General features: G+C 48.0%; 1 protein-coding gene across 1 annotated transcript; it reads right to left on the reverse strand.

Moving 5' to 3' along the window:
• Nucleotides 1-18,790: 18,790 nt before the first annotated feature.
• Nucleotides 18,791-58,487, reverse strand: LOC308275416 (heparan sulfate glucosamine 3-O-sulfotransferase 3B1; the record flags this gene model as incomplete). Its single annotated transcript, XM_080713671.1, has 2 exons — nucleotides 18,791-19,409; nucleotides 57,961-58,487. 2 exons carry the CDS (start codon nucleotides 58,485-58,487, stop codon nucleotides 18,791-18,793), a joined length of 1,146 nt encoding a protein of 381 aa, XP_080569797.1.
• Between the last annotated feature and the right edge of the window lie 8,378 nt (nucleotides 58,488-66,865).

Raw genomic sequence — 66,865 nt, forward strand, 5'->3', positions numbered from 1 at the left:
CACACCTGTAATCCCAGTATTTGAGAGGCTGAGATAGGAGGATCGCAGGTTCAAAGCCAGCCTCAGCTACTTAGTGAGGCCCTCTGTAATTTAGTGAGACCCTGTTTTAAAATAAAGAGTAGCCGGGCATGGTGGCGCACGCTTGTAATCCCCGCGCTTGGGAGGCGGAGACAGGAGGATCGCGCAGGTTCAAAGCCAGCGGCGCTGGTTTAAGAGACACTGTTTCCAAAAATTAAAAAAAAAAAAGTATAAAATAGGTCTGGGAGTGTAGCCCAGAGGTAGAAGGGCTTCCAGGAAACCCAGTACCACCAAAAAAAAAAAAAAAAAAAATTAAAAAATTAAAAGGGCTGGGAGTGTTGCTCAGAGGTAGAATGCCCCTTGGTTCTGTTCCTAGGATGAAAAGAAGGAAGGAAAGAAAAAAGGAATGAAGGAAGGAAAGAAGGGAGGAAGAAAGAGGAAAGAAAGAAAGAAGAAAGGAAGGAAGAAAGGAAGGAAGAGAAGGGGAGGAGGCAGCGAAGGAGAAGGAGGAGGAAAAGAATCACGTGCTGACAGTTAAATGTGCAATTGTTCCATTCTCTTTTTCCTCCCTTTTCTCTACGGCTTCCTCTTAGACAGGGTCGAACAGGTTGAACACGGTGGCATGAGCTCTCAGAAGCAGAGAACCTGCTCCCAAGACCCCGCACCTTCCCAGCAGTTTTTAAAACACTGTCGGATTCCCCAGCATCCGCTGGGAGCTGGGCATGGCGGTGCGTGCCGGTACCGCCCATACTTGGGAGACAGACTCTAGGATCGCAGGTTCAAGGCCAGCGCAGCAGCTCGAGAAGCAAGATGTTCCATCTATGCCAAGCAATATCAGGGCACGCCTGCGCACCAGGTCTGAGTGTCAATGGTCCCCAGCGCACCTGCCAGCTGCATCCCATGTTCAACACCTCCAGGGAAAAAGAAGCCAAGCAGCAGGGGTTCTCACTGGGTTGAGAAGGGAGCAAGCAGCTGGGCCGAGCAAATGGCCATCACCCCAGCAGCCCCAGACTGGGTGGCCACGCGCCCCGCCTGCCCGGGCGGCTTCTTGACCCCGGCCACTCTCCCTGTAACTGAATGTTTGCACCGCCTTTGTCCGGGGCTCTCTGTGTCCATGATCTCCGGTTGCTTTCCTGGCCTCTGACCCCATGTCGCCCCAAACGTCAAGTGTTATCTGTCTCTTTTGTGGCGGGTTCGCCGCTCTGTCCCTGCCTCCCCACAGCGGCACAAACAAAAAGAGAGTTCAGGATTTTACTCGGTCGATCGAGTGGTTTCAAGGGGCAGGGGGCGGAGGGGTGGGGGAGAAGAAGGTTGCTTTTATTTTTATTTTATTTTATTTTATTTTCTTCAAGCAACTTGTTTAACTTCCATTGATTGACCTGCAGACCTCATTGACTCACTGGTCCAGTGGTCAACACGCTGGAATTGGGTAAATAAAGGGGGAACAGAGGGTGGTTCAAGGCCGCCTGTCCTTCCCCCTTGCTCCCGATCAGAGGGTTGAGAAACTTCCACCAAAGAAACCAAGCTCCGCAGCGGGTACAGGAAACAGTCAATAGACAGATTATAAATATTTTTTTTTATTTTTTCTTTTTGGTGGTAGTGATACTGGGGATTGGGAACCAGGGGCTTTCTACCTCCAAGCTGAACTCCCAGCCCTATTTTATTTGAAACAAGGTCTTACTAAGTTGAGAGTCTTGCAAGGTTGCTGAGGCTGGCCTCAAACCTCCAATCCTTCCGTCTCAGTCTCCCAAGTACTAGGACAACAGGCGTGTACTACCACACCCGGCCCCAGCCAACAGGACAGATAGATTTTATTTCGTGAAAAAGTACTGCATTTGAAGAAACAGGACTCTTTTGGCTTCACTTTCTTTCTCTGGCATTTATAACATTCTGTTTTCAAAAACAAATGCATTCTAGCCGGGCGTGGTGGCGCACGCTTATAATCCCAGCATTGGGGAGGCTGAGACAAGAGGATCGCAATTCACAGCCAGCCTCAGCTACTTAGTGGGGCCCTCTGCAACTCAGTGAGACCGTGTCTCTAAATAAAGAAAAATAGTAGAGCTGGGGGTGTAGCTTGGAAGTAGAATGCCCCTGGGTTTCAGCCCCAGTACCACAGAAAGAAAGAGAGAGAGAGAGAGAGAGAGAGAGAGAGAGAGAGAGAGAGGAAGAAGGAAGGAAAGAGAGAGAAGAAGGAAGGAAGGAAGGAGAGAGAAGAAAGAAAGAAAGAAAGAAAGAAAGAAAGAAAGAAAGAAAGAAAGAAAGAAAGAAAGAAAGGGAAGGGAGGAAGGAAGGAGGAGGGAGGGAGGGAGGAAGAAGGAAGGAAAGAGAGAGAGAGGGGAAGGAAGAAATGAAGGAAGGAAGGAGAAAGAAAGAAAGAAAGAGGAAAGGAAGGAAGGAAGGGGAAGGGAGGAAGGAAGAAGGAGGGAGGGAGGAAGAAGGAAGGAAAGAGAGAGGGAAGAAGGAAGGAAGGAAGGAGAGAGAAAGAAAGAAAGAAAGAAAGAAAGAAAGAAAGAAAGAAAGAAAGAAAGAAAGAAGGAAAGAAGAAAACCAGATGCATTCTAACATTTGGTTAGAAAACAAAAACAAACCACTCCCTAATGGTTACGGTTAGAGTCCTTTGGGTAATAGACTGGAACTTCAGAAATTTTCTCCCAGAGGGCATTGGTGGGCGTCGATGAAGCTAAGCCACTTCCATTCTCCAGGAAAAATAATAAAAAAATAAAATAAAAGAGACAGCTACCGAAACCAAGAGTAAAGGGTAAAAACTGGGAGGACGTGTCTGGCGTGACCCCGGCTGCCCACACAGATGTACACCTGCGTCCGTGTACACTTTCCCTCGGATGAACAAACAAGGCTCAACTTCCATAACCTTAGGAAACAAACATGGAAACATGCCAAGAAGATGAGAGAAAATGCCTTAAAATTGTACTCTTCTATATAATTATAAACATATACACATTTATACATATGGTTGATGTTGTCTTAGAGTATATCGGCTAATTTTTTATTCTCTCTTTTCCCAATAATAAAAGTAAAGGCATCTTAAAAATTCAAAATATACCATCGAACTTTATTTTTTTGTACGGGGGACTGAACCTCCAAATTACATCCCCAGTCTTTTTTCTAAAAATTTATTTAAAACCAGGCTTATGCTAAATTGTTGAAGTCCTCACTAAGTTGCTAAGGCTGGCCTCAAACCTGCAATCCTCTTGTCTTGGTCTCTCAAGTACTGGAATTACAGGTACACACCACCACACATGGCTCCAAAAAGATTAATCCATATAACTCAAGTTTTAAGTTTTTTTAAGTTTGTATCCAGCCAGGCATGGTGATGCACGCTTGCAATCCCAGCATTTGGGAGACAGGAGGATTGCGGTTTGTGGCCAGCTTCAGCTACTTAGTGAGGCCCTTTGCAACTCAGTGAGACCCTGTTTCAAAAATAAAAACGCTGGGCCAGGCGTGGTGGTGCACGCTTGTAATCCCTGTGTTTGGGAGGCTGAGACAGGAGGATCGTGCAGGTTCGAAGCCAGCCTCAGCTACTTAGTGAGGCTCTAAGCAACTTAGTGAGACCCTGTTTCCAAATAAAATATAAAATGGGTCTGGGAGTACAGCCCAGAGGTAGAAAGCCTCTGGGTTCCACCCCCAGTACTGCCCAAAAAATAAATAAATAAAAATAAAAATAAATAAAAACACTAAAAAATAGGTCTGGGGTATAGCTCAGAGGTAGAATTTCCCTGGGTTCCATCCCCAGTACCGTGAAAGAAAGAAAGAAAGAAAGGAAAGAAAGAAAGAAAGAAAGAAAGAAAGAAAGAAAGAAAGAAAGAAAGAAAGAAATTCTATTCATACTTTAATTTCGTTGAAAAGCAATTTGACAGTATTAATTAAAGTCTAAAACTATCCATTCCCTATAACCCAGAAATTGCAGTTTTATAAATCTATCCCAAGACATTTTCAAAACTTCATACTCAGGATTATTACGCACAAAATATCCACTGTGGTACTGACGGTAACAACATCAATCTAGAAGCAACTTACATTCCAGTAATAGAATTAGACATAAAAGTAAATGATGGTACATTTATGCTACTGAATACCATTTGGTTATCAAAATGGTCACAAAAATGTAATACTAAGAAAGTAACACTAATTAAAAATATGCTGTAAAATCATATATTTGGTAACTTCAACTATGAGAAATATTTAGTCATATATGTACACACACACACACACACACACACACACACATGATCCTGACATTTACAGGTGAGGTATCTATGATGTTCACAAGGAATAACATTTCAGAACATCTGTATGTATTTCCAAATTTAAAATTACCACCGGAGAATAGAACTTACTCATTTAGTATGTAACTCAAATTCATCCCTCTGTACTTTTATAATTTCTTGTTTTGGGGAATCTTTCAAAAATGGAAATTAAAATTTGAGTGTGGTGGTGCACACCTGTAATCCCCGTACTTGGGAGGCTGAGACAGGAGGATCACAGGCTTGAGGACAGCCTCAGCAAATAGTGAGACGCTCATCAACCTAGCGAGACCCTATTTCAAAATAAAAATGAAAAGAGGTCTAGGGATGTAGCCTCAGAGATGGAATTCCCCTGGGTGCAACCCCCAGTACCAAGAAAAAAAAAAAAAGATATAAAACGCATCCACCTGTAAACTGTTTCATCCATCATAGCTGCCCAGTCATTAGCACCAGGTCAGTCTAGCCGCAATCTCAGGCTGTCAGGACCTGCCAAAGATTCCAGAATTAATATCCCATAAACTTAGGTAGTTCTGATCAGGATGAGCACAGAAATTCATAGGAATTGGTCACCACACAAAATTTAAAATGTCCCTAACAGCATATAAAATACATACTCAGGCCAGGCATGGCGGTGGCGCACGCGTGTAACCCCAGCATTTGGGAGGCTGAGACAGGAGGATCGTGGTTCGTGGACAGCCTCAGCTATTTAATGAGGCCCTTTGCAACTCAGTGAGACCCTGTTTCAAAATAAGGAATTAAAAACAGGGCAGGGGGTGTAGCTCGGAGGCAGGATGCCCCTGGCTTCCATCCCCAGACCCGCAACAAAACAAAACAAAACAAAACAAAACAAAAAAAAAACCCTCTTAATTCTCAGATGCCCTTACCTGGAACTTCTTTTTTTAGGCGTGTGTGTTCGTGCATGTGTGTGTGTGTGTGTTACGGGGCATTGAACCCAGGGGCATTTTAACTCTGAGCTATACCTCTAGCTCTTTTTTTTACGTTCTGTTTTGAAACAGGGTCTCACAAAATTGCCGAGAGTCCCACTACTTGCTGAGGCTGCCCTCGAACCTGCGATTTTCCTATCTCAGCGTCCCTGGGATCGTAGGCTCGTGCCATCACGCCAGGCTTACCCAAGACTTCTCTTCCTCAGCCTTCATCACTGTAACAACTGTGTGTGCATCTTTGCTTAAAGTCTGTCTCTTCGCATAAATGAGAGCAGAGCTGGTACCTGTTTTTGTCTTTTTATTTATTTATTTACTTATTGTGGTACTGGGAATGAAACCCAGGGGCTTTTCTACCTCCGGGCTACACTCCCAGAACTATTTTATACTTTTTTGGAAACAGGGTCTCACTAAGTAGCCGAGGCTGGCTTCGAACCTGTGCGGTCCTCCTGTCTCGGCCTCCCAAGCGCTGGGATTACAAGCGTGAGCCACCACGCCCGGCCACTTCATTCTTTACAAACTCCCTCACCTCCGGGCCTATCGAGGCCATGGATGAAACTGAATTAGAGTAGAGACCAAATCCTTCATTTCGGGCTAGTTCCGCATCATTAGGAAGACAGGCGGGGCTTCAGTCTGCGTGAGCCTCTTCCGTCCCCTTTCAACATCTGTCAACAGCTGGGCGGCTGGCCAGGCCTGGGTCAATGGTCTCAGGGCCTCGTGTAAACAATCACCGGGACACTGATTAATTTCTGGAGACCTGAAAAGAGTTAAGGTAACACTAATCCTTCGCCCGCATGCTCCTCCATCTTAGAACCGTCTAGGAGGGAGGCGGCCGAGGTCAGCCTAAACTTTAGGGCCAGAATCCCCATTACTACCCTGTTCATTGTATGAGCACCAGACCCTGAGACTCCTCTGGCCCCTTCACCCCATGAAAAACTGGGAGAGTTTCTGCCTCAAAGGAAACCACTTCCATCTCTTGTCTGTGAATCCAGGGAGAACAACCCACCCATAAGCCTCTCCTTTAGGGGTAAAATCTCCAATGGGAACCCACACAGGATAAGGTTTAACATGGATGCTCTGTACAAAAACAAAATGGTCAGTATCAATCTCAGTAACGTGGACAGGGGGAAGAGAAGGGAACGGAGAGGGAGCTGGGGGGCAGCTCGTCGAGTTCTGTGTGCACGTTAAGTTCCTCTCACTCTGAACCACGTGATGACGTGAGACCACGATGCATCAATAAAAATATATGTAAAGAATAAAATAATCTGGGCATGGTGGCGCACGCATAATCCCAGCATTCGGGAGGCTGAGACGGGGAGGACCGCGGTTGGAGGACAGACAGCCTCAGAGACTTAGTGAGGCCCTCTGCAACTCAGTGAGACCCTGTCTCAAAATAAAGAATAAAAAATTGGGCTGGGGGTGTAGCTCGGAGGTAGAATGCCCCTGGGTTCCATCCCCAGTACCGCAAAATAAATAAATAAATAAATAAAGGAATAAATATAGAATAAAAAACAGGCCTGGGGGTGTGACTTGGAGGTAAAATGCTCCTGCATTCCATCCCCAGTACTGCAAAAATAAATAAATAAATAATAAATAAATAAATAAATAAATAAATAAATAAATAAGGAAGAAAGACGCCGGGCGTGGTGGCGCACGCTTGTAATCCCCGCGCTTGGGAGGCTGAGACAGGAGGATCGCACAGGTTCAAAGTCAGCCTCAGCTACTTAGTGAGGTTCTCAGCAACTTAGTGAGACCCTGTTTCCAAATAAAGTATAAAAAAAAGAAATAGGTCTGGGAGTATAGCCCGGAGGTAGAAAGCCTGTGGGTTCCACCCCCAGTGCCACCAAAAAATACATAAATAAATAAACAAATAAATAAATAAGGAAGAAAGAAAGAAGGAAGGAAGGAAGGAAAGAAAAGAAAGAAAGAACGAAAGAAAGAAAGAAAGAAAAAGAGAAAGAAAGAAAGAAAAGTGGGGCCAATGGTATAGTTGATAGGATAGAACCACTTTCCCCATATAAATATTACTAAAAAAAGAGAAATAAGCCGGACGTGGTGGCGCACACTTGTAATCCCCGCGCTTGGGAGGCTGAGACAGGAGGATCACACAGATTCAAAGCCAGCCTCAGCTACTTAGTGAGGCTCTCAGCAAGTTAGTGAGACCCTGTTTCCAAATAAAGTAGAAAATAGGTCTGGGAGTATAGCCTGGAGGTAGAAAAGCCCCTGGGTTCCACCCCCAGTATCACCAAAAAATTTTTAAAAAGAGAGAAATAAATTGATCATAAACCAATTCTGTATTCCTCCTGCTAATTTTATTTATATCTAGATTAAAAAACTAATCCAAAACAGAAAAGCATTTATACACACAAAGTTTTCATTAAAACATTGCCTATAATAGTAAAAAAAAATGGAAATAACTAGAATTTCTAGTAATAGAGAGAAAGTTAAACAAATTATGGAAAATCCGTAAGAGGGCATACTTCAAACTCATAAAAATTTATGTTCTTCTAAGTAGGCTTATTGATCAAAGGTAACAATTCACAATACAATATATTAAAATATATATATAAAACAGAATCCTAAACTATACTTTTGTAGTTTTATAATTTACATATATAAATTTGCATAACCACTGTGCATGCAAACACCGAAAATATTCTTCTGAATCTGTTCATCCTGATTACTTTCAAGTGGTAGGATTCAAGGGATTTTTAAATGCTCATTATATTTTCCTATAATTTCTAAACTTTATAGAATAATAAATGGGCATTAACTTTTTTAAAATCCACAAAGAAAAGATTTTATTTTTAGAAATCCCTTTGATTGAGTTAATGTACAAAAATCATTAGAGCTTTTTTTTTTTTTTTTCTTAAAAAAAATCTTGGAGAATTCTCTCTACATGAAGGATAGTGGTAAATAAATCATAGTTGTGTGACAGTCCTTAATTAGGTGGAAATAGTAGTTTTAAGAAAAAAAACTTTCCTGGGTTAAGTTTCAAAGCTCTGGATTCATAAATTTCAAGCTAAGTACTGAAGCTGTCAGGCCCTGGGACTCAATTGCCAGGTACCCACGCCAAGTAATTGATGACTTTTTTTTTTTTTTTTTTGGTACTGGGGATAGAACCCAGGGACATTCTACCTCTGAGCTACACCCCTTGCCTTGTTTTTTATTCTTTATTTTGAAACAGGGTCTCACTGAGTTGCAAAGGGCCTCACTAAGTAGCTGAGGCTGGCTGTGAGCTGCGATCCTCCTGTCTCAGCCTCCCAGATGCTGGGATGACAAGCGTGCACCGCTACACCTGTCTTATTGATGACGTGTCCAGATGTGATTTCACCAACTTTGGCACTGGGGCTGATCAAGGTGATGAAATACTGAATTTTGCAAACTCTTCAGGTCAACCTTTATTTATCCAGAGATTTTCTTTATGCTTCTGTCCTCTAAATAAGGCCGTCCAGCCCATCTGCAAAACACCAGGCAGAAAGGAAAGATGTTAAGGGTCTGTGAAGAGTCTGAATGGGTTTCAGAATCTTCCCAAATTCAGCCCAGCTCATGAGGCCCTGGGAGAGAGAGAGCGAGCAAGAGAGAGGAGGGAGAGAGATGGGAAAGCAGGATGGGGCAGAGGAGGCTTCGCACAGGGTCCAGGACTTTCCTGGCCTCAGTAATACACTGCTTTTTGTTCATATTGACTTTAAAAGTTGAGACAAGAGACAAGCGTGGTGACATGCGCCTGTAATCCCAGTACTCAAGGGGAGGCTGAGACAGGAAGCTCGCAGGTTCGAGGCCAGCTTCAGCAACTTAGCAAGACCTAAAAAATAAAATAAAATAAAATAGGGGTGGGGTGTAACTCAGAGGTAGAATAGCTGAATATCTCTGGGTTCACAACACACACACACAGACACACACAATTGAGGTGAAAATATTCTCTGATGCCTCCACTATAAGAATGAAGACCATCCTCAAACATTCCAGAAAACATTAACATCTCTCTGAAGGGACACAGTTATTGCGGAGGGCTTCCGGGGAAGCCGGCGAGAGCTTTGGAGGCTTACACGAGAGGATGTGTCTGTTTAGCACACTACCTAAGCGATGAGGCCCCCAACTGAAATTATCATCACCATTGCTGTTATCAAAGTCTGCATGGAGAAGCTAGTGCTGGCCTCACACAACAAATTAAACATTGAATGAACATCTCAGAGGACCAGGAGTCGTTTGTTGAGTAAACATTTATGTATTCAACACAAACTTTACGGTCTTGCCCTAACTGGGCATGATGGCGTATACCTAATAATACCAGGGCTGCGATGGGAGGGTCACAGCAGATTCAGAGACAGCCTCAGCAACTTAGCAACACTCTCAGCACTAATTAGTGAGACCTTGTTTAAAAAGAAAAAAAAAAAAAAGAAAAAAGGCTGGGGGTGCAGCTCAGAGGTAAATTTTCCTTGATTTTAATCCTCAGCACCACACACACAAAACGTCCGACTAGGTTCCAGGCATCGAGTAGGTTGAGGGACCAAGCATTGAAAAAACTAAAATGATTGCATTCAAGTGAAAGAAGATAAACTTTGAATGAGGTGTTTAGTGGCTAGCAAACCCTACAAAGAAGAATAAGTCAAGAGAAAAACCATAAATGTCCATTAACGTGGATTCATTTTCATTAACGTGGATGGATCAAACCTAGTCCACTTGTGGAATGGAAAGCTATACAGGAGAGAATAGGAAAGAACTATATCTATGCACAAAACCTGGGTGCTTCTCGAGCGTTCTGAGGAGTGAAGGATAAAAAGACCAAAGAATATAATTCCAGTCATAACAAGTTGAAGCGCAGGCAAAATTAGTCAGAGTGTAGGAATCCATATTCATAGGGGTAAAATGGAAGAAAGCCATTGGGCGACTCTGTGATTGCTAGGATAATTGTGACCTTGGAGGGGTGGGTACCATCAGAGAGGGGCATGCAGAGAGCTTCTGGGGGGCTGATGGATCTTCTTCCTCACTTGGGTAGATGCAAATTAGACAATCACTACACTGTCCATGGATACTGTATACAATGGCACACAGGTTTTGCAAATTTCATAATGTGTGTTGGGGTCGGGGGAGAACAGAGATAAGACTGAATGAAAGTCCATGGGGGAAAGAATTTCAGAGAGAAGGAATTCTCCTGCCAAGGTAAGGAGCTGTAAAGATATGTTCTGCTTCCTGAGAATCAAAAGATGTTCAGTGTAAGGGCTGGGGATGGGGCTCAGTGGTAAAAAGCACTTGTCTGGCATGCAAGAAGCCCTGGGTTCATAACCTAACATACTCCCCTGGGGGAAAAAAAAAGGCAGAAAAATATCCACTTCTCAGTTGGTGATATTGCAATGGAAAATAGAAGAAAAAGGGAGAAAAAAAAGGCTATAAAGAAAATCAGACATGGCGGTACATGCCTGTAATCTAAGGGCTTGGAATGCTAACACAGGAGGATCACAGGTTCGAGGCCAGCCTCAGCAATTTAACAAGATGCTGTTTCAGATGGGAGCCCCAGGGGAGTCTCTAATTACAGAGAAACCATGACATCTAATGACTCTCAAAATGCAAAAATAGCCGGGCGTGGTGGAACATGCTTGTAATCCCAGCGCTTGGGAGGCTGAGACAGGAGGATCACACAAGTTCGAAGCCAGCCTCAGCTACTTAGTGAGGTTCTCAGTAATTTAGTGAGACCCTGTTTCCAAATAAAATATAAAATATGTCTGGGAGTATAGCCCAGAGGTAGAAAGCCTCTGGGTTCCACTCCCAGTACCACCAAAAAAATAAAATAAAATAAAATGCAAAAATAATCTATATAAAGCCGGGCGTGGTGGCGCATGCTTGTAATCCCCGAACTTGGGAGGCTGAGACAGGAGGATCGCACAGGTTCGAAGCCAGCCTCAGCTACTTAGTGAGGCTCTCAGCAACTTAGTGAGACCCTGTTTCCAAATAAAGTATAAAATAGGTCTGGGAGTGTAGCCCAGAGGTAGAAAGCCTCTGGGTTCCACACAGTACCACTAATAATAATAATAATAATAATAATAATAATAATAAATCTATATATTATTTATATATGTGTGTGAATGTACATAGATATATGATAGATTATAGATAAATAGATGGATGAATGGATGCATACAATTTTTTTTCTAATGCCCCGTTTTGATTGATCTTCTCTAATCCCAACGGTTCCACCTGGCCCCCCAGGTTCCCAGACCCCGAGGGCGCTCACGCAGCCTGAGAGCACCTGTGTTGTGACACCGGGGGAAGCCAGTCAACTGGAAGAGCAGGGGTTAGTCAGCAGGTCAGGACCCGGCCCCAGCCACCACCCAGTGGAGGCTCTTCCTAATATCTACATTTCAGCAGCAACACGCTACTCCTTGTTATAAACGCTCCCACCTAAGCTTGGGCGTCCATACCCACCCGAATTCTGAAGTCACAAACCTGTTTTTCCTCCTCGCTGCCTCTTTACCCCCTGATTCCTTCAGTTTTCTCTCTGTGGTTCCCAAACCCACTGATTTCCCACCGTTGCCCAACCATCCCCGTGTCCCTGTGTCCGTCACTCTTTGTCTGGGTCCCCGAAACAGCCACCAACCCATCCCTTCGCCCACACTCCTCATTATTCACGGTGTTCTCCACACCCATCAGAATCGGCTCCCCAACGTGTCAATCCGATTGTAATTTGACCTTCTTCCAAGTTCCAAACTCTTTGGGTTTTTTATTTCATAGCCAATAACTAGACTCCCCACGTGCAGAGAGTCTTTGCTGATCTTTTATTTTGAGGCTGGCAGCTCCGGGGGTCCACTGTGGTGTATCACTTAGCCCTCAGACTGTCCCCAAGTCTCCCCTGCACTCCCCCAGGGCACAGCTGAGGTCTCTGATGCCCCACTGCAAAGAGGTTCAGAGCCTACAGCGCTGCAGAAAGGCTTTGGGGGATGACGCATCTTGGAAAGAAATTAGAGCCCCTTCCAATCAGAGCGCACGCTGAGTGTCAGGTGTGTTATGGGTTGAATTGTGTCCCCCCCAAAAAAAAAAAGAAGTTGAATTGCTGACGCCAGTGCGTATGTTTGTAACCTCATCTGGAAATGGAGCCTGTCGCAGATGTCATCAGGTTAAGATGAGGCTTCTTTTTTTTTTTTTTTTTTTTTTTTTTTTGGTGGTACTGGGGGTGGAACCCAGAGCCTTTCTACCTCCGGGCTTTACTCCCAGACCTATTTTATACTTTATTTGGAAACAGGGCCTCACTAAGCTGCTGAGAGCCTCACTAAGTAGCTGAGGCTGGCTTCGAACCTGTGCGATCCTCCTGTCTCCGCCTCCCAAGCGCGGGGATTACAAGCGTGCGCCACCACGCCCGGCTTTATTTTTTTAATTTTAAAACAGGGTTTTTCTAAGTTGCAGAGGGCCTTGCTAAGTCACAAAGGCTGGTCTCAAACCTGTGATCCTCCTGTCTCAGCCTCCCAAGTACAGGGATTACAGGTGTGTGCCACTATACCTGGCTGTGTATTACAAGCGTGCGCCACCACGCCCGGCATGTACTGTATTTTAAATGTACTGGCAGTACAGAGGATCTGTTTCCACCAGCATTACTATAAAAATATAATGTGTCACACTATAGCATTTTAATTGCTATAACATAACTGGGCATAGGAATCTTTGAGCTTTGTTAGAATCTGATGGAACCTCCAGTGTACGTACAGTCCTATGTGAACCAAAGTACCATTTTGTGCCATAGAACTATATTAGAGTATCAAACCACCCCAAACATAGTAGCTTAAAAAAAATTTAAAAGCCCGGCGTGGTGGCGCATACTTGTAATCCCAGCATTTGGGAGGCTCAGACAGGAGTATCGTGGTATATGGCCAGCCTCAGATACTTAGTGAGGCCCCTCTGCAACTCAATGAGACCCTGTTTCAAAACAAAGAATAAAAAAATAGGGCTGGGGGTGGAGGTCAGAGGTAGAATGGCCCCCTGGGTTCCATCCTCAGTACTGAAAAGAAAATCGTCGTCCAGTGTGGTGGTACACACCTGTAATCCCAGTACTTAAGAGGCGGAGACAGGAGGATCACTGGTTTGAAGACAGCCTCAGCAATGTAGCGAGACTCTCCGCAACATAATGAGACCTTGTTTCACAATAAAAAAATAAATAAAAGGGACTGGAGATGTATCTCAGAGGTACATCTTAAAATAAAAATTTATTGCAAGGTGTGGTGGCACACGCTTGTAATCCCCGCGCTTGGGAGGCGGAGACAGGAGGATCGCGCAGGTTCGAAGCCAGCCGCGCTGGCTTAAGAGACCCTGTTTCCAAATAAAAATATAAAATAGGTCTGAGAGTGTAACCCGGATGTAGAAGGGTTTCCAAGAACCCCAGTACCACAAAAAAAAAAAAGTATTTATTTTTTTTTTTTAGGATCTGGGGATGGAACCCAGAGGCATTCTACCTCTGAGCTACACTCCCAGCCCTATATTTTATTCTTTATTTTGAAACAGGGTCTCACTGAGTTGCAGAGGGCCTAAGTAACTGAGGCTGTTCACAAACCACAATCCTCCTGTCTCAGCCTCCCAAATGCTGGGATTACAAGCGTGCGCCACCATGCCCGGCTGATTACTTTTATGACAAGTGATCATGGTTTTTCACTTAAAAGTTATAATATGCCCTTTAGGAATCAAGTCAAATAGGAGTGAACCAAATGCTCTGGGTGGGAAACAGTAATCATACCCATAGGACGCTATGTCGGAAGAAAGCAGAGGGTAGTCAGAAGCCAGCTAAAGATGGAGATTGTCTCGTCCGGTTCCTTTCTGCCTCTGTCACCGTGGAAGGCCTCCACACAACACGAGAACGCTCTGCAAAGGTGAGGGGGGTGCTGTGGTACGGACACCCCAGCTGTAGGACCTTGCTCACCAGGCATCTATGGGGAGACATGTGGCTGCCTCCCTCGGCCCAAATGGGCGGCTCTAAAATCCTTGGACACACTGTAGCTCCAGGGTTCTCAGAATCTCGTGTCATGGACACCTCTCGGAGTGGGATGTGGGGGCTAAGATCTTTCAGGATGCAAAGCTCCTCTCATCCTATTTTGCTATGTGCGCCATTTGCGAATAACTCCATCCCAATACTTGTGAATTAATTAGCTATTGGATTGGATTTTTTTTTTTTTTTTGCGGGTCTGAGGATGGAACCCAGAGGCATTTGACCTCTGAGCTATACCCCCTACCCCCTGCCCAATTTTTTATTTTGAAACAGGGTCTCACTGAGTTGCAGATGGCCTCACTAAGTAGCTGAGGCTGTCCGCGAACCCCGATCCTCCAGTCTCGGTCTCCCAAATGCTGGGATTACAAGTGTGCACCACCACACCCGGTTGGAATGGACTTTTTATTGATTATGGTGCTGAGGATTGAACACAGGGTACTCTGCCACTGACCTATATCCTCAGTTTCTTTTTACCTTATTTATTTTTTATTTTGAGATGAGTTCTCACTAAGTTGCCCAGACTGGCCTCGAACTTGTGCTCCTTCTGTCTCAACCTCCCAAATACTAGAATTACAGACACGTACCATAGCACCCAGCAGACTGGACCCTTTAAAATCAGAAAAATCAAGCCAAGTGTGGTGGTGCACGCTTGTAATCCTAGCATTTAGGAGGCTGAGGCCATGTTTCGAAGCCAGCCTCAGTTACTTAGTGAGGCCCTTTGCAAATCAGTGAGTACCTTGTTTCAAAATAAAGAATAAAAAATAGGGCTGGGGGTGTTGCTTGGAGATAGAATGCCCCTGGATTCCATCCCCAGTACTGCAAATAAAAAAAAAGAAAATCAGAAAAATAAATCTGCTTGAGAATTCTCTTCCGCATGTTTATGCATGTACACACGCGATTACTGAATAAAACTATACCTACTTTCTCCATCTGCAAGACCTAATAAAACACAGACGTGCCCACAAGTTGGTAAAATATATTTTTATTTGTTCATACAAAGCAATAGTATGAATTACCAGAATTTCACTTTCCTAGAAACATCTTTCTCTGTGTAAAATTAATTTGTGTTATACATAGGACAAAATACTTGATTTAATTTTTTTGTACATAGGTTATAGAAGTCATACTGCTAGAATTTGCACAGTATTTTAGATTACTGGGCTGAATGAAACTCAGTCATAAATTAATGTTACAAAAGTGAAAAAAAAAATCTAACCACACCTTTAAGTTTTATTAACCATTCTTTCTGATAAACTGAAAAGACAGAGACCCTGACATTGGAGTCAGCATCTTCTACACTTTACCGAAGAGTTTCCCGTTGATTAAAACTTTCCACTGTTCTTTCTTTTTAGAATATCCTGGCAGGATCCCCAAGTGTTTCTCCAAAGATCTAAAATGTCTCTATTACTCACAATGACTTCCAAAGGAAATCCCATTAAAAAGACAATTTCTCCCCTTCCGCCATCCCACAGAGAATTTATTCCAGGGTCACTGTACCTAAAATATCTTCCCAGGTACCAACTGCTAACGGACTGCTGTACAGAAACACCTCAAAACAAACAAATAAACAAACAAACAAAAAAACACCAGATAGATGTGAATAATAAAAGTCTCCGATTATTTTGTTGTTTGCATCTTCTGTTTGTTTTTAGATGAGGAAAAAAAAAAAAACTCTGAAAAGAAAAAAAAAATAGGCTCCAATGGATACCAGAGCTTTCCCTGTAAATTGGAAGAAACCCAAAACATATGCTGGGACACATTGCCAAAACATGAAATGCTGTTTTTGCCTTCTAGCAGCTCAAAAGTTAGGCCTGGTGGCCTGGCAGATGGCTAGAACAGGAAGAAATGCAAGGCTCAACTTCTTCAAGAAAGTACTTGGGTTTTCTAACAACTATCACGTGGTGAGGTGAATCCTAGGGGCCCGTGTTGTATCTGGATAAGCCAAGGGCTCCAGGAAGAGATGCATATAACATTCGATTTATTTGTCTTGCATCGAAAAACTCAACTCTGCTCCATCGGCACTAATTATCAACATCCGCTTGGATTCAAGGATGTGACCCAGAATAGAACTTTGACCAACCTCAGTGTTTGTGACTAAATGAACCCTCCCTTCCATCTGCCTGTTTCCTGCTTCGGTTTTATTTATCAAAGCAGGAAATAGACAACTTAATTCTGAAAAAGAATTCCTATCATGAAATTTCCTACCTACCATGTCAGAACCTCTTAAGAGTGGCCAACAGGGCGTAACTAGGTGAGAAATCGGATGCTTCCTTGTACGGGGAGGGAACCAAGAAGAGGCGTTCTCATTTTGATTTCAAGTGAGCCTTCCAAGATGAGAAGTGTATAGCCAGTTAGCACCCGGGGCAGGTGTCATTAACACCCAAGCAGCAAGAGTGCGGAGCCATACTCCGATGGTACTTTTGCTCCAGGCACACGTACCCCATTACTATGCAGATAGGGGAAAAAAAGCTATGAAATGGATATAACAACTGGGTATAATAAATGGGTATAACAGATGGGTATAATAGCGCCTCTGGGACCTTCCTTCCCAAACCGAACCTGCTCACTGGCAGTTTTGCTGATAAAGTTTTCTTTAGAGCAAGGCTAAAGCTTGCAAAGAGACACCAACCAAATTATCAAGGCCTGTCACTTAAAGCCCAGTGACATCTCCCATTAATTTCTGAAAACAATCTCCTCTTTTCATACAATGTTTCTTCCCGGCTCAGGCAAGTTATTCTACACAGGTACAAAAGTATCCTCTGCAGATGTCGCAACTCAACCTTGTGGATAATCTGTGTCCCTTCCCCACAGATTCCTGGATGAGAGCACAACTCACATAACAATTTGTTTGCAGTGGAAGCATTCTGGTTTAGGAAACTGAAAAGGAACTATATCATTATCAGCATCACTGTATGATGACACAGCTGGTCACTAGCTAACCATCAACAATGACCTCCAATGACTCTCAACATGCAGAGAGAAAAGGACAGCCTCCTGTACAGTGGTAACAATGCCAGCATCCTTCTGAGTACACAAGTGTCGGGCTTGAGAACTCCCGGGCAACAAGGGACACTCTTGATCTGCCATTTGGCCCCACTCCACAGACCATGTTCTCATCCTGGGATAAGCTAGGAATTCCAAGCAGACATCAAGCTGGAGGGTTCAAGATTCCCCTCCTTGGCCGGGTTGCCTATCTGATTTATTTATAGATATATTTATCATGGATCGAACCCAGAGGCGTTCTACCACCGAGCTACATACCCAGCCCTTTTTATTTTTCATTTTGAAACAAGGTCTTGCTAAGTTATTGCTGGGAGCCTCGCTAAGTTGCCGAGGCTGGCCTTGAATCTGCGATGCTCCCGTCTCAGGCTCCAAGCACTAGGATCACAGGTGTGCATCACCATGCCCGCCCAGTTGCCCGTCAATTTTGAACCTTAGCCTCTCTTCCTGTGGATTCTTTTGAACCTATTGCCCAACACTGGGCGGCTCTGTACCTAGCAACACCTCAGTAGATGCTGATGGTAAGAGACGCACGTGAGCCCTTGTGGGTCTCCCCACCCAGGGCCCTGGGTTTGTGCCAGCAGCTTTGCAAGCCTATGGGATTCTTTGGTGTATCACAGTAGACCTGTGCGCCCGGAGATGAGAGCGCGGTACGCTCTTTAATGCAAATTTGAAAATATCTATACTTTTAAAGCAGCGTACAAACAGCTCACACACCGTTTGGGAAAGAGGAGCCAGCAGACGTTTGTATACACTTCAAGGTGGTTAATGGACCAAGGAATGGGGCAGAAGGAGGATTCTGGGCCATCACTCAACATCAAAAACTAAAGTAGATGGAGCCCGTCATGCAGACTCTAAAAGGATGCACCCCGCTCCCATAAAGGTTATACTGCGCAAAGTGGGGAGAAAGCCTGGCTTGGCGGTTTAAGACCTACATCCTTGGAAATCATACCACACGGGTAAAGAAGCTAAAAAAACACTTCATGAGGTCAGGCCTTCAGAATACAGCACTTGGAAGCAACGCCGTGCCCCTGAGATACGGTGGGAGCTGGACCCGGTACCCCCCCAAAAAACACAAGGAGACAGCAAATGGAGAACAGGGGCGCGGCCATCGGAGGCAGGATACCCGTAACAACGAAAATCTCAAGTTGTGCTTTCTTCTCTTTTAAATAGAACGGGGAAGGGGGGATGGGGGAAGGAAGAGAGGGGAAGGAAGAAAAATAAAATAAGAAAAAAAAATTAAAAATGGAAGCACCTTCGACAAAAACGACGATGACCATGAGGAAGAGAACCAGAAAGGTCAGCTCAAGACTTGGACTGTCAACCCATCCGTGAAGCTAACTCTCTCTCTCTCTCTCTCTCTTTCTCTCTCTCTAGAGTGTGGCCAGGCAGCTTAGTGAATTAATCGCTTACGAATTAAAAATAAATTATTATAAAATAGATTTCTGTACATTTTACATACATATATAAGAATCTCTGTCTCTGTCTCTATCATAGAGAACTGCCACCCTGGTCAGCGAGCCAAGTCCCCCCAACCCCCTCTCTGGGGATTGTAGTTTGGGGGTAGAATGTTTTTTCTCCAGGAGCGGGGTGGACATTTCTGGTCAGTCCCAGCCGAAGTCCTGGCCGGTCATCTGGTAGAACTTGCGGTTGTGGGGCCGGTAGAAGTCCCGCAGCCGGCGCAGCACCTCGCCGTCGATGGCCGGGTGCGGCCGGCCCTTGGTCTTGCCCAGGCAGTGCGGCCGGCCGCTGCCCTCGGCCTTCTTGAGGCACGGGAAGCCCTTGGTCTTGTTGAAGTAGAAGTGCTTGTCGCCCACGATGCGCTTGAGCCCCAGGAAGTCCTGCACGCGGCCCAGCTCCCCGGCCGGGTCGCTGACCAGCCGCTCCCCGCTCACGAAGAGCATCTGGGCCAGCGGGAAGTGGCGCAGCCAGTGCTCCAGGTGCCGCGCGTACAGGCCGATCTGGATGGCGCTCCAGGACGCGTCCACCAGCCCCGCGCTGCGGTTGCGGAACGTCAGGCTCTCGAAGGGCGGGATGTCCGGCCGCTTGGACAGCGTCTGCGTGTAGTCCGACACGGCCCGGGTCACCGGGTCGCGCACCACCACGATCAGCTTGGTGGCCTTGGACATGGCCGAGATGCGCGCCGGCGCCTCGCGCGTCACGAAGTAGCTGGGCGTCTTCTCCATGGTGATCTGGCCGTCCAGGGTGCGGGGCATCAGGTCCCTGCGGAGGGCGGACAAAGCAGGCTGGGGTCAGAGAGGGGTGCCCGGGCCCGGCGTGGTGGTGCGCACAGGCGATCCCAGCATTGGGGAGGCCGGGACAGGAGGATTGCAGGTTCGAAGCCAGCCTCAACAACTTAGATAAGCCCCTCTGCAACTTGGTGAGACCTGCTTTTTTTTGGTTTTTTTTTTTTTTTTTTTTTTTGCAGGTCTAGGGGTGGAACCCAGGGGCATTCGACCTCCGAGCTACACCCCCTGCCCTATTTTTTATTCTTTAATTTGAAACCAGGTCTCACTGAGTTGCAGAGGGCCTCACTAAGTAGCTGAGGCTGTCCGCGAACCGCGATCCTCTGGTCTCAGCCTCCCAAATGCTGGGATTACAAACGTGCACCACCACGCCCGGCGAAACCTGTTTTTTTTTTTTTAACAATTTTTTTTTATTGCACATAAATGGTAAACATTTAAACTATACTTGGTGCCATCTTCCCCCCCACCCCCACCCCAGCCACCGTTTTCCCTCCTCCCTCTCACCAGTGGTTGTCCAGGGTAACCATGTCATATTCATAATTTTACACATAGTCGGATGTAGACCCTCATTAATCAAGTTTAGCCTTCCTCCTCTCCTATCTTTCCATTCAAACTTTGCTGATATTTCCCCTCCATTATCTGGAGTCTCACAGGTATCCTCTGTGTTCCCTAGTTTGGAAACCCTGATTTTTAAAAATCGGGCCGGATAGCCGGGTGTGGTGGCGCATACTTGTAATCCCAGCGTTTGGGAGGCTGAGACAGGAGGACCGCACAGGTTCGAAGCCAGCCTCAGCTACTGAGTGAGGCCCTCAGCAACCTAGTGAGACCTTGTTTCCAAATAAAGTATAAAGTAGGCCTGGGAGTATAGCCCGGAGGTAGAAGAGCCCCTGGGTTCCACCCCAGTACCACAAAAAAATAATAATAATAATAATAATAAATAAAATAAATAATAAATAAATAGAAAGAAAGAGATGCAAAAACTAACTGGACACTGAATTTTGGTGCAGATCTGAAATCGCCTATTTGCTACGGGATAGAGATTTTTGGTTGGTTCTCACCCCTGAGCATAAAAGAACAAAAAAAGGCAATTTCCACATCATTTTGCCAAATACGTCTCAATAGGACATTCTAAATGTCCAGCTTCAAACCACCCTAAGTCCACCAAAACCATCATTTGAGCACATTTATAGAAACGAAGAGCCAGGTGTGGTGGCGCACGCTTGTCGTTACAGTACTTGGGAGGCTGAGACAGGATGATCGCAGGTTTGAGGCCAGCTTCAGCAACTTAGTAAGATCCTTTTTCCAAATAAAATATAAAATAGGTCTGGGAGTATAGCCCAGAGGTAGAAACGCCCCTGGGTTCCACCCCCAGTACCACCAAAAATAAAAAAAAAATGTGTCCAAATAAAAAATAAAACAGGGCTGAGGGTGTATCTCAGAGGTAGAATGCCCCAGGGTCCAATCCCAAGGGGGGAAAAAAGGAAGAAAAGAGATGTTATAAACAGTTTATCACTTGGGCCAGCAAGGGGATTCCTGGGGACAGAGGGTCCCTGTTTGGAGACACCGCCAACGTTGCCAACCAGTTGGAAGTTGGGGGGAAGAGGGAGCGTCTAATCCCCGAAGGAAACTGCTTGGCTGATCCCGTTAGACTTTAACGCTGGATTGACCCACTTTGGTCTCAGCCACTTAGATTAATGTCACCGTATCATCGGGATAATGCAATGAAGGCTTGACGCGTCCCAGCGCTCCATCTATCCAGAAAGCAGGTCACCCCAGACAGAGGCTGTGTCTCTCCCCACTGCTGTTAACGCGCCTGTGATCGGACAGTCTGGGAGAGGTTAATATTCAGAATCAAGCTGTGATCCTGGGGCCTGGAGGAAATCGAGGTCCCCAGAGCTCCCCAGGGCCATGTGGATGGGGGAACTTAGGGTCGGTCTGTCTGGGCTTGGACTTTGAAGTCTGGGCACCGGCTGTGACTCTTAGGATCACACAGTTACCAAGGCCTGTGGCCCTGGAAAAGTCACTTAAGCTGTCTAAAACAAATCTATCTTCCTTCCTTCCTTCCTTTCTTTCTTTCCTTTCCTTCTTTCTTTCCTTCTTTCCTTCCTTCATTTCTTTCTCTCTCCTCCTCTCCTCTCTTCTTCTTCTTCTTCTTCTTCTTCTTCTTCTTCTTCTTCTTCTTCTTCTTCCTCTTCCTCTTCCCCTTCCCATTTCTCTCTCTCTCTCTCTCTTTCTCTCTCTCTCTCTCTCTCTCTCTCTCTCTCTCTCTCTCTCTCTCCCCTCCCCTTTCTCTTTCTCTTTCTCTCTCTCTCTCTCTCTCTCTCTCTCTCTCTCTCTCTCTCTCTCTCTCTCTCTCTCTTTTACTGGGGATTGAATCCAAGGGCATTCTACCTCTGAGCTACACCCCTGGCCCTACTTTATTTTTTTTGGTTTAGAAATAAGAGTCTAGCTGGGCATGGTGGTGCGCTCTTGTAATTCCAACATTTGGGAGGCTGAGACCAGAGGATCACAGTTCTCGGACAACCTGAGCTACTTGGTGAGGCCCTTTGCAACTCAGTGAGACCCTGTTTCAAAATAAAGAATAAAAAATAGGGCTGGGGGTGTACCTCAGAGGTAGAAAGCCCCTGGGTTCAATCCTCAATACTGCAAAAAATAAAAAATAAACTATAAATATACATATACATAGGTAAATATAAATAAATGGCCTGGGGGAGGAGTATCTCAGAGGTAGAATGAGCCTGGAGATTCAATCTTCAGTAACATAACTCTTTTTTTTTTTTTTAATCAGGGCAGGGTGGTTCGTGTCTATAATCCCAGTACTTGGGAGGCTGAGACAGGAGGATCTCAGGTTGCAAGACAGCCCTAGCAACTTGGTGAGACTCTCGGCAACCTAGTGAGACCTTGTTTCAAAACAAAAAATAAAAAGGGCCGGGGAGTATATCTCAGAGGTAGAATGCCCCTGGGTTCCATCTGCAGTACCACAAAAGAGCTGGGGATTTCGCTCAGCAGTACAGCATCTGTGGGTTCAATCCCCAGTATCACACACACAAACAAGCAACAAAAAAAAAAAAAAAATCAGGGTGAAAAAGACTCTTTGGGGCTCATCACAATAAGTATAAAAACCACAGCAACAAAGTCTTACACAGTGACGAGAAAACAAGTTCAATTCCTTTTCTTTCTTTCTTTCTTTCTATCTTTCTTTCTTTCTTTCTTTTAATTTTGGTACTGGGGATTGAACCCAGAAGGATTCTACCTCCAAGCTACACCCTCAGCCCAATTTTATTTATTTAGAAACAGGGTCTTTACGAGGTTGCTGAGAGTCTGAGTTAGCAAGGCTGCCTGCGAACCTGTGATCCTCCCTCTCCGCCTCCCAAGTACTGGGGTTACAAGTGTGCGCCATCACGCCGGGCTGGGTTCGGCTTCAAATATAGCTTGTGCGGGTGAGGCCCGGGGTGGGGGTGGGGGTCAGTGGACAGAAAATCACTAAGAAGAAACGCCGGGGGAGGAGGGGGATTCTGGACCGACCAACCTAATGGGATTCGGCTGCGGTCAGGCCAGGGCGCCCAGACATCATCACCCGCAGGATGCCGGAAGGTAAAAACCTGTCAGATATCCAGGGGATCTGACAGCCAGGATGGGTGTTCTTGCTGAACTGACTTCACAGGGCTCTTGGCTAAAACTGGATTGTGCAAAGAAGCGCCCAGAGGAACCCAGGGGAAAGTTCGGAAGCCTGGCTATAGTTTGGTCAAGCAGACAATCTTTGTCGCATTAAGCAGGGGGACAGAGCCTCAGAGGTGACCGGAGAGCTCCTGGTGCAGAAACTTCCAGGAGTTCACAAGCAAGATCCTTTTTGCTCTTTTTCTACACCCCCCCCCACCCTAAGACTACCAGCCAAGTCCTTTCCATTCAGTTTCTGAACCTCCCTCCCCCTTTTCTGGTCACATTTTCTGGTTCTTGTCCTTAGACATCTCTCCGAGCCAAGAGTGGTGGCCCACGTCTGTAATCTCAGTACTTGAGAGGCTGAGACAGGAGGACTGCAGGTTCGAGGCCAACCTCCACAACTTAGTAAGATCCTGTTTAAAAAAAAAAAAAAAAAAAAAAAAGCCGGGCGTGGTGGTGCAGGCTTGTAATCCCAGCATTTGGGAGGCTGAGACTGGAGGATCAGGCTTCACAGACAGCCTCGGCTACTACTTAGTGACACCCTGTTTCAGAATTTAGAATAAAAAATAGGGCTGGGAGTGTAGCTCGGAGGTAGAATGCCCCTGGGTTCCATCCCCAGTACTGTAATAATAATAATAATTAATAATAATAATAATAATAATGGCTGTGGGTGTAGCTCAGAGGTAGAATGCTCCTGGGTTCAGTTCCCAGCACCACAAAAAAAGAACAGAAACCTCTCAGAGCTCAACAGTAGATCAAGGAGAAAGGATGCTAAGAGAAAGACCCCCCCATACTCCCCTCAGCACCCCTAGGTGGGCCTGCACGCCCATCCCAGCATCCCTATCAGCAGCTCCAGCCCCAGGCTAACCTCTGGGCCGATCACATCACATGGGGTAATTGAGCTGCTCATTTAAAAAGCCAGTCTGTCAATAGTCCTAGCTAATAATTAAATAGTGCTTTCGGGTTTGAGGGAGAAACTTTCACTTGCATTATCTGACGCCATCCCTGGCCACAGGCCAGGTGAAGTAGGGATTGTAATCTCTTAGTTTGCTAAAAAGTAAAAATAAAAATAAAAAACGAAGGCTGCATGCAATCCCAGCCTTTGGGGGCTGAGACAGGAGGATCGCAGTTCACAGACAGCCTCAGCTACTTAGTGAAGCCCTTTGCAATTCAGGGAGACCCTTTTTCAAAATATAAAATAGCCGGGCGTGGTGGCGCACTCTTGTCATCCCAGCATTTGGGAGGCTGAGACCAGAGGTTCGCGGTTCGCAGACAGCCTCAGCTACTTAGTGAGGCCCTCTGCAACTCAGTGAGACCCTGTTTCAAAATGAAGAATAAAAAACAGGACAGAGGCCGGGCGTGGTGGCGCATGCTTGTAATCCCCGCGCTTGGGAGGCAGAGACAGGAAGATCTACTGGTTCGAAGCCAGCCGCGCTGGCTTAAGAGACCCTGTTTCCAAATAAAAAATATAAAATGGGTCTGGGAGTGTAGCCCGGAGGTAGAAGGGCTTCCAGGAACCCCAGTACCACCAAAACAACAACAACAACAAAAAAAAACAGGGCAAGGGGTGTAGCTCGGAGGTAGAATGCCCCTGGGTTCTATTCCCAGGACCAATAAATACATACATACATACATACAAACATACATACATAATAAATAGGGCAGGGGGTGTCGCTCAAAGATAGAATGCCTCTGGGTTTCATCCCTAGCACCACAATAAATAAATAAATAAATAAATAAATAAATAAATAAATAAATTAAATAAAGCTGGGTCAGTGGCCTGCAGGGCACAGAGCTGGGAGTTAGTTCTCTGGAAGAATCTTCTTCCGTCCATCCATCCAGTCTCCCTCTCGGCTCTCCTGCTTTCTTCCCAGCATGCTCTAGACCACGTAGCACCACACACACACCTGTCCTCTCTTTAAATAAATCCCCGTATCTTTGCCTCTGGCGCACAGATTAGAATCTTAATAGTGGGTATTCTGGTGCCGATCTCATGAGGGCTGATCATAATTGTCTGAAGATGAGTCAGATTTCGAAAGAGTAAACCTGTGAGGCGCACCTAGAGAAGCCCCAACCATCCCAACAGCGCCTCCTGGCCAGCACCCTCCTCCCCGCTCAGCCAGGAGTCTTTGCAAGCACAGGAACTTGGCAGGGGTCACTAATACATGCTCATGAAGCTGCTGGGGTGTCGCCCACCACCGGGTATGGAGTCAGAAAGCAGGGGTGATCCCCTTGCTCCGTGCAACCCAGAAAGCAGGACAAGCTGGACTGCGAGGAAACCCGCAGCCTCAGCGAGCCGGGCCACTGAGCAGGCTTCTGAGAGCCAGGTGTGTTTGGAGGGCGTATTTCAGGCTTTCAGCTTGTCTGACGATTCTTGCAAGAAAGTCCTGTGCAGCCTCCGTGGCACACCGGGGAGCTTTCAACACTTATTAAATGCCGGGGCCTCGCCCCACGCACACCGAATCCGCCCTTGGCGGTCTTGTGTGTGTTTGTGTGCGATACTAGGGGTTGAATGAACCCCGGGCATTCCACCTGCCAGCGACACCCCCGGCCCTGTCGATTTTTTTTTTTTTAGTTTGAAACAAGGTCTTGACAAAGGTCGAGAGCCTCTCTGAGTTGCTGAGGCTAGCCTCAAATCCCTGATCCTCCTGTCTCAGCTGCCCAGGAGGATTACAGGAGTGTACCACCAGGCTCAGCTTTTCCAGAATCTCTTTTATTTTTTATTTATTTATTTATTTATTTTATTGGTGGTGATGGTACTATAGGGATTGAACTCGGGCAATGCACCTATGAACTACACCCTCAGCCTTGTTTTATTTATCTTTTAAATTTAATTTATTTATTTATTTATTTATTTATGGTGGTATTTAGGGTTCCTGGAACCCTTCTACCTCAGGGCTACACTCCCAGACCTATTTTATATTTTTATTTGGAAACAGGGTCTCTTAAGCCAGCCCGGCTGGCTTCAAACCTGCGCGATCCTCCTGTCTCCGCCTCCCAAGCGCGGGGATTACAAGTGTGTGCCACCACGCCTGGCAATTTATTTTTATTTTATTTTTTTTGTGTGTGTGTGTGTGTGTGTGTGACCCCAGTAAAACACACACACCATCCTGTCTCAGCCTCCCAAGTACCGGGATTACAGGCATGCACCCCTATACCCAGCTCCCTTTTTTTTTTCCTAAGAGAATTTAATTTTACTTTAGATCATATACTTTGACAAAAAAGCATAAATGAGATAAGCTAACGCTAATATTATTCTTCACTCGTTTTTCTTTCTTCTGGACGGTGTGGTCTAACTTTTGAGGATGAAAGGTTTAGCCACAGCTGTTAGTTGTTTTTTTTTTTTTTAAGTACGTGAGTAAAGATGGGTTTATCTAAGCCGGGCGTGGTGGCACACGCTTGTAATCCCAGCATTCGGGAGGCTGAGACAGGAGGGTCGCGGTTCACAGACAGCCTCAGCTACTTAATGAGGCCCTCTGCAACTCAGTGAGACCCTGTTCCAAATAAAGAATAAAAAATAGAGCAGGGGTTTAGCTCAGAGGTCAAATGCCCCTGGGTTTCATCCCCAGACCTGCAAAAAAAATAGGGCTAGGGTTTTAGCTCAGAGGTAGAATGCCCCTGGGTAAAAAAAAAACAAAAAAACAAAAAAACAAAAAAAACAGCCAAGCATGCCTATAATCCCAGCATTTGAGAGGCTGAGATAGGATTGTAGGTTTAAGGTCAGTCTGCTATTTAGCAAGACTCTTAGCAACCTAGTGAAACCCTGTTTCAAAACAAAATATAATTAAAAAGACTAAGGGTGTAGCTCATAGGTAGAGTGCCCCTGGGTCGATCTCTAGTACCACTAAATTTTTTTTTTTTTTTTTTTTTTTTTTGGTGGTACTGGAAGCCCTTCTACCTCCGGGCTACACTCCCAGACCTATTTTTACATTTTTTATTTGGAAACAGGGTCTCCTAAGCCAGCGCGGCTGGCTTCGAACCTGCGCGATCCTCCTGTCTCTGCCTCCCAAGCGCGGGGATTACAAGCGTGCGCCACCACGTCCGGCTCACTAAAAATTTTTTAAAAGCCCCAAGGAGGCTGGGGGTGCAGCTCGGAGGTAAAGCGCTTGCCTAGTTTATAAAATATCCTGGCCAGCTGAGTTCTATCCCTAGCACCAAAATGGGGGTGGGGGGGCAGGAGGGAGGAATTCCACGACACTAAGATAAATTCACATTGCCCATGATCACCGGTAGGTTTTCTTCCCTTCTAATCTTGAGACAGGTTGGGTAAGGAGGGTTAGATTATGTCTGAGGAGTTAAATTCTCAGCCTCAGGTCAGGGACCATTCCAACAGCGATATCTCTCTCCAGATTGAAGAAATCAGCCCAAAAGTTGAACCCACAACCTGCTGGGGTAGTTTTTTGTTGCCCCCCCCCCTCAAGGAATGCTTGTCTGAAGTTTTCAGAAACACAGAGTTCAGGAGGGAGCAGAAATAAGTTAGGCTCTTAAGTGCTGTTGCTGCTACTGTTAGAAGCAGACTTTTAAAAGCCGGGCATGGGGGCACGCGCTTGTAATCCCAGCATTCGGGAGGCTGAGACAGGAGGATCTCGGTTCGTGGCCAGCCTCGGCTACTCAGTGAGGCCCTTTGCAACTCAGTGAGCCCCTGTTTCAAAATAAAGAATAAAAAATAGGGTTGGGGGTGTAGCTTAAAGGTCGAATGCCCCTGGGTTCCATCCCCAGCACTGCAAAAAAGAAAAAAAAAAAGAAAAAAAGCCGGGCGTGGTGGTGCATACCTGCAATCCCAGTACATGGGAGACAGAGACTGGAGAATCACGAATTCCAGGCTAGCCTCAGCAACTTAGCAAGACTCTGCCGCAAAATAAATGAATTAATTTAATTAAATTTAAAAGGGCTGGGGGTGTAATTCAGTGGTAGAGTGCCTCCTGGGTTTAATCCCCACTACAACAACAAGAAAAAAAAAAAACCTTTCAAGTCTAAAGGACGAGGAAATTAGAAAGAACCAGAGAGGTTCTAAAGAGCCCTTGAGTTGACAGTTTCCAGTACCAAAGGCTGCCCTGATTTTCTTTCTTTACTTCTTTTCTTTGGGTAATAAACACACACACACACACACACACACACACACACACACACACACACACACTCCTACAGTCCAGTAACTGAACTTATTGTTTGAATTGGTAAATTACACAACAATAAAAGGAAAGATTATTGAAATGGGCGTAAGCTAACTCACAACAGTTAAACAGATGCCCAGACTTTTAGACGAAGCAGATGATGGGAGTTAATGAACTTCAGAGAGAAGAAGAGGCAGGCCACATGGAGCTGGGTGGATCCAGTCTTCCAGCCCCAGTGAGGAAAACCCGGAATGGGGAGAGGTCTGTGCCGCCCAAAGGCGTTTCTGTCTTCCATTGGGAGAGATGTCTGCGCTCCGTTTTACGGAAACATCGTCCACTGTTTGAGCCTCCAACAAATATACATTTTTCTTCTCAAGAATTTGTGAGCCGGGCGTGGTGGCAAAGGCTTGTAATTCCAGTATTTGGGAGGCTGAGATGGGAGGAGCGCAGGTTCGCGGCCAGCCTCAGCTACTTAGGCCCTCCGCAGCTCAGTGATACCCTGTTTCAAGCTAAAGAATAAAAAATAGAGCTGGGGTGTAGCTCGGAGGTAGAATGCCCCTGGGTTCCATCCCAGGTACTTAAAAAAAAAAAAAAAATTGTGAAACTTTAACTTAAATTGCATATAAGTAAAAATCAATCTTGGTATCCATTTCTAAGAACTTTGACCAGAGTGTAACTACATAAACATCTATCTACAATAAAGACAGACAACAACAGTCTGATCATACCCTAAGGTTACCCTACGCTGCCCGTCCCAGCAAAGATTTGACAAGTCCAGTCATAAAGGCCTAAAGCTGTCCAAATCTTCCTTTTGACAACTTTTAAGGGGGAAATGTTATTGAAATGAGAAAATGTCAACAGGGACTTAGAAATGTAGACCTAGAGCCGGGCGTGGTGGTGCAGGCTTGTAATCCCCGCATTCGGGAGGCTGAGACAGGAGGATCACGGTTCGCGGCCAGCCTCAGCTACTTAGTGAGGCCCTCTGCAACTCACTGAGACCCTGTTTCAAAATAAAGAATAAAAAATAGGGGTGGGGGTGTAGCTCGGAGGTAGAATGCCCCTGGGTTGCATTCCCAGTATCCCCCCCCCCAAAAAAAAGAAATGTAGATCTAACCAGTATATTTTCTATTGCCCAAAGGAAAAAAAAAAAAAAGACAAGGTGTGAAGATGTCTGCCTCTAATTCCCATGCCCCTTCGACCAGGTCCCCAAATTTCTGGGCGTCAGCTTCTTCATCTGTAGAATTAGCCCAGCAGAGGAGGTGGAAGGGGGAAAGTGGTTTTGCCCTTTTTGTTTTTGTTTGGTTTGGTTTGGTTTTGGGTATTGGGTATTGAACCCAGAGGCATTCTACTTCCATGCTACACCCTCAACCCTTTTAAAAACAAATTTAAATATTTAAAACAAACAACCCTTTTAAAAACAAATTTAATTTTTTTTTTTTTATTTTTTGGTGGTACTGGGGATGGAACCCTTCTACCTTGGGGCTACACTCCCAGACCTATTTTTATATTTGGAAACAGGGTCTCTTAACCAGCGAGTCCGCCTTTGAACCTGCGCGATCCTCCTGTCTCCGCCTCCCAAGCGTGGGGATTACAAGCGTGCGCCACCACGCCCGGCAAATATTTTGTTTTCTGAAACAGGGTCCTGCTAAGTTGCTAATGCTCTTGCCGAGTTGCCGAGGCTGTCCTCGAATCTGTGATCCTCCTACCTAAGCCTCCCAAGTACTAGGATTACAGGCGTGCGTCGCTACACCCAGTGAATCTGCGTATTTTGCTGACCCGTGCTGACAAGAATCGCAAGGGCTTAGGCCTGAAGGCTGATGTCCCATCAGCTCTAACCTTTCCAACACACTTGACAGAGAAAATTTCTTCCCAATAGAAAAATCGAGATTTTTTTTAGGTTATGGTCCACCACCCTTCATATCAGCAAAGTCACCGATGGATCTAGAAAATATGAATGCTGCGTTTAAAAATGCAAGACAAGACCCGGCGTGGTGGCGCACGCTTGTAATCCCCGCGCTTGGGAGGCGGAGACAGGAGGATCGCGCAGGTTCGAAGCCAGCCACGCGCGCTGGCTTGGGAGACCCTGTTTCCAAATAAAAAAGTATAAAATAGGTCTGGGAGTGTAGCCCGGAGGTAGAAAGGTTTCCAGGAACCCCAGTACCACCAAAAAAAAAAAAAAAAAAAAAAAAAAAAAAAAAAAAAAAAAAGGCTGGGGGTGTAGCTCAGAGGTAGAATGCCCCTGGTTTCAAGTACCACTAAATAAAAATAAATAAAAAGTAGATTCAAGTTTAAAAAAAATTAAAATATACTGGGATGGATAAAGAGTATCTCCCATTGAGGTCTTTGAAATTTTTTTTTATACTGCGGATTGAATCCAAGAGAATTCTACCTTCTAGCTACCCCTCCAACCCTTTTTAATTTTGTCGTTGTTGTTTAGAAACAGGGTCTAAAGCCAGGCATAGTGGCGCACGCTTGTAATCCCAGCATTTGGGATGTCTATTTCCCGAGGGAAGGAGTGCACCCTGAGAAAACTCTGCAGACACTCAGGGGAGCGGAGCCGGGGCTGGAGGCCTGAGCAGAGGCTTCCCAGGGGACAACTTGAAAGCTGTCAGACGCCAAAGACTCCCACAGGCTGGGGCTGAGGTCAGTGCGCTGGGCCCAAGTGCTAAAGCAATTCCTGAAAAACCCACGGAGCAGAGGAAGAGGAGGCTCTAAGGTCATGACAAGTCCAGTGACGGGCACGGCCTAAAATGTACTATGATTCTCTGAAGGCCCATCTACCAACACCCAGTGATTTTCACAACACGAAAGAAAGAAAGAAAGAAAGAAAGAAAGAAAGAAAGAAAGAAAGAAAGAAAGAAAGAAAGAAAGAAAGAGAGAGAGAAAGAAAGAGGGAAGGAGGGAGGGAAGAAGGAAGGAAGGAAGGAAGGAAGGAAGGAAGGAAGGAAGGAAGGAAGGAAGGAAGGAAGGAACCTCCTGCCTTCTTCCAACCACGACATTCACAGGGAACCTCGGGAGTCAGGAGTCAGGAGTCAGAAGGCAGAGGTCAGAGGTCGTCATCAAGCTTGGTGGGGCGTACCTGTAATTCCAGTACAAACTTGGGAGTTTGGGAGAGGAGGTTTGAGGCCAGGTTTGAGGCCAGCTTCTGCAGTTTAGTGAGACTCTCGGCAACTTAGCTAGACTCTGTTTCAAAATAAAAAAAAATAAAATGAGTCTGAGGCTTTAACTTAGAGGTAGAGAGCCTTTGGGTACAGTCCTCAGTACTGCAAAATGAATGAATGAATGAATGAATGAATGAATGAATGAATGATAAATAAATGACAGAAGTTACTTCTCTCTGTGTCTCCTTGCTTCTAGTGGGACGGTGGTGCTCACCTAAATTTTAGTACTTGGGAAGGGCCGAGAGAGGATAACCGCAGGTTCAAGGACAGCCTAGGCTGCTTAGTGAGTCTCTCTTGGCAATTTAGTAAGACCCTGCTTCTCCAGGCGTGGTGGCGCACGCTTGTAATCCCGGCGCTTGGGAGGCTGAGACAGGAGGATCGCACAGGTTCAAAGTCAGCCTCAGCTACTGAGTGAGGCTCTCAGCAACTTAGTGAGACCCTGTTTCCAAATAAAGTAGAAAATAGGTCTGGGAGTGTAGCCTGGAGGTAGAAAAGCCCCTGGGTTCCACCACCAGTAACCACACATACACACACAAAAAAATAATAAATAAATAATAGATAAAATAGGGCTGGGGGTATATAACTCAGAGATAGAATGCCCTGGGTTCAAAAAAATTTTTTTTTTTTTTTTTTTTTTTTTTTTGGTGGTACTGGGGTTCCTGGAAGCCCTTCTACCTCTGGACTACACTCCCAGACCTATTTTTATATTTTTATTTAGAAACAGGGTCTCCTAAGCCAGAGCGCGTGGCTGGCTTCGAACCTGCGCGATCCTCCTGTCTCCGCCTCCCAAGCGCGGGGATTACAAGCGTGCGCCACCACGCCCGGCGCAAAAAAAAAAATTTTTTTTATAAAAGCGAAAGGAAAAGGAAAGAAATAAGAAAGAAAAGAAAAGAAAGATAAGATAACCAATCAGAAGACGAGGAAAACTTTGGTCTGGAAACTTCAGACGTCCTGGGAACAATGACAGTCGCAGCCCTGTAACCTGAACTTCAGGCTCCAATCCAGATTCCTGAAATGCACTTTCTTCCCAGGGGGCTCAGTTTGGCGGGAGAAGATGCTATCTGCCCCCCTCTCTTTATCTGGGTCCGGCTTGCTTCCTTCCCGGGAAGCCTAGCTGAGCACACCAGCTCCGGGCTCCCCCTTCAAAGGTCCCCATCTCCATAAATAATTATCTCCATTTGGGCGAGACGTTTGCATATCAAAGCTCTCCTTTGGGAGTCTCAAAAATAACTTTCAACTCGAACTGTGTCAAGAGTGGGGGGGCCCTTGCCAGCCAGCCCCTGGAACCGCCGGAAATGACATCACAACCTGTGATCCTCTCAAAGTGCATGGATTTTTTTTTTAACTGTTTTTTTTTTTTTTTAAGGTAATAGATTAAAAAAGGAGAGCAACAAAAGTTCCCCAGTCCTCCTCCTTCTCCTCTTCCAACCCAGCCGTCCTTTGTCCGGCCCGGGCCCCATACCCCCACCACAGGATTTACCCTCCATTGTCCACGAATTTCAATACTGCTCAGAAAATGAAAAGGCTTTGTAAGCCACGAAGGGGTGGGGCGCTGCGGAGCATCTCGAGGGGCGCCCCTTTCACGGGGGCAGCATCCTTGGTTCTGGGCCCCACTGCACAAAGGGCCCCGAGTTCCTGTTCCGGGAAGGGTTGGGGCAGGGGCTGGGGCCTAGGGAGGGTTTCAATTAAAAGCTAATAGTCTTTTGTGTAGGAGCCCTCTGGGGGCCGGGGGAGGGACAGATCCTGTGAAATCAGGGGGAATCTGTGGGTTTCCTGGAAGAAGAAGAAGAAGAAAAAAAGGCCAAGCTTTAAGAAAATCATTAGAAAGAAAAAGAGCTTTATGAAAAGCAGACGTTTTTTGGAAGAGTGGGTGGGGGACCCAAGGGTGTGCTTGTATACCTCCAGCCCCTTTTTTTTTAACTTTAAAACAGGGTTTTACTATATTGCTGAGGCTGTCCTCAAACCTGTGATCCTCCTGTCTCTGCCTCCAAGAACTAGGATAACAGGTATGGGCAGACTGTTTTTTTGTGTGTGTGGTCCTGGGAATGGAACCCAGAGACATTCTCTCTGTGAGCTACAACCCCAACCCTATTTTTTTTTTTTATTCTTTATTTTGAAACAGGGTCTCACTAAATTGCCATTGGGAGGGCTAGGGTTGTAGCTCGGAGGTCGAATGCCCCTGGGTTCCATCCCCAGGACCGCATAAATAAATAAATAAATAAATAAATAAATAAATAAATAAATAAAAGCTGTGTGGCTGCTGGCCAACTGTCTACCATCTCTGTGCTGTCTTTCCTCCTGTGTAAAATGGAGAACCTGTCATCCTGCTACTGATACAATTTTGTTGTTGTTTTTTTGAGGATGTGATATGTTTTGAACTTTGTAAACGAGCCCCCCAAAGCAGCAAAACTCTGTCCAAGGATACTGTAAAACGAGTTTTCTCACTTCAAGTCTCATCTTCTTCTTTTGGTGCTGGGGAGTGAACCCAGCCCCTTTAATTTTTATTTATTCATTTATTTTTATTTTGAAATAGAATCTTCCTCAGTTGCTCAGGGCCTACGTGGTTGCTGAGGCTGGCCTTGAACCTGCAACCCTCCAGTCTCAGCCTCCCAAATACTGGGATTCCAGGTCTGTGCCACTGTGCCCAGCCTTCACCGTGCCCTCCTTGCATCATCTTTGGCCCAGGGCTCGTGGTGAAGGAAATATTGCTAAAAGAAGAAGAAAAGAAGAAGGAGAAGGCGAAGGAGAAAAAGGAGGAGGAGGAAGAGGAGGAAGAGGAGCAGAAGAAGAAGGAGGAAGAAGAGGAGGAGGCGGAGGAGGAGGAGAAGAAGAAGAGAAGAAGGAGAAGAAGAAGAAGAAGAAGAAGAAGAAGAAGAAGAAGAAGAAGAAGAAGAAGGAGGAGGAGGAGGAGGAGGAGGAGGAGGAGGAGGAGGAGGAGGAGGAGGAGGAGGAGGAGGAGGAAGAGGAGGAGGAAGAGGAGGAGAGAAGAAGAAGAAGAAGGAGGAGGAGGAGGAGGAGGAGGAGGAAGAGGAGGAGGAAGAGGAGGAGAGAAGAAGAAGAAGAAGGAGGAGGAGGAGGAGGAGGAGGAGGAAGAGGAGGAGGAGGAGAAAAAAGCAACCAAATGTGCTCAGCTCCTGTAAAAACAGACATGTGAGAGAGTTTGTGATTTCCTGTCATTCTTCCCTGGCGCTGTGAAGAAACTCATTTTGTGTTCTGTCTTTCCTAGTTCACAACCCTCTCCCTCCAAGGATGTCCAGAGACAAAAGAAGAGTTGATTTCTCTTTGGGGGTTGACATTATTGAACTTAGTAAGATGATCCAAGCCAAAGAGAATCGGAAATGATGTAGCCTCTCATACACACACAACTACTTTTATTTTTTTTTAATTTTTAATTTTTTCTCTTTCTTTCTTTCTTTCTTTCTTTCTTTCTTTCTTTCTTTTTTTTTTCAGTGTGGGGATGTAACCCAGGGGCATTCTACCTCTGAGCTACACCCCCAGCCCTACTTTTATTCTTTATTTTGAAACAGGGTCTCAGCAAATTACAAAGGGCCTCACTAAGTAGCTGAGGCTGGCCTTGAACCACGATCCTCCTTTCTCAGCCTCCCAAATGCCGGGATTACCACCTTGGGCCACCACGCCCAGCTCTTTTTGTTTTAAAATGGTAGAGAATATGGTTGACTGGGCTGAAACCGCCACTGTTCAGGGGAGGGGGGTCCATCTAAGGCTGGTGAAATTTCATAAACGAAGAGATGAAACCAGACCTACAGGTACTTAATCCAATGGTTGCCTTCCTGATTTCTGTGGAGTGTGTGTGTGTGTGTGTGTGTGTGTGTGTGTGTGTGTGTGTTGCTGGGAATGGAACCCAGAAGCTTCCTTTGGGCTATACTCCCAGACCTATTTTATATTTTATTTGGAAACAGGGTCTCACTAAGTTGCTGAGAGCCTTACTAAGTAGCTGAGGCTGGCTTCGAACCTGCGCGATCCTCCTGTCTCAGCCTCCCAAGTGCGGGGATTACAAGTGTGCGCCACCACGCCGGGATCCCTGTGGATTCTAAACAGAACCCCCTCCCCATTTTATGGCTATAAACTGAAAACAGTATAAAGTAAGTTGGGTCAATTAAAAAAATCTTAAAACCCATGCTTGAGTTAAACTAAAACAAGGAAAATAAATGCAAACAAATGTCCCCTTACAACAGACTTTAAAGACCCCAAGCACTTTGCAGACAAGGAAAATAACTTTCTAACCAGAGAGAACAATCGGGAGGGTATAAAACTTGGAGACACGGCTGATAAGACACTGTTTCTTATCTTGCAGCCCTCACCTGTAGTATTCTTCCTGGCTGGTTTGCCCAGGGTTGCTTGAAGCTGGCCCAGAGGGAGTTCAGAATAACCAGAGAGAGGTATGGAGGTGTCAATGGGAACCCTAAATCGACATGACTCAAAGTCTGCCTTTTTTTTTTTTTTTTTTTTTTGCGGGTCTGGGGATGGAACCCAGGGGCATTCGACCTCCGAGCTACATCCCCTGCCCTATTTTTTATTCTTTATTTTGAAACCGGGTCTCACTGAGTTGCAGAGGGCCTCACTAAGTAGCTGAGGCTGGCTTCGAACCTGTGCGATCCTCCTGTCTCAGCCTCCCAAGTGCGGGGATTACAAGCGTGCGCCACCATGCCTGGTCACCCCAAGTTTTTAATGAAGCAATTTTAGATTTACCAAACTGTATGAGGCTCAGAGAAGTTCTGAGTTCGTCCACAGAAGCAGCAGCCCCCCCCCCCAAGAATGTTCAGGGGCGACAGACATCAGCAGAATAATTCAAGAGTTGTTGCAAACGAAGGCAAATTGAGGATGGTGGGTGTATGTGTAAACGGAGACAGAAACCGAGAACAGGTGAGAATCACCCCAAACTCTAGGTTAGGAAAGTTCCCGGAAGGGCGGATGGCTCAGGCTGCCTGGGGGTGGCTGAGCACCCCAAGAGACCAGGCAGACCCAGAGCCCTGAGATCAGGGAGCCCTTGACTCTCTTTGCAGTGCTCAGCGGTGCTCTTTATTGGCTGAAAAATGCCAAATAAAGACCTTTAAGCTGCTACTTTTCCAAGTAAATCCACTTCCAAGTCCTGGGGCTGGGAAGGCAGGGCCCTAAGCCCATAAGCAAACACTCCCTGAAGGCGTGAGCCAGGGCGCTGCTCTCCCTGACCCCATTTAGCACGTAAAGAAAACTAGTCAGGCTCAACCCCCTCCGGGGACAACGTGTTCCTGGGTTCGCTGAAAGCACGCAGAGTCACGGGGCCCGAAAGTCGCAAACCCAAGCCCGTGACGGCATCTCCACGAAGCTGAAATTTCAACAACTTACTTTAGAGAGCAAATAGAAGGGAGAGGGGGAAGGAAAAAAAAAAAAGAAAACTTTCCCAGGTTGCTCCTTCCTGGGAAAAGCGATGGCGCATCCTCCTGTACAGAAACGGGGCTTGCTAAATATACCCGAAGGATCGCGCAGGTTCGAAGCCAGCCTCGCCGACTTAAGAGACCCTGTTTCCAAATAAAATATAAAATAGGTCTGGGAGTGTAGCCCGGAGGTAGAAGGGTTCTATCCCCAGTACCGTCAAAATAAAATAAAATAAAAAATAGGGCAGGGGATATAGCTCGGAGGTTGAATGCCCCTGGGTTCCATCCCCAGACCCACAAAATAAAATAAATAAATAATAAATAAATAAATAAACCCAAAGACAAAATGTGGCCACTTGCAAGGCTGTGAAAAGGGGTATGTGAATCCTACCAAGGGGCTGAGCATCTCAACTCTCAGGAGAGATGTAGAATCTGAGAAAGAGAGGAGTCCTCCGCAGGAAATTGTACATGTGGGACAGAATGGGCCTTAGCGCCCAGTGTCAGGGGTTCACTGACCCCAGGCCATCCCTGGGCCCAACGGGACGGAACGGAGGGGCCGTCCTTCTGAGTTTTCTAGATTCTAGCCACATGGGAGGTGAGATTCAGAATGAAATGTCATAAACTCAGCTCATCACCTAAATGCTGTGTGAGAGCTGCCACCTACCTACACGCGGGCTCTGCCTTCATATTTAACAAGCATACAAAGGGGGGAGCCAGGCGCGGTGGCACAGGGCAGTAATCCCCGTCTTTGGGGAGGCTGAGACCGGAGGATCGCAGGTAGGAGACCAGCCTTGGCCATTTGGCGAACCCCTCTGCAACTTAGCCCGACCCGGTTTCAAAGTAAAATAAAATAAGGCTGTAGAACATCCCTGGGTTCAATCCCTAGCACTAATTAATTAACTAATTGAACATCCCTGGGTTCAATCCCTAGCACTAATTAATTAACTAGTTAATTAATTAGAAATGAATAACCAAGCCAAAAGTGGGTAAGAATAAAATAAGGTCGGTGTGTGTGTGTGTGTGTGTGTGTGTGTGTGTGTGTGTGTGTTGAATGTAGAACATCCCTGGGTTCAATCCTCAGCATTAATTAGTTAATTAATTAGAAATGAATAACCAAGCTGAAGGTGTAAAAAGAAAAGAGAAAAAAAAAGAAAGAAAGAAAGAAAAGAGAGCCTATCCTAACTGTTCTCGGAAGCCAGGAGTCACAGCTCAGTCCTGTCCAGGGGAGACACAGGAAACAGTGTCGGGTTGAACCGGCCTCTCAAGCCCGCAAACAGGCTGATAAATGAGGCGAGCCCAGCCACAGGCTTAGAAGCAGCGGTGCCCCGTACGCTGGCCCCTCTCCTAGCTCATTAGCCATGCAAGATCACCATCGTATGGGGAGTGGCCTCGCAGCTGGAAATTAAATTAGCCCAGCTATAAACCAGGAATGGGGAGTGGAAAGTGTCTGATGAAACAGCCGTCCTGGGGAAAAAACGGCCATCCCTAACACTGCCCCGGTTCATCTTCCGGCTGCCCAAGCCCGCCCCGCCTGAGCGATTTCTTTTCTAAACGGTGAAGACAGGAGTGAGACTTTGTTGCTTTGGTGATCAGATAAAAGCCCAGGAAAGTGAGCTGGCGCTGTCAAAATCAGGGAAGAGAGCCGGGCATGGTAAGCTTGGAATTCTGGTACTTGAGAGGCTGAGACAGGGGATTGCAGGTTTGTGGCCAGCCTCGGCTACTTAGTGAAGCCCTCTGCATCTTAGACCCTGTTTCCAAATAAAGAATAAAAAATAGGGCTGGGGTGTGTAGTTCAGAGGTAGAATGTCCCAGTACTGCAAAGAAGAAGAAAAAAAATCACTAAAGAAATGGCTTCTTGCTGGGCGTGGTGGCGCACGCTTGTAATCCCAGTCCTTGGGAGGCTGAGACAGGAGGATCGCGCAGGTTCAAAACCAGCCTCAGCTACTTAGTGAGACCCTGTTTCCAAATAAAATATATAATAGGTCTGGGAGTGTAGCCTGGAGGTAGAAAGGCTCTGCTTGGGTTCCATCCCCAGTACCACCACAAAAAGAAAGAAAGAAAGAAAGGGCTTCTTAATGAGATGAAGTGGCCAGAATTTGGATTCAAAACACACACAAACACACACACACACACACACACACACACACAGTAAATATTCAGATTAGCCAGGCATAGTGGCATACACTTGTAATTAATCCCAGTACTTTTTTTTTTTTTTTTTTTTTTTTTGGTGGTACTGGGGTTCCTGGAAACCCTTCTACCTCCAGGCTACACTCCCAGACACCTATTTTTTATATTTTTATTTGGAAACAGGGTCTCTTAAGCCAGCGAGGCTGGCTTCGAACCTGCGTGATCCTCCTGTCTCCGCCTCCCAAATGCTGGGATTACAAGCTGCGCCACCTCACCTGGCTATACTTTATTTTGAAACAGCATCTCACTAACTGGCTGAAGGCCTCACTAGTATTTTATTTATTTATTTATTTATTTATTTATTTATTTAGTAGTACTAGAGATGGAACCCAAGGACATTCTAACGCTGAGTTACACTACACCCCCAGCCCTGTTTTATTATTTTTATTTTATTATTATTATTATTATTATTATTATTATTATTTATTTTTGGTGGTACTGGGGTTCCTGGAAGCCCTACCGCCGGGTTACACTCCCAGAACTATTTTTTATATTTTTTTATTTGGAAACAGGGTCTCTTAAGCCAGCGAGGCTGGCTCCAAATCAGCGCGATCCTCCTGTCTCCGCCTCCCAAGTGTGGGGATTACAAGCGTGCGCCACCACGCCCGGCAATTTATTTTTATTTTGAAACAAGCTCTGGCTAGGTTGCTGAGCGGCTCACTACTTGCTGAGGCCTGTCCTTGAACCTGCACTCCTCCTTTCTCAGCCTCCCATGTTAAGATTATAGATGTGCGCCACCACGCCCAGCTTATTTTTTTTTATGTCGAGACAGAGTCTGGCTCAGTTGCTGAGACTGACCTCACACCTGCGATCCTCCTGTCTCAGCCTCCCAAGCCCTGGGAGTTAGGACCCCCGCTGCTGATTTTGAGACACACAATCACTGGGGAGGAGGGGTTCTCTCTACCTGCAGCCCAGACCGCTGCTGCTTGCTGAAGCCCCCCATACCCTGAGCTCTGGGACCCACCACCCATCACCACATCTGGAAGGTCATGAGGTTCCGAATCTATCACAAACGGGCCCCATATGGTGCAGTGACATGGTCCAAGCCCACATGCCCCCCAAAATATACCATCGGAGTGCTCTGAGGGCTCCCCTCAACTGAAAGCTTGGGGCTCCAGGAAACCGCTGCCTCTGCTTCCTGACAGCTGCTCTTCTTACAGAATACACACAGGACCCTGTTTCTTGCGTGTGTTTCCAGCAAGACCTGGATGAAAACAGGGCCCTAAAAATAACTGTGAGCGACCCAGCATTCCCTCGGAGGGCGCCGATGGCCAGGAGCTGGGGCTGGGCACTCCTGAGACCTGCAGCCTCTCCTCTCAGCCTCCTACAAACACAAACGATGTGTATCAGAGGAGCTTCTGTTGAAGCCAGATGGGGTCGGTAATGGTAATCACTCTTGATGTTTTTTATTTTTATTTTTTTGCAGTATTAAGGATTGAACCCAAGGGGCGCTCTACCACCGAGCTACAATGCCAGCCTGTTTTATTTTATTTATTTTGTAGTACTGGGGATGCAACCCAGGGGCATTCTATCTCCGAGCTACACTCCTAGCCCCGTTTTTTATTCTTTATTTGGAAACAGGGTCTCACTGAGTTGCAAAGGGCCTCACTAAGTAGCTGAGGCTGTCCGGGAACCGTGATCCTCTGGTCTCAGGAGGGATTACAAGCATACACAACCACACCCAGATTTGTTTTAATTTTTAATTAATTATTCATTTGTGCTACTGGGGATGGAACTCAGGGACATTCGACCTCTGATCTGCACCCCCAGCCCTATTTTTTATTCTTTATTTTGAAACAGGGTCTCACTGAGTTGCAGAGGGCCTAAGTACCTGAGGCTGTCCGCGAACCCAGAACCTCTGTTCTCAGCCTCCCGAATGCTGGGATTACAAGCGTGCCCCACCACGCACGGCTTTATTCTTTATTTTGAAAACAGGGTCTCATTAAGTTGCAGAGGGCCTCCCTAAGTCACCCAGGTTAGCTGCAAACCTGCGATCCTCCTGTCTCAGCCTCACCAAGGACTGAGATGAAAAGCGTGAGCCACCATGGCCGACTCCTTTGTATTTATTTATTTTCTATTTTTTATTTTGAAAAACAAAGCCTCCCTAAGTTGCTGAGAGCCTTGCTAAATTGCCAAGGCTGGCCTCAAACCTGCGATCCTCCTGTCTCATCCTCCCAAGGACTGGGATTACATTGGGTAGGCTGCTGGCTACCCAAACTTAATTGAGTTTCTCCGCCATGAATTATGGGAAGCCAATGTGGCTTCCACAGGCCCACTTAGGGCTCTAAGACTCTAGCAACTAGCCAAACGCTGCTCCTCCATTGGATCATGGTAGTCACGGTAGCCATAAAAGAAAAGATTCTGGACTCAAAGATAAATGACAAACAAAACACAAATGAACCTAAAATTTATTTTGTGTGTGTGGTACCGGGGATGGAACCCAGGGGCATTCTACCTCTGAGCTACACCCCCAGCCCTATTTTTTATTCTTTATTTAGAAACAGGGTCTCCCTAAGTTGCGAGAGAGAAGGTTCAGCCCCCAATCCCGGCCCTGCCTGGATGGACCCCCAAAATGCTCTCTTGGTCACCTGCTCCCTGTACTGGTGAGAAGCCCCGCCCACGGGGACAGCAGGCTCCGCCCCCTGCAGGCGGTGGGCGGGGCCAGGCTGTGTTGTCCAATGCCACTCATCTGCCTGGGGTTGGGGAAGAATGTTTCTCTTCTGGAAACCTCAAACCACAGAACACAGGCCCTACTAGTCATCTGAGTCGCCTGGGGAGAGGGGTGCGGGTCCCCCCGGGAGGCTGAGCGGGGCTGAGGAGGAACATCCCGCCCATTCTCCTGCAGCCTCAGAAGCAAACACTTGTTCCAGGGACGCAGAAGGTCCAGTCCCCAGCCGTGAGCGCATCCCGGGAAACCAGCTAAGTGTTTTCTTGCCTTCTCTGCCTTGAACTATTGAGTTATTTTATTGTCCAACAAAATACACGGAAAGAATCCAAGAGGCGCATGCTTGTAATCCCAGGCCGTGGGAGGCTGAGATAGGAGGATCGCAGGTTCACGGCCAGCCTCAGCTACTTAGCGAGGCCTTTTGCAACTTGGTGAGACCCTGTTTCAAAATAAAGAATAAAAAACTAGGGCTGGGGGTGTAGCTTGCGAGGTGTAATTTAGCGAGGCCCTCTGCAATTCAGTGAGACCCCGTTTCAAAATAAAGAATAGAGCCGGGTGTGGAGACGCACGCTTATATTCCCAGCATTCGGGAGGCTGAGACAGGAGGATGGCGGTTCAAGGCCAGCCTCAGCTACTTAGTGAGGCCTTTTGCAACTTGGTGAGACCCTGTTTCAAAATAAAGAATAAAAAACTAGGGCTGGGGGTGTAGCTTGAAGGTAGAATGCCCCTGGGTTCCATCCCCAGTACTACAGAAAGAGAGAGAGAGAGAGAGAGAGAGAGAGAGAGAGAGAGAGAGAGAGAGAGAGAGAGAAAGAAATAGTGCTAGGGGTGGAGCTTGGGTATGGAATGCCTATGGGTTACACACACACACACACACACACACACACACACACACACACACACTAGTTCAAATGCAAGCCTCTGCTGGCCTGGAAATGTTTCTTTGACCTGCGGAATAAAGGTCAGTCTCTTCTCTCCTCTCCTCTCTCTTTCTCTTTTCTCCCCAGGCTAGGGAAGGGACCCAGGCCTTGTACATGCCAGGCAAGCATGTTATCCCTGAGCCACGTCCCCACCCCCAATGGCCTGTCTTTTAACTGAGCATTCCAGCCTTCCTTGCTTCTGGGCCAGCCTCCCGGCCCTCTCTGGTCCTTCCTATCTGATGTCCCCTCTACTCTGTGTAACCTTCAGGGCTCTACTATGCCTCCCTGGGCTTTTTTTTCTTTTTTTTTCCTTTTTCTTTTTCATATGGGAACTTTCTTCCTTGGACGTTTGTATTAGCCAGCAAACTCCTGTTCATCCTTCAAAGCCTAACTCAATGGTGGCCTCTTTTTTGAGCCCCTTCCTCTTTGTTCCCATGGCATCTTTCACTGTGGCCCCCGAACCCAGAGTGTGAACTTCCCAAAGACTCAGGACAATGCCCACCAGCTTCTTTCTCCTCCCCCCAAAGTGTTTGCTTACTGTTCTACCCCCCACCCCTCCAGGTGTTCCAAACTTGCCTGATGGAGAAAATCATGAATGAATGATAAACACCGTGTATCATTCCATCAGTCCTGCCACCTAAGCTGTGTGGTCGTGACCGGCAATATGGCTGCTTCTTTTTATTGCCTGAGTTTCTCGGGGCCCCATGGAGAGAGAAGCTAGGTGTCAAATACCGGTTTAAAAGGCGGGTTACTCGATAGGAAGGGAGGTCTGATAAGGATGCAGAGTCAGCCAGGTAGCTGCAATGGGCCATCCTACGCTGGCATGAGACCGTTCACCTCCAGACCAGATGGCGTCCCCGCCAAACACCCCGTCTCTGAGCCACGGAGAGGGCAAGGGCGATCCCAGCAGGTGTTAGACTTTCTCTCAAGAGGAAGAGTCTGGGGTTGGCAGCGCAGGAGATAATGGGGTCCTTATAGCAGGCTTCTAGGGTTCGGAGGGGAATCCAGGTCCTCCCGCAACTTCAGTTTTATACGCCCAGGTAAATCGACCCCCATCTCCCTCCATTAAGAGGCTCCACCGGCCTTGTTTCCCAGGGACACCGAATCCCAAAGTTTTCTCTGTTTCCGGTGTTCTGTGGCTACAGACACTTTTAAGTGTTCTTCTTGGCTCCAGACACTAAAAGCAAACATGCATTTTCTCCCCTACCCCAATCCCAAGGGGCTGGCTTTGTCTTCAGCCCCAGGAGGCCAAGGTTGATGCGCTGCGCTCTTGTGTTATTTAACAGAGACCTGAACATTGCATCCAGGGCTGGCAAACCTCATGGTGGTAGGAGAAAGCAGACAGAAACCCCAAGGGCCCGGTGGAAAAGAGCTGCTCCTTCTCCAACACCATCAGAAGTCTCCCTCCTTAAACACCACAGACAGGGCGCGCTTCCCTTTGAAAACAGGCGCAGGCCGCTTGGGGCCGCAGACCTGCAATTAGCCTGTTTATGGTACAACAGCCAGGGGGGGTAGCATGGGCAAGAGGCGACTTGAATCTTTATCAGCCCCGGCCCCTTTCTAGCCAGGGTCCTGGATTTACCAAGACTCTGTTTCTCCCTCTTAATCTGTTCTTTTTGTTATTTTGAGAAGAGGCGCAGCTCCGTTCAATTTGAGGAGACATTCCCAACAGGGAGAGCTGTGCAGGCTAGCTCAAGCCACGGAAGAGGCAGCCTGTTCTGAAAGTAAAAGGAGAGAGAGGGAGAGGGAGAGGAGAGGGAGAGAGAGAGGAGAGAGGGAGAGAGAGAAGAGAGAGGGAGAGAGAGGGAGAGAGAGAGGAGAGAGAGAGAGAGGGAGAAAGGAGAGGAGAGAGAGGAGAGAGAGAGAAAGGAGAGGAGAGAGAAGAGAGAGAGAGAGGGAGAGAGAGAGGAGAGAGAGGAGAAAGAGAGAGAAAGGAGAGGAGAGAAAGGAGAGGAGAGAGAGGAGAGAGGGAGAGAGAGAAGAGGGAGAGAGGAGAGAGAGGAGAAAGAGAGAGAGAAAGGAGAGGAGAGAGAGGAGGAGAGGAGAGAGAGAAAGGAGAGACGAGAGAAGAGAGAGGGAGAGGGAGAGAGAGAGGAGAGAGGGAGAGAGAGGAGAGAGGAGAGAAAAGAGAGAGAGAGGAAAAAGAAGAAGAGGAGGAGGAGGAGGAGGAAGAGGAGGAGGAAATAGAGGAGGATCAAGGTTCAACTTCTTAGACCTGCAAGAACCCCCAAGGCACCTGCCCTACTCTCATGCCCCAAACCAGCATCTAGCCAAACGCTCCTTCATTGGATCATGGTAATCATAGTAGACATAAAAGAAAAGAAGATTATGGACTCAAGGACACATAACAAATTAAACAAAATACAAATGAAGCTAAAATTAATTTTTTTGTGTGTGTTACTGGAGATGAAACGCAAGGGTATTCTATCTCTGAGCTATACCTCCAGCCCTAGTTTTATTCTTTTTTTTTTTTTGTGTGTGTGTGTGTGGTACTGGGGATGGAACCCAGGGGCCTTCTACCTCTGGGCTATACTCCCAGGCCTATTTTATATTTTATTTGGAAACAGGGTCTCTTAAACCAGCTAAGGCTGGCTTCGAACCTGCGCGATCCTCCTGTCTCAGCCTCCCAAGCGCGGGGATTACAAGCGTGCACCACCACGCCTGGCTATTTTTTATTCTTTATTTGGAAACAGGGTCTCACTGAGTTGCAAAGGGCCTCACTAAGTAGCTGAGGCTGGCTGCGAACTACGATCCTCCTCTCTCAGCTTCCCGAATGCTGGGATTACAAGCGTGCGCCACCACGCCCGGTTTATTTTTTATTTGGAAACAGGGTCCCACTGAGTTGCAAAGAGCCTCACCAAGTAGCTAAGGCTGTCCTCGAACCACGAGCCTCCTGTCTTAGCCTTTTCCCAAAGGCTGGGATGACAAGCCTGCGCCACCATACCCAGCTTTTTTCTTTATTTTGAAACTGGGTCTCCCTAAGTTGCTGAAGGTCTTACTAAGTTGCTGAGGTTGGCCTTGAACCTGTGACCCTCCCATGACAGCCTCCCACAATGCTGTGATTAGAGGCCTGTGCCATTGTACCCGGCTGTTAGCACTTATTTTATTTTATTATTTTTATTTTTTTGGTTGTACTGGGGGTGGAACCCAGGGACTTTTCTACCTCCGGACTATACTCCCAGACCTATTTTATATTTTATTTGGAAACAGGGTCTCACTAAATTGCCAAAAGCTTCACTAAGTAGCTGAGACTGGCCTCGAACCTGTGATCCTCCTACCTCAACCTCCCAAGTACTGAGATTACGAGCAAATGCCACCACACTCAGCTCCCCGCAGCCCTTTTTATTGTTTATTTGGAAACAGGATCTTGCTAAATTGCTGAGGCTGGCCTCGAAATTAAGATTCTCCTGTCTTGGGCTCCCAAGTACTAGGATTACAGGTGCACACCTGGCTCCGTTATCTGTATTGATGGTGGTGGTCTTTGTCCTTGTATAATTTCTACATATTTGACTTTCCTTCAGGAGCGTCAGTCTCCTTCCTCTCCCTCATTTTCCAGCCCAATCATTCCCTCTTTCCCATTCGTTTCTGCTGCAGCCAGATCCAGATTGCATCAGGATCACAGAAGTGTTCCCCAAGCCAGTCATGGTAGCACACGCCTGTAATCTCAGAACTGGGGAGACTTTGAGACAGAAGGATCACAGGTTCAAGGACAGCCTCACCAACTTGAGACCTTCTGCAACTCAGTGGCAGCTTGTTTCAAAATAAAAACTAAAACTTCTTAGTGAGGCTCTTTGCAACTTAGACCTTGTTTCAAAATAAAGCAGGGCTTGGTGGCACATGCTTGTAATCCCAGTACTTGAGAGGCTGAGACAGGAGGATCACAGTTTGTATCCAGCCTCAGCTACATAGTGAGGGCCTCTGCAACTTAGTGAGACTCTGTTACAAAAAAAAAAAAAGAATAAAAATAGGGCTGGGAGCGGCGCAGGGGGTGTGTGTGTGTGTGGTAATCCCAGCGCTTGGGAGGTGGAGACAGGAGGATCATGCAGGTTCGAAGCCAGTCGTGCTGGTTTAAGAGATCCTGTTTCCAAATAAAAAAGTATAAAATAAATAGGTCTGGGAGTGTAGCCCAGAGATAGAAGGGTTTCCAGAAACCCCAGTGTCACACACACAAAAAATAGGGCTTGGGAGTATAGCTCAGAGGTAGAATGCCCCTGGGGTCCATCACCAGTATCACCAAATAAAGGGATGAGAAATTAATGTGGGGATTAAAAGAGAATATAAGAATAAAGAGAAGAAAAGCCTAGTCTTGGGATTGCTTTTATGTGGGGAAGGTCTTTGGCTCTGGGTGGGGGACGACAAGAAGATGTGGCTTGAACTGGTCCAGAGGAAAGTCATGTCACCTTTCAGCAGTGCACAAAGCTTGTAGGCGGTGGAGTCTGCAGGGGCCCCGGGAGCCCTCTCTTCCTTGAATTCAGGAGGCAGAGCCTCTACAGGTACAGCTGCCTGACCTCAGGCCACCTCTGAGAACTTCCTCCTTTGCAAAATAAAGGAAATCACAGGAAAGGATCATTGTTAAGATGACCTAGCGCCTGCTGCCCACAGCAACTGCAGCCCGGGGTGACTGACATTCCGGCAGCCTCTGCCTCTTCCGCCTTGGCACTCCTAGGAGAGCTCAGGGCAAAGGGAAATGCAAAAATCATCTCCGGGCCTAGTGACGCATGCTTGCAATCGCAGCATTCGGGAGGCTGAGACCTGAGGATCGCGGTTCACGGACAACCTCAGCTACTTGGTGAGACCCTCTGCAACTCAGAGAGACCCGGTTTCAAAATAAAGAATAAAACATAGGGCAGGGGGTGTAGCTCAGAGGTCGAATGCCCCTGTCTCCCTCAGTCAGGTCCTCTCCTTTACTCCACTAAGGTTTTTCCTCCTTTATCTGCCCCAGAAAGTGAAGTGATTTTTTTTTTAAAAATAAGTGCTAAAACCGGGCGTGGTGGCACACGCTTGTAATCCTTGGGGGAGGCTGAGACAGGTGGATCACACAGGTTCGAAGCCAGCCTCAGCTGGTTTAAGAGACCCTGTTTCAAATTAAAGAATAAAAAATAGGAGCTGGGCGTGGTGGCGCACGCTTGTAATCCTAGCATTCAGGAGGCTGAGGCAGGAGGATCGCAGTTCACGGACAGCCTCAGCTACTTAGTGAAGCCCTCTGCAACTCAGTGAGACCCTGTTTCAAATTAAAGAATAAAAAAAAAAAATTGGGCAGGAGCTGTAGCTCAGAGGTCAAATGCCTCTGGGTTCCATCCCCAGACCCGCAAAAAAAAAAAAAAAAAAATAGGGCTGGGGTGTAGCTCAGAGGTAGAATAGCCCTGGGTTCCATCCCCAGTACTGCAAAAAAAAATAAAATAAGTAAGAGTAAAACAAATGTATTGTTCATTGACTACAGAAAAAGAAAGTGGTCACCTTTCACTTTTCCATTATTTTTCCCTACTTAACTGTCTTGTGCCCCCCACCCCACAATCTCACACTCACCCACTCACCCAATCTGGCCTTCCAGAGGCTCTTAGGTGGGAACAGGATGTTTATTTCTTTGTGTATCTGTGTTAAGGGGCAGCGTTAGCATATGCTAAGTGCCTGGAGACTTTGGAAGATCAGACGGCAGGGCACCAGGGACCAGACACACAGCACTTCAAGAGGAAGGGCTGGGCCCAGCCAGGAGGAGTTTCCAGCCCCAGAGGCTTGGGGGAGACAGCCAGAGGCCGCTGAGCGGGGCAAAGGCACCACCGGCAATCTGGAGGGGTATTGCTACTAATTGTGCGCTCTATGACTTCTCCCTGGGGAGACTGCACTTTAATGGAAGAATGGAATAAATCTTGCATTTCTTGCCGCCCTGAGCAGGGTCCCATGATCGCCATTTTAAAATCCATCATCTACCTAACAACTTTAGGGGGTAAAAGAGAGAAAGAGATAGATAGATAGATAGATAGATAGATAGATAGATAGATGAGAGAGAGAGAGAGAGAGAGAGAGAGAGAGAGAGAGAGAGAGAGAGAGAGATTACAACCTTCAAATCCATCACAAAATTCCCAGCGCCCTGGATTAAGTCCATCCCTCCCATAGAAGAGAGCTTTTGAGTAAATCTAGGCAGCACTAGAAGGGGTTGAGCTTTCAGGAGCCAGGAGCCAGGAGAGGAGACTCCTCGCCCACTCTGCAGGGCGCAGCTGCAGGACTGCAAGAGGCCTGAGAGGAAGATGAGGGCCCTCAGTGTGTGTGTGAGGGTGACTTGGGGGAGCAGCTGAGGCCTAGGGAGGAGGGCCAGGGAACCTGATCTTCGTCCAGGTGAGATTCAGGAATCGGGAAGGGGGCATCACACTGTCGTTAAACAGTGTAATATTTAATAGATGGGAATGAAACCATTTTCAGCAACGGGAGCAAGTTTGCTAAACTGCCTTAGAGGCACCCATTTATTGAAGTGGGTGCACGAATCCCAGTACTTGGAGGCTGAGACGGGAGGATCGCAGGTTCATAGCAGAAAGGTCCAAAAAGGGTGGAAAAAAAAAAGTACAGCGTGAGCTCGGAAGCCAAAGCGTCCAGGGACCTGATTCCGCGGCTCGGATTAAAAGCGAAGCAGGAAGAGCCAGCCCGACTCCGCCCCCGGCCTGGGCGGGACGCGCGCTCGCCCGCCCCTCTGGGCGTGTCTTTTATTCGGGCGGAACTCCATTGGTCCCAGGGCAACCCTTCCGACCAATCAGCGCGGGGATGGGTGCCGCCGGCCCCGCCCACGGCGAGCGCTAGCCGCGGAGCCGCCCGACAGGTGAGGGCGGGTCACGTGGCCGCGGCGGCGACCCTGGGGCGCAGGGCAGCTCCGGCCCCGCCCCGACACGAGGACGCCCCGCCATCTGTCCCAGCCCTGGCGGCCCTCCGACAGATGCAGTGATCCCAGGCGACCCGGAGGCCGGCCGCGGAGCCATTTTCTCTGCCCTGGGCAGCGCCCCAGGCCACCTTCCAGATCCCGGTGTCTACGCCCAAAGCCTGGCTGCCTGCAAGCTTCAGACACGTGGCCAGAGCGGGGACCGCGTGGGACGCCTCTGTTACCCCCCCCCTGCAGTCATTCAGTCGGGACCCTGTATGCAAAGCCTGTTTTTTCTCGCTTCCCCAAGTGTGGTTTTGAGTTTTTTTTAATTTTTTAAAACTTTTTTAAATTAAAAAAATTTTTTTTTAACTTTCTATTTTGTTCCCCCAGCCCCACTTTAGCCCAGAACCATCTTACAGCATTTTATAGGATTCTTAACAAATGTAACCGTGCTAAGTTTTTCCGGGGCAGAGATCTGGGAAGAAAAATCAGAATTCTTTCTTAGTCGTTCACGGCCAGTCAAAAGGGGTTTGAAAATAATGATCCTTCGGACAGAAAGGCAGAGTTTAGCCTGGGCTGAAATACAGTCGACCTGATGGGAGGCCAGAATTGTCTTCAATCCCATTTGTCCGAAGGGAAAATATTTTATTCCAATAACGTAATCATTTTATATGAAGAAAGTATAAACTTGGCTCAGACAGTACTCCCTTAACTGTCTACTTCTGTAGACATGCACCCTATTTGTATAGCTACACATTTTATACATTCATGAGGTACAATGTAATTTTTGACTCCTACATTTTATATATTTGTACATACACATTGGGTAGTGATTTGCTCAGGGTAATTAGCAGAACCCTCATCTTCAACTGTTATTTCTTTATGGTGGATAATTCCAATTCCTTTTTTCTAACTATTTTGAGATATATAATGCATATGGTTAATTATATTCACACCGCTTTGCCATAGGACACGGGAACTTTGAGGGGCAAACGCTGTTGTACAACCTTGTTATTTAAACAAGCGTCCTTCATGAGAAAATAGAGCAGCGTTTTGAATGGCCCACTTAGTTTATTTTTAATAGTTTCAAGTCACAGGAATGTGTATGAAATATGAATTTAAAAGGAGACATATACCTATTTTAAAGGACATGAATACCACTCTTTTTATGTCCAAAAAAAATTAACGGTAGGTCTTCTTAAGCCCAATTATTTATCATCGCGTTTTTAAGGTGGCAATTAGTCCTTATATCCTAAACTTGCCCCGGGATCTCTTGAATGAGAAAAATCAGAACTAAAAGCCAGCATGCGCTGGCATCAGTTTTATTTGAAGTTAGTTTTATTTAGGCACGACATCAGAGAAATATGAGACTTCTCGCAAGGTAACGTTTTAAATATTAAAAAGTTTCACGGTCTAGGTACAATTAGTTTTCAAAGATATCAGTATCTCGTTTCTTTTCGGTCACGGTCAACGTTCTCATCTGAGGTAGGCGGCAGCATATTATTTTCATTAGCCTTGAAAATATGCCGCATACGTAGGGAATTCATTTTTGCTGGGATTCCATACGAGGATCCCAACAGCCCAGGACTGAAATTTCAGTTTTCCTACTGTCTGAAATCATCGGCTGTTAAACGGAGAGGTAGCCGCCCTATTTAGAAACAAACTCTCCTCACGGCAAAACCAATGCCCGTTATACCGTGACTTTAGAGTGGACATTTGGTTTTTTCTGTCAATCAATTTAATTTCCATGTTCATAAAGAACATAAAATATGCAGAAACTACTGATGTAACAAGCAATCTTAGTCACATGTTTTAGTTCTGAAGCTTTAAATGAATACCACCACCTCCCTGATTCAGAAGACTTATCTGACTGGTGTATTTTTTATTTATTGTTTTAAATTCCTGGTGCACTTCGAATTATAAATAACTCTACTGATGCAAAGAGTCATTTTCTATAACCAGAAAGCCTTACATCTTACAACACGTTTTCATCAAAGGACAAATTAGCATCCAGATTTGGGATGAGGCCTTGTGACCTATTGATCTTTCAAAATATCAGAAAGTTTTATCTTCTAACAACAACAACAACAAAATAATAATAATAATAATAATAATAATAATAATAATTAAAAAAACACCAAACTAGATAAACAGAATCTGTGACTGGTCACTTTGAAATGCTAAAACAATACAACTTTAGCTGGGAGAGCATCTTTGAGAAATAGCGGTCGACATTAAATTATAACTTTTCGATAGTCATTTAAAAAATAAAAGCCAAATCTCATTTAGTCGCCACTGAATTTCTAATTGCTGTGGTCTGCCTTTTAGGAATACTTTTTAAGACATGGCCTGCAACCTAATTTTTAAAGCCCGGTGCAATCACAGCGGATCACTTGGAAGATAACCAGCGTAATTTAATTCATCCATCCTCAGCATTTTATTTATCTAAAACAAATAGGTTGCTATTAAATATTGACAATTTTATTAACTCTGAGCATCTAAGAAAACACTTATGATTAGGTTAATTTATGTTATATTTTCCCCTCAACTTGTAAAAGATTAATCAACCATTTTATGGTCTCATTTAGGTGCCTAATTAAAAGCAGAGCTCAACACATGCTCCACTGTCTTGCTAATAAATCCTGACAGCTTTGTAACAGGACGGTTTGTATTTCAAATTGTTGCATGTAAATGTACATCTCGGATCCTCAAGCAGCAGCTTCCAAGTGAGCTGCAGACTAGGTTTAAGAGAGAGAGCACAATTATTTCAAAATGGATGATCTCCAATCACATCTTAATCTTAGCATCTTCAGTGAGACAGAAACCGTCTTCACCACCGGGTTTTTAGAAAATTACTGGCAAAATCAGGGTTGTTTCCCCCCCCCGACATTTGTTAAATTAAAAGGATGGGGGAAATATTATTCTCAGCTATTAGTCTTCAGGAGAGAGGCTTCCGCAGGGACTGCGCTTTAGAATCTCATTCTTGCCGGGCGTGGTGGCGCACGCTTGTAATCCCGGGCTTGGGAGGCGGAGACAGGAGGATCGCACGTGTTCGAAGCCAGCCTCAGCTACTTAGTGAGGCTCTCGGCAACTTAGTGAGACCCTGTTTTCAGATAAAATATAAAAATAGGTCTGGGAGTATAGCCCGGAGGTAGAAAGCCTCTGGGTTCCACCCCCAGTACCATAAAAAAAAAAAAAAAGAATCTCATTCTTAAGAAATCTGCTCCAAGTGGTAGCTGGAAAAGGCTTCTGTTAGGTAAGTGCAAGAAGTTAATTACTTGGTCTTGATTGGGAGAATCCTTCTTTTCTAAAAATTAATCAATTGTTTCCAAGGAGTTTGGGAATTTGTCATTTAACCCTAGGTCCTCTTACCCCTCCCAGTTCTAAAAAGGACAAATGGCTGAGAATAAATCTCCTCTTCAGGAAGGAGTCTGTTTTCTTAGCTTCTGTATTTAAGGGGTATGCTTGTCATTTTAAGGACTCCTTTGATTCTAGCTGTCCTGTGCAGAGAAATAAAAGTGTCACAGTGGTGTGATTCTCTTCAATCTAGTTAAATAGCAACTTGGGATATTACTAACTAGCCTGTTTTGGAATTGAAACTTTTAATTTTTTTATTATTTTTTTTTTCTGGTATTGGGTATTGAACCAAGGGGTAATTTATTCTGCCTCCAAGCTCCACCCCCAGCCCTTTTTATTTTTTTATTTTGAAACAAGGTCTCACTAAATTACCCTGGACTGGTCTCAAACTGGCAATCCTCCCGTCTGGGCCTTCCAAATACTGGGATTACAGGCGTGTACACTGTTTCCTGGCCTGCAGATGAAATTCCTTCAAAGTGAATGACAGGGGGAACCATCTTCACAGAGCTCCCTGGAGAAGTCAGAAAAACTGTCAGACTTCTAAAGCAGGTGCAGTGTAGCTTGCCAGACATAACTAGCATCTTGGTTGGGTCACTTAAGAGCAGGGCATAGAATACCCTCCAGAGGGGGCTGCCTGGGTGGCATATTGGCTTTGCCGCTGTCCAGCTGTGAGACCAGGAGGAAGTTACTTAACCTCTCTGTGCCAGTGTTTCCTCATCTGTAAATATGCCTACTTCACCAGACTGTAATGACGATTAAATTGGCTAATCCTGTAAAACTTGAACCAGTGCCTAGCAGATCGGAAAAACATTTAGTAAGTGCTAGCATTGACCTTATTGAAAATAACTCTCTCTCTCTCTCTCTCTCTCTCTCTCTCTCCCCCTTTCTTTCTCTCTCTTTCACACACACACACACATATTATACTTTAATGCATTAAAGTATGAGCTTATTTTATACAAACAAAAAAAACCATGAAAAGTAGAGTTAAACTGAGAAAGAAGTTTCAGTCACCTTAAAGAGTAAGGCATATTTTTGCAGCACGAGTAACAATCACAATATTTGGCTGACTTCATCCTCAAACTGAGGTAATGAAAACCAGGTGTGATAGGGCATGGTTGTAATCCCAGCGTTTGGGAGGCTGAGTCAGGAGGATCGCACAGGTTCGAAGCCAGCCTCAGCTACTTAGTGAGGCTCTCAGCAACTTAGTGAGACCCTGTTTCCAAATAAAATAGTTCTGGGAGTATATACCGGAGGTAGAAAGCCCCTGGGTTCCACCTCCAGTACCACCACCAAAAAAAAAAAAAAAAAAAAAAAGATTGTGAGCATTCATGAGAATCTACCAAAACTTAAGCCAAAAGAGAGACTTTATATTAAAAGAAAATGACCTCTTTAATGTTGGAAACTTATTTCACTATGCAAGTATAAATGTCTAACTTATGTACTTTCTCCCACTTTTGCATGCTTTTATTTGTTTATTTATTTATTTTTGCAGTACTGGAAATGGAGCCCAAGGACATTCTACCTCCCAGCTACACCCCCAGCCCTATTTTTTTGTTGTTGTCGCAACGGACCTCACTAAGTAGCCGAGGCTGATCTCGAACCCCGATCCTCCCGTCTCAGTCTCCCAAAAGCTGGGATTACAAGCGTGCGCCACCACGGGACACAGACTCTCCTCGGACACCATCACACCCAGGCACCGGACACTCCTTAGACACTTTGCTAAGCTTGGGTGCTTGCTTCAAGACAGCGCGCTAACTAGAAAAGTAAATCCAAATTAATCTAAATCACAGACTAAACCTCAGGCTCCTTTGCAGACAGACAGCAAGAACCAGCATCTGTGACGATGATGGTGGTGGTGGTGGTGGTGGTGGTGGTGGTGGTGGTGGTGATTTTTAGCCCTCAGAAGGGTGGAGAGATTCCCACTGTCTGTCCTTTGGAGGGTCAGCTCTCGGCTGCCCCTCGGTGGGCTCCATCCTTCCCTGGTGACCCCTCTTCAGGCGGCTGATGGTGTCTCCTTAGGGAAGGTGGGAGGAACCACAATCCAATTCCCAGACATCATGCAAATCTGCCTAGACCCCCGTCTACACCAGGGGCTGTGTATCAACCCACTAAACCCATTCAAGGCTCACAGCAGCCACGCCCTCCTTCTCCCCAGCTGATGACCACGCAGACCCTGGGACTCAATCTCCCTTGCCCCTCAGTTTTGAAATATCTCCCTATCTCCTATGCGTTGAGGACTTATTTTAACCAGGTTTTAGAACTGCATTTCCTTTCCCTGTTAATTATTATTTACATTCTCCAATTGGCTGCCTGATCTTACCAACGGAGCGGGAGATTGAGTAGGGGACAACTTTGGCAAGAAGCAGAGATTTTTTTTCGAACAGAAGGAACTCTTGCCAGGGCACCGGATTTTAGGCAAAGTGCTCTGTGAATCGGGCGTCTCTACAGTGTGTCCGGGTTTCAAGTTAAAATGTCCGCCTTCAAGATAATTGCCAGGTCCACAAATTTGCTCAGATATCCGGAAGAGTTAAAAAACTGGAATAATCAGAAGCCGGGCGTGTTGGCGCACGCTTGTAATTCCAGCATTCGGGAGGCTGAGACAGGAGGATCGCGGTTCACCACCAGCCTCAGCTACTTAGTGAGGCCCTTTGCAACTCAGTGAGACCCTGTTTCAAAATAAAGAATAATAAAAAAAAAAATTAGGGCTAGGTGTAGCTTGGCGGTAAAATGCCCCTGGGTTCCATCCCAGTACTGCAAAAAGAAATTTTTAAAAAATAATCAGATAGCACTTAAAATAGTTTTATTTCCTTTTTTTTTTTTTTTTTTTTTTTAAAGCAAGCCCATGCACCCTGTGCTACGCAAGACACTGCAGAGGCAATCTCGGGATCCCTTGGTGGCTTTTTGCAGCTTGCACGTCCCGGGTCACCGCCGCTGAGCCCTGTGCGCCCGAGTGGGGACATTCCCACTGCGAATCCTTGGTAAGCTTGTGGGTCCCTGGGTCTCCAGCGGCCTGGCCCAGCTGCCCAGCACCTCTGGGAACCCGGGTCCCGCCCGAAGCTCCCGGGCTGCGCTGCAGGCACACAGAAAAGATTTCCAACACGAATTAGATCCGGCTTGCTTTCTTTTTCTTTCTTTCTTTCTTTCTTATTTTTTTTTAATCGATCAAAAAGAACGTGGCAGGTGGAGGGCAGCCGCCTAGGAGACATCTTCCTGTGGGGATTTCCACCGCCTGCCCCAGGTGCTTTTAAAGCCGTCTGACACTAAGGGTTCAGTTATTCTCTTGCCAGTTCCTCCCGACCCGGTTCTCCGAGTGTCTCTGATCTCAGAAAACCCCGGGCTGCCTCTGGCTTCTCCGGCTTCCACCAAAAAGGATTCTAGTTGTAGCCTGCCACCCAGCCCCAAAGCCCTTATTCCAGGCGGAAGAGGGGGCAGGGCGGCGGTGGTGAAAGAAATCACAATAGCCAATAACAATAGCTGAGCCTCGGAGCGGCCCCGTGCCAGGCGGGCACCTGGCGCCCCGGCGCCTTCTCTGCCCAGCCTGGACCCGCGCTGTCCCCCTGCCCAGACCAGAGCGCGGAGGCCCGGATTCCAGAGCTCCGGGGTATCCGGGAATCCGGAGAAGGGCGGCTGTCACAGCCGGCTAGACCTGGAGACTTGGGCAATCCCTGACGATAATTAAAAAAAAAAAAAAAAAGTCATGATGGATAATGGGCCGGGGGTGAGCTAGCGAGGCAGGGGAAGGGGTACTTTGAATCCACAAACATCAGCATCTTTTTTTTCTTTTTTCTTTTTTCCTCCGTCCCATCCCGGTCCCGGAAAGTAGTGTTGGGACAGGGCTTCGGTTCGCCTCCCTTCTGTTTTTCAAACCCTCCAAGCCGCTTTGAACCTAATTGGAGTTGGAAAAGTTCGGGAGAGTCGAGCATGTAGTGCTGGCTGGGTGACCAGAGAGAGGAGGTGCCCGGGCCCTTGGTGGGCGACAGGGTTTCCAAAGGTTGGAATGTGACCCCCCTCAACACATCCTCCTGCAACTCACCCCCGAAGACCAGTAGCCGGAGGGAAATTGGGCAGACGTCGTGATTATGTCCCCGGAGCCGCGACTCGCCACCCTATTTTGTGTGTGTGTGGGACTGGGGGTGGAACCCAGGGGCTTTTCTACCTCTGGGCTATACTCTCAGACCTATTTTATACTTTCTTTGGAAACAGGGTCTCACTAAGTTGCTGAGAGCCTCACTCAGTAGCTGAGGCTGGCTTCGAACCTGTGCGATCCTCCTGTCTCAGCCTCCCAAACGCTGGGATTACAAGCCTGGCACCACCACGCCCGGCCTCACCACCTATTTTAAAAACTGAATTTCCGGAAGCCGCGACCTGGAAGCCACCCTCGTTGCTCAATCAATGGGCCTGAATATTCTGGGCGCCCAGACGCGCACTGGGGCCCGCGGAGACACGCGTTCTGGCCCCGGCTCTCCCAGCACCGGAGCCCGGGAGGAGGGTGGCGGGAGGGCAGCGCCCCGGGCGCCCGGGAGCCTTCAAAGCTGCGCGCCTCTTGCTCCGGCTGCAGTGCGCAACTTTGCCCGACAGGGACCAGCACCGCTCCACGCTCCGCAGCCTGCAGAGGCGCCAGCCACCCTCCCCGCGCACCCTCCGGAGCCCGGGCTGCTGGAGCGCGCGGCGGGCCTGACCCCCTTCGGGTTCCGCTAAAGATGAGGACAGTAACAAAATAACTGGCTGGGCGGCTCGGGCAGGACGGCCGCCCCACCCCTTTCCATCTGGGGAGCAGAAGCTGCTGGAGAGGTTGCAGCTAGGGAACGGACTGCCGTCGCAGATCCCCGGGCTCCGCGGGGAAACATTTTAAACACTAACTAGCAAACACTGGATTGACTCGTGTGGGATATTGGCAGGCAGCTAAGAGGGTGGCCGGCTCCCCAGAGCGCACTCCCCCACTTCTTGGTGATAAAGTCGCCTGATTGATTCTCGGGGACCCCCTGGACCAAGGAGCCCCGAGCGCGGCGCAGAAGTTTCTGTAGGTTGTGGCCGCAGCCGAGCTGGGCTCACTGGAGACTCCGCGCGTTGCCCAGCGGCACCCTGGTCCCTCCCTACCCCCCCGATGGTCCGAAGCTGTACCCCACATCACTTCTCCACCTCCCCCCCCCCAAAAAAAACCAAACATGCCACATCCCTTTCGCTCAGGGCGTGCGTCTCGGCGGGGAAGAGGGTCCCCTCCTCCGGCCAGCAAACTCACCGGTACCAGGCGAGGCCCTTGTCGTAGCTGCGGTCGAAGAAGTGCGGCTCTGCGCCCACGGCGCGCACGTCGGGGTGCACCCGCAGGAACTCCAGCAGCGCCCTGGTGCCGCCCTTCTTCACGCCGATGATGATGGCCTGGGGCAGCTGCTTGCTCCCGGACCCACTGAAGAAGCTGGAGATGGGGCTGGGGGAGTCCGGCGCTTCGGGACTCGGCTCCTCCTGGTCAGCGGCCAGCGCGGTGGCCGGCGGCGCCCGGAAAGGCGGCCTGGGGGGCGTCCCATTCGAGGCCGGGGCCGGGGCCGGCGGGGCGGGGGCGGCGCGGGACCCCGAGCCCAGCAGCAGGAGCCCCGGCGCGGCGGCGCAGGAGCCGGCGCACGAGTACAGGAACATGTAAAGCCAGACGCAGATCATGGCGAAGACCAGCGCGAGCTTCCTCCTCACCGGCGGCGGGGGCGTCGGCGGCTGCGGCAGGAGCCTCCCGGGGACATCGAGGCAGGACCTGCCGCCGCTCAGGCGCTGCCCCATGCGCGGCCCGCGGGCGCGGCCAGGGTCATGGCTCAGCACATCGCGCGCGGGTCCCGGAGGCGCAGGGAGCTCGGAGAGGGTCCCCTGGCCCGCTGGACGCCCGGGCGGCTGGGTTTATTGCCCTTGCGCGCCCGCGATCGCCGCTGCCCGCCCCGCCGCTCGTCCGCGGGTGGTGGAGGCGGCCGGAGCGCCCGCGGTTCTTGACATGTTGCCCCGGAGCAGCCGCAACTGGAATGGAAAGTCTGAGCGGCCGCGACTGCTGGAGAAGGGGCTGGCTGGTGTGCTGCCGCGACTCGCCCCGGAGCCCGGGAAACGCGCCCTGTGCGCACTGGACGGTGCGCACGGCCGCTCGCCGGGGCTGTCTCCTCGCAGTCCTGGAGAACCGAGCCCGGAGAGCGGCCCCGGCACTTGCCCGCTGAGGCTGCGGAGGAGAACTGCGCAGGAAGGGAGCCGGGGACTGGGGTGGAGTGGGCGGGCCCGGCCCACCGGAGTGACGGGCCGCTCTGCCTATCGGAGACCCCGAGCGCCATGCAAATGTAGGCGCTGCGCCCCGGGCGCAACAGCCAATCCCCTCTCGGAACGTGGGGGTGTGGAAAGGATTGGGGCGGGGAAAGAACGTTGGCGGTTGCTATTGGCTGTTGGGGGAGAGGGGGCGGGGTCGGGAGGCGGAGCCAGGGGCTGGTGACTGGCGCACCGGGTGGGAAGGATGCTGGAGTGGCCGAACGCTGGGAGAAGTCCGAGCCCACCGAGCGGTGCGCTCCCTCGCCCGCGCGCATTTAACGTGCTCGCTCTCCGGAGCCGGCCCGAGCTGTGGTTGCCCAGATGTCGGGACATGAGTGCCATCCAGATGTTTCGCAGGCCGGGTTCGGGATGTGCTGCGTTGCATAGTCAGGACCGGGTAGGAGGAGCCGCAGATGCACGGAACCCGCTCATCCCACGCCGGAGACTCAGAACCCCACAGGCCCTACCGGGACTGGCTCCGGTTTAGGAAGTTTGAGCAGAGAGTCTGTTTGAAAAATCCGCTGACAACTTTTATCCCCGGTCTTTCCTCCTCCTTCTACGAGGACTGATCTCTCTGGCGTGCTGGGGAACTGGGATCTGCGTAAACTGACCCTAGAAAAATCATCTCCGATCTCCCTAAACTGCCAGAAAAGACTGGGGATGGGAAAAAGAGAAGGGAAAAATTAGCAGGGATATTGAATGTGGTCCTTCTCCTTCTCACCACCACCTCTTCTTCCTCCTCCTTCCCTCCTCCTCCTCCTCCTCCTCCTCCTCCTCCTCCTCCTCCTCCTTCTCCTTCTTCTCCTTCTCCTTCTCCTTCTCCTTCTCCTTCTCCTTCTCCTTCCCCTGCTCTATATGTGCGAGTCACGCGTGAGAAGTTTTATCTGGGCATTACTTTGTGGGAAACCTTAGGTTTGAGAAAAAGATTCCATTTTCCCTTTCTGTCCCGAATACGTATGAAAGCCAGCATTCACCCACACACATACACACCCGAACACACCACGCACACGCACACACACACTTGTTAGACAGCGATTGACCCGTGGCAACTGATAATATTGAAGGTTATTTTTGACCACCCATTTTTAAAGTCAAACTTTGGAGCAAATCTGCGGCTGTTAATTAACTGCGTTGCGCTTAATTCCACCGAGTCCGCTCGAAGCCGCCCTCCCCGGCTCTCAGTGTAACAGGACCCGCCCGGGCGGGGGCAGGGAAGCCGGTCTCCCCAGGACCGGTACCAGCTGGCCGGCGGGAAGCGCGGGCGGGGGTGCGGCTCTTACTAAGTCCTTGCGCCCGGGTTTGGAGAGAGGACGTTCCAGACCCTCTCGTTCAGCCCGCTCGGGTCCGGACAGTTTTCGGTACTCGGCATCCGCTCGCCAGCTGGGCCCCAGCGCCCACCCCAGCTCGGCCCCAGGGGTGAGGCTCGCCCACCAGGTGACCCTGCGCTCGGGACTTCGCTTCTGGCACCGGCGGGAGCCCGGGTCCCTCTGAGGCCCTTTGGGGAGTAAATGTCCCCCAATGTCGCCGCAGCCCTACCCACCTCCAGTTTGGAAAAAGTGTCGGAGCGCCATCCGTGGACCAGAAGAATTCGGAAAATACTGCGAGAGGCCAGCGCCCCGGGCGGGGTCCGGGCGACCTCTTGGAGCGCAAGACCCTTTCCTACAAAATTGTTGAGAAAAAAAAAATAATTAAGATTTTCCTTCCGCTTTTTATATTCGTAGAGAGAACTTTTGTCAGCTCCCTCCCAACACACACACACACACACACACACACACACACACACACACACATCTCCTTCCTCCTGGGATATTGCGTTTTTTCCTTTGAAAGTGACTTAATCGTCCTTAATTTTTAATTTAATCAATTAACGTATTATGAATTCACTTTGAACTTCTAAATATGGGAACAAATGTATTTCTGAGCACTAGCCCGACTCTTTATTTTGAAGTGTGTGTGTGTGTGTGTGTGTGTGTGTGTGTGTGTGTGTGTGTCAGGGGGTGGTGGTGGTTAAAATCTCTGAAGCCTCCGTCTTCCGACTCACGTTATCTAAGAGGGGAAATAAAGTTACTGATCTGTGTGTTCGGCGAATCCCCTCCCACGTGGCTGACTTCAGGCCTGACTGGGTGTGAATAAAAACAGTCCTTGTCCTGTGGGTTAGCCAAGTCTATTAAATGAGCGATTATAAATCGAGGGTGCCGGATATAGCTGAGGTTTCTTTCTTTTTCTTTTTCTTTTTTTTTTTTTTTCCGGGGGTGGAGGGTTCAGGAAGGCAGGGCGAGGAAGCAGAAGACGTGGGCGTCGGAAATTGCCCAGCGCAGCTCAGAGCTGAGCCCCCGGAGCGAGGTGGACCCCGGGCCTCCTGCGCCCATAGAATCCCCACCTCCCGGGACAATGGGGTGGGTCGCTGGGTCGCGGTGCGCGCAAAGCCCAGGGGCCTCCGCCATCCGAGTTGACCTGGGTCCCTGGTCCTTCCCTAGCGCTCCGGGGTGCCAGGCTGCGCCCAGAAATCCGTGTCGCCCACCGTCCCCCGCAGCAGATGTGGGGCGGGGGGGTGGCGGTCTGAGCCTCGGATCCCACCTGTTGCTCTGCGGGGCCTGGAGCCCGGGCGCCAGCCAGAGCGCCCCCTCCGAAACCTAAAGGAAAGTTTGCCTTTGATAAACCTGGTAAAAGTTTTGCAGTCTGGAGACTCTGCCTGGTTCTTAGCAGACGCGTCCCACTAGTTTTACTGTTTTGACTTTTTTTTTTTTTTTTTTTTTTTTAGTACTGGGGATAGAACTCAAGGACATTCTACCCCAGCCCTATTTTTAGTCTTTATTTTGCAACAGCCCAATTTTTTCTTTTTTTGTGTGGTATTGGGGATGGAACCCAGGGGCATTCTACCTCCGAGCTACACCCCTAGCCCTATTTTTAGTCTTTATTTTGAAACAGGGTCGCACTGAATTGCAAAGAGCCTCACTAAGTAGCTGAAGTAGCTGAGGCTGTCCTCAAACCACAAACCTCCTAACTCAGCTTCCCAAATGCTGGGATTACAAGCGTGCATCACCACACCCTGCTGCCCTGTTTTTTTTTTTTTTTTTTTCCCCTCTCATTTTCAAACAGGGTCTTGTTAAGTTGCGGAGGGCCTAAGTAGCTGAGGCTGGTCACGAACCCACGATCCTCCAGTCTCAGCCTCCCAAGTTACTGGGATTACAAGCCTGCGCCACCGTGCCCGGGCCGCCTGTGTTTTATTTTGGTTTATTTGGGATTACTTATTAGGGGTGGGCACCTAGGTCCTTGGAAGTCTTCAACTCCGTCCACTCCTCCCCTGGATTCTGTCGCTAACAACCTGTCGCGCCTGGGCTCCAATTGGGTTCCTTTTCTGGTCCTAAAATTTCACAGGTGCAAGATGACAGCTGGAGCTCCAGGGATCCCCGAAGTACGTTTTTCTGCTCGGAAGAAGCTTTCACGATTCTAGGCTTGGCATGGCGCGCCCCAAGCAACTGCTCCAGCCCTCCCGCCCACCCCTTCCCCGCGCGTGCCTCGCCACCAGCCCCCGCGCGACCGCAAAGCAGGCACTTCCTGGGGCTGTCATGAACAACCCGAGGCCCAGAGCCCCAGTTCCTGCCGCCGCCGGAACCCGAAAGCCCTGGGAGGCAGCTCTGCGGCCCCCCGGGGTGAGCAGCTGCGAGCTCGCTGGCTGAGTCCTGGCTGGGACCCAGGGCGAGGAGCGCGCTCTGGGCCAATGCAGTGCCCGCCCGCGAGGGGGCGCAGCTTGCTGGGTGGGAGGTCCAGACAGGAGCTCTGTGACCATCTCCTTCTGGCCCCTCTCTGCTTGGACTCCTGTCCGAGCAGTAGCTGGACATTCCTGGACACCCCCAGGAGCTGCCGAATCCCTTCTCCTCCAAGGGCCAAGAGCGCCCCTTGGTACTCCAAGAAAACCGACCAGAAACAGGCATCAATCTGCCCAGCCCCGCGGCCGCCCCTGGCCAAGCAGGCTGCAGGGATGAGACGTTCTTTGGCGGCGTTGCTTTCCAAGAGAGAAGGGCTTCCAGGCACGAGGGCCCACTGTGCCTTGGCGATGGTCACCCACCAGACCCACTGCTGCCGTTTATGAGACGCCCTCTAGAAACCACACAAAAGAGAGATACTTGTCCTTCCGTATGGGGAGAAGAAGTTTGGTGCTCGGGTGGGTGAGTTGTAAAGGGCCTCACTAAGTAACTGAGGCTGTTCGCGAAACGCGATCCTCCTGTCTCAGAATGCTGTACAATTCTTTAAAAGATCATGCTTCAGCCGGGCGTGGTGCTGCACGCTTGTAATCTCAGTACTTGGGAGGCCAAGACAGAAAGATCGTAGGTTCGAGGCCAGCCTCAGTTACTGAATGAGGCCCTCTGCAACTTAGTGAAATCCTGTTTCAAAATAAAGAATAAAGCCGGGCGTGGTGGTGCACGTTTGTAATCCCAGCGCTTGGGAAACTGAGACAGGAGGATCGCACGGGTCCGAAGCCAGCCTCAGCTATTGGGCGAGGCTCTCAGCAACTTAGTGAGACCCTGTTTCCAAATAAAGTATAAAAAAGGTCTGGGAGTATAGCCCGGAGGTAGAAAGCCCCTGGGTTCCACCCCCAGTAACACACACACACACACACACACACACACACACACGCATAATTAAAAGGGCTGGGGGGGGTGTAGCTCAGAGGTAGAATGTCCCTGGGTTTGATCCCCAGTTCCACAGGGAAAAAAACCCACAACTTTTATTGGTACATTGTAATTATGCATCGTAAGTGAGATTCAAATACATTCATCCTGACATGGTGGTGCATGCTTATAATCCCAGTACTTGGGAACCTGAGACAAAAAACAAACAAACAAACAAAACAAAGGTTTGAGAACAGCCTCAGCATCTTTAGCTAGACACACTCAGCAACCTAGCAAGACCCTGTTTCAGAAACAAACAGTCGGCGGGCGTGGTGGCACACGCTTGTCATCCCAGCATTCGGGAGGCTGAGACAGGAGGATTGTGTTTTGTGGACAGCCTCAGCTACTTAGTGAGGCCCTTTGCAACTCAGTGAGACCGTGTTTCAAAATAAAGAATAAGAAAGAAAGAAAGAAAGAAAGAAAGAAAGAAAGAAAAAAAGAAAAAAAGAAAGAAAGAAAAAAAATACAGGGCTAAAGGTGCAGCTCAGAGGTAAAATGTCCCTGGGTTCCATCCCCAGTACCCCCCCCCCCCAACACACACACAGATAGTAAAAAGGGCTGGAGATATATATAGTTTGGAGGTGGAATGCCTCTGGATTCAGTCCCCAGTATCACAAAAACAAACAGACACCACCAAAGACTGCCATTCACGTGGTGTATTTCTCTCCCCTCCAAGAAGCCAGGCGTCTTCAGCTCTCCTGGCCTGAGCCACTGACCGGATAGATGGAACCATATTCGAGAGACACTGACCCCGCTTTAATTTTCCCGCCGCAAACTTCCCATGGGCCCCCAGAGGTGCTGCAGCCCCACCGTCTCCAGCACGCCCACTTCCCGGCGTCTGAAACGTGTGTCTTAACCTACTTTCCTACCAGAGAGTTTCTCAAAGCACTAAGAACTTAAATGCCGGCTGCCTGGATGACGTGCACACCTTCCACCACCGAGCCTCCGCGCTGATGGCACCTGCCCCGATTCCTTCTGCCCTGTGGTCGCCGTGGAGGAAGATGCAGGCTGGGACACACAGGGCCCCCATTTCCCCAATCTTTGCCCCTGAGCTACCAGCGTCCCTCTGGTGCACACCGACGTACCACCCGGGCTCCATCAGGAAGGGACTCCCTGACCCAGGGGCTGGGGTGCCCTCAGCTCTTAGCCCCAGCTGTCCGTCCACCATGGTTGCCCAGAGGTGCTGCAGGAATCAGCTGAGCTGGGAGCTGAAGGGCAGCTCCCACCCCGGCAGACGCCAGATGCTCTCCACCATCTGGGCCATCGAGCTGGATGCTTCTCTCCCCTGGAAGCCGCAGATCCTGCCTGGGAGTCCTCTCCACCCAGCCTCCTGGCTTGGACAGCGAGCCCAAGTGCAGGCATCTGTGAAGAGCGCCCAAGGATGTGGGCCTGCGTCGCAGCCGGGCTTCTCCCCTGTCCACACCTGTTTCCTCCTCATCCCTTCTGCAGGTGTTGGTCCCCAGGGCTCCCTGCTAGGTATCCTGCATACTTCCTAGAAACCCAAACCGTGATCCATCCTCCTTCTCAGCCTCCTGAATGCTGGGATTATAAGCGTGCGCCACCACGCACAGCTTCTATTTCTCTTTCTCTCTCTCTCTCTCTCTCTCTCTCTCTCTCTCTCTCTCTCTCTCTCTTTCTTCTTTTCTTTTCTCTTCTTTTCTCTTCTTTTGATGGTACTGGGGGCTGAGACCAGGGTCATTCTACCCTGAGCTACACCCCAGACTTTTTTTTTTTTTTTTTTTTTTTTTGGTGGTACTGGGGGTGGAACCCAGAGGCTTTCTACCAGGCTATACTCTCAGACCTATTTTATATTTTATTTGGAAACAGGGTCTCACTAAGTTGCTGAGAGCCTCACTAAGTAGCTGAGGCTGGCTTTGAACTTGCGCGATCCTCCCATCTCAGCCTCCCAAGTGCTGGGATTACACACATGCGCCACCATGCCCCACTTCAACATCAACTCTTAAACATTAACTCTTCAACATGAAAGACTACCCCGAATTTCCTCTTATTCTCTTTAAAAGGTTGGCCAGTCTGTTTGTCAGTCACCCAGACTGGACTCTGCACCACCACTGCCCATGAAAATTGGGGATGATTCAGGCATGGTGCAGCACGCTTGTAATCCCAGCATTCGAGAGGCTGAGACAGGAGGATCTGGGTTTGGGGACAGCCTCAGCTACTTGTAATCCCAGCATTCGGCAGGCTGAGACAGGAGGATCTGGGTTCGAGGATAGCCTCAATTCAATACCCTTTGCAACTCGGTGAGACTCTGTTTCAAAATAAAGAAAAAAAAGTAGGGCTGGGGGTGTAGCTGGGAGGAAAAATGCCCCTGGGTTCCACCCCCAATACCACGCCAAAAAAAAAAAAGTTGGGGGATGCTGTGTAGACAGGTCTGTGCAGGGACCCCATCTTCAGTGCCCGGATCTTCTTCACACAAGCAGAAGCAGGCAGCGCCGCAGCCAGGAGTTCCAGTGCCCTCCGGTAAATGGCTCCGGGAACTGAAAGCGTTTTTGAAGTAGCAGGTGGCAGTTTGAGAGTCTTTGAACCAGGTTCTGTTTACTTGTCAGCTAAACTGGAACCTGGGTGTTTTCATAGCAGAGAAAAATCCTCAGAGCTCTCTGGGGCATAGGGGGTTCTTACACTCTCTCTCCTCCGGGTCTGCAAACATGTGTCTGATACTACAATCTAATTCTTCTTCTTTTTGTTTCTTTTTTAATTGGTGCATTATAGTCTCCCATCATAATGACAGTGGCATAAATTCACACAGAACTTGGTGTCCCCTCCCTACCTCCCCATGTCTCTCGCGATACCAAGTGTCCAGGTTAACAATGTTATATTCACGTGGCTACACAGTCACAAAGATACCCAGTGGTGGTACAGCTGGATCATATGGCCGATCCATCTCCAGCTTTCTTTTCTTTCTTTTTTTTTTTTTCCTTTGGCAGTATTAGGGATGGAACCCAGGGGCATTCTACCTCCCAGCTACAACCCCAGCCCTTTTTTTTATTCTTTATTTTGAAACAGGATTTCACTGAGTTATGGAGGGCCTCACTGAGTAGCTGAGGCTGTCCGTGAACAGCGATCTTCCTGTCTCAGCCTCCCGAGTGCTGGGATCACAAGCGTGCGCCACCATGCTGGCTCCATTCCCAGTTTTCTAAGGAATCTCCACACTGATCTCCATAGTGGCTGAACTCGTTTTTACTCCCA

The sequence above is a fragment of the Muscardinus avellanarius genome (genome assembly GCF_963383645.1).
Source record: "Muscardinus avellanarius genome assembly, chromosome: 16".
Taxonomy (NCBI): Eukaryota; Metazoa; Chordata; class Mammalia; order Rodentia; family Gliridae; genus Muscardinus; species Muscardinus avellanarius.